This window comes from Oncorhynchus gorbuscha, linkage group LG19 (genome assembly GCF_021184085.1).
Source record: "Oncorhynchus gorbuscha isolate QuinsamMale2020 ecotype Even-year linkage group LG19, OgorEven_v1.0, whole genome shotgun sequence".
Classification (NCBI taxonomy): domain Eukaryota; kingdom Metazoa; phylum Chordata; class Actinopteri; order Salmoniformes; family Salmonidae; genus Oncorhynchus; species Oncorhynchus gorbuscha.
This window is the reverse complement of record NC_060191.1, coordinates 22,275,264-22,336,211: the sequence shown is the minus strand read 5'-3', so window position 1 is coordinate 22,336,211 and position 60,948 is coordinate 22,275,264. Positions and strand designations below refer to the sequence as shown.

The window sequence follows — 60,948 nt, the reverse complement described above, 5'->3', positions numbered from 1 at the left end:
ACTCACTGCTCTGGATCTAAAGTAGATTTCAGAGGGGTTTGGCCAAATGAGGCAAGGCAAGTTTCTATGCAAACCAATGTTCACTGGAGAACAGTTAAACTAGTGTAAGTTGGATGAAGCATTGAAGTCACACTACCTCCTTTCCAGTGAAGAAATCACCTCAGTAAATTATTTTCTTCCTGAATCTCCTTTTGAGAATTTTATTTTTTGGGTTGTGACATTGTCAATGTGAGTGATAATAGCCTAAAGTAGATGTTTAGAAATGGGTTGTAAATATGAACTGATACAAAATCAGTTTGTGTAACGCTTGACGCATCCAGATCTCAAATTAATAGGATGATATGGCCTAACCATTTAGAAACACAGACAAAAAAAAGCTTAATGTTTGTACTGGTACATGCCCTGTGAAGTGATCAACTCCATCTAAACTTTAGTAGAGTTGAATCTGAAAAAGAAGCTGAATCTGTTGGCATCCGTATGACATCTAATACCACCCCCCCATACACGCAACAAAGACAGCACTGTGTAGGTACCCAAAGAAAGCCGGGTTTGAAACTGGGAATCCACAGACAGCTTACCAGGAAACATTACGCTCTGCCTGTGCTCTGTTTGTATAAGGTGTGCACAGTAGGTTTATGACATTTGATCACTACACCAATCAGTGACCTCAGTCAATTTAACCTTAAAGTAACTGCTCTCAATTTCAGTGTCCATCACTCAAGATTCAAATGGATTGGAATAGTTTGTTTACACCAACTTTGTCAAAAAAACAGTCAATAGTATTAGATATATCAACGTAGTTCTATTATCACAGCAATGGCGATATCTGAATAGGAAACAGTCGTAGATGAGTCACAGGATCTAAATACAAATGCATGACAGTGCAAAGTTGAGTTCATGAACAGGCTATTTATAGAAATGCACCAGAGTTTGGATGGGAATCCTTCTGATTTCTGTATCTGTGTGTTAGCCACACTCCCATGATCTGAAATTAGATGGGGGAGAAAAAAATGAATGTGATTAAATTAATACTAAACCACAATACACAGTGAGTGTACAAAACATTAGAACACCTTCCTAATATTGAGTTGCACCCACTTTTGCCCTCAAAAGCCTCAATTCATTGGGGAATGGACTTTACAAGGTGAGACGTGTTCCACAGGGATGCTGGCCCATGTTGGACTCCAATGTGTCCAAACGTAGTGTCAAGTTGGCTGGATGTCCTGGTGGACCATTCTTGATACCCATGGGAAAGTGTTGAGTATGAAAACCCCAGCAGCGTCGCAGTTCTTGACACACTCAAACTGGTGAGCTTGGCACCTACCACCATACCCCATTGAAAGGCACTTAAATATTTTGTCTTGACCATTCACTCACTAAATGGCAGTCCATGTCTCAAGGCTTGAAAATCCTTTAACCCGTCTCCTCCCTGTCATCTACACTGATTGAAGTGGATTTAATAAGTGACATCAATAAGGGATCATAGCTTTCACCTGGTCAGAGTCATGGAAAGAGCAGGTGTTCCTAATGTTTTGTACACTCAGTGTAGATATCAATAGATTTGAAATTGTTGAAATAATTTCTGAAGCCAAAAAGTCTAAATCAAAAGTCTAAAATGTAGAGTGTCGATGACATATAAAGATGCAGACAGTAAAAGTCCCCAATACAGAGTGTTATGTTTTCAGTTCCAATTTACATAGGAATCCCACAGCCTTTCACTACGTTACACAGCAAGTTATACCCATTGCCAGTGCAATGCTATGAGGCTACAGCAGGTTGCTAACCTCTGTGAAGCTGAAGAAGCATCCAATCCCACCCACAAAGCGTAAAACCTCCTCAGCATGACTTTGGATGATTGGAGCACAAGGGTCACAGGATAATGGGTTGGAGAAACAGTCCTGTAGTGTGAGGAAGCAAGTAGAGAGGACATCATTTAAGTCATATGTCCATCACTATCTGACAAACATGTTGCTGGTTTACACTGTTAACAAGCCAGAGTCTTTACCGCGTCACAGGTGCCATTATAGTTTGGATGGAAGAAGCCACAGCAGTTTAGAGTTCTCTCCACATCCTTCTGAGTGGCCTCCGACTTGTTCCAGCCCACCTCAAGGAGTTCTTTCTACAGTGGGGGAAATGGATGGGAGATTTGAATTCTGTGACCAGAGCCTCATTCAGCATGTCATCAATCAGAGTGCTTCTTTGCGATCAACTGGAAATTATTCACACTTTCCATTTATGTTGTGCCTTATCCATTTGTTAAATATCTAATACAGGACACAGAAGGAAAGTATGAATGATTTCCAGTATTTATTTAAGGTGTTCTACAGATTAAGTGGTCATCAATCACATTATACACATAATATATTGTCACGTACCTGCTGCTCTTTACTGATAGCCAGACATGCGGCGGACACTGACAGCTGCACCACGAACACCAGGAACAGAATAATCATGTACTGATGCCAATTAAGGAAGCTCACATGTGACAACCCTCTGGAAACAAATTAGGCAAAGCGAGGCTGTGTATTTGATAGAGAATTGTTCATAAAGTGAGAAAACAGCAGTTATTAAGAGTAGTCTGGGTACGCATTGCAACTAAGGTCCTCTAGTATACAACAGTCCTCAGTTTCAGTAGGTGTTGTAGTTTGTATTCACTTAACCATGTAATGATAGGGGACATGAGTAAAACACATTACAACCACAACACCAATCATATCACATGAAGGTGATGAAAAGTGTGTGGATCTAGAATCAGCTTCCCTTCCCCAATCCTAATCTTAACCATTAGTTGGGAAAAATGCAAAAAAAAACATGACCCAACTTCAGTGTCTAGGGGCAACGTCACCCTAGTCCTGATTGAAGGATACAAAGAACAGCAGGACCTGGTGGTGCATCAGGGCTCCACAGAGGCCCACGAAGGCCACAAATAACAGGAAGATGCCCACGCCAATGACTCCAGCCACCACCCGAATACTGGAGACCAGGCCAAACCATTTCCCCCAAGCAGCTACTCCAATCAGCAGCAAGCTCACCATCTGAAGACCAAGCACAATACAAAGTGATGACAGAAGTCCACTAGGAACAGAAAAGCACTTAAGGACACTTCATTCTGATTTCTTTGATGTGGGCAAAGTAAACACCATCTCATATTTAGGCTACAACCTTCAGGTTGATTAAAGTCTTTAGACAGATGTTACGATGAAATAAATTAATTTGATACATAATACAATATTTGAGACATTGGGAAAATATCACATTGAGAATCTTGATTATATTATACATTAATTGCAATAATTGTATGACGATAATTTATCACTCTATACAGATATGGTTTCTCAGTTACTGTACCACCATAAATTTGCACAAACATAAATTTGCTCTGCCCCGAGTAACCCTGAAGTAAAATGTACTTATGGGATTACAAGTAGGCTTATGGTATCATGAGGCTTCTTAAAATACCCCCAGAGGTCCTAGTACGCCTGGTTGGGAACCAATCATTTAGACTTTGCATTAACTGAGATGCATTGTGTCAACTGTTTGGAATGTAGCCTACTATCATTTTGATAGGAGTCACAACGACTTAATTTGCATGATAGCCCTTCTTGCCCTAGCTATATCATTCTTGACTAGAATCATGTTGGCTTTTGCACTTTCATTAATAGCCTATCATCGAAAAACAATTCGTACCCATATGGAAACATCTTTGCGTGGTACTTACAACATAAAGTATGTTCAGAGCGCATAGGGAATTCTTCGTGCAAACAAATCCTCCGCAAACCATCTCGAACAAAGCAATTATCAGACTCAAATGTGTCTGAGTTGGAAAATTAAGAAGTCTTATCATTGAATGAAAAACACTGACTGTGGCGTTTTTAAGGTGTGTAGGATTCAAAGGAGGGACAAGTCCAGGGAAATAGGTTTTTCAATTTACGGGATTGGTCGTCTTGAAATGATGACTTCACATATGCAAATACAGCTAAAAAAATGTGTGATGGCTGAGCAAGTAATTACCCAAGTGTTATTTTAATCACCAGATACTGTGTATGTTTATTTATTTATCATTTACTTAACTAGGAAAATCAGTTAAGAACAAATTCTTATTTACAATGACAGTCTAACCTGGTCAAACCCGAACGACGCTGGGCCAATTGTGCGCTGCCCTATGGGACTCACAATCACGACCGGTTGTGATACAGCCTGGAATCGAACCAGGGTATATAGTGACACCACTGAGACGCAGTGCCTTTTTGACCGCTGCGCCACTCTGGAGGTTTACTAGGACTAGGCTGCATTGTAAGACATTTCACATAAAATATTCCCTTACAAAAAAAGATTGCAATCAGAGTGCAGTAAGCTGCAAATAATATGTCCAAAAATAGTTTTTTTTTTACTACAGTAATTTTGCAGTGTAACTGCAGTTAGAGTGCAGTATAACTGCAGTTCAACTGCAGTACACTACAGATATTATGTAATTACTGCTCCAAAATACCACAGTGGACTGCAGTTACTGCATTTTACTGCAGTTTCAAAACTGCAATCTTTTTGTAGGGTAAACCCTTACAAAAAAGGGTAAACCCCTACAAAAAAAGATTGCAGTTTTGAAACTGCAGTAAAAGTGCAGTAACTGCAGTCCACTGTGGTATTTTGGAGCAGTAATTACAGAATAACTGTAGTGTATTACAGTTACACTTCAAAATTACTGCAGTTAAAAAAAATGCTATTTTTGATGAGGAAAAATACTTTTGAAACAATGGGAGCATATAACGACACTAATGTATCTTTAACCACTATCTTCTAATTTGGACATTGATAAACAACACTATTGCTTTTCAATAAAACACCTTAATATTTGTTATTCAAGTTATGAAAGTGTGCTCGTGCTTAAGAACAAATGTGATGAATGATACCCCACTAAAACATATTGAAGAACACTGACGGCTAGAGGAACAATGTATAAAATACGTACAGTCTAAACGCTTCAACATATCAAGAATGAACTTTCTAAACTTCTGTGGAACTGCTAACAAATGTTGAAAAGGGGGAGGAGAATGGGCTTTGAAAGCGGTTTTCTATTATGATAAATAATTACGGTGTTGAAATTTTGTATACTGCAATAATATATATGCATATTATTTACGTTCTGTGTTAATGTCTTCAATGGAAGAGAAAAAGTTGAATGAATTCATATGAATTTCTATGCCCACCCTTTTACTAAACACGTGGTACAGTCTGAAACCACCAGTTTAACCCCAACAGCCAGCTAGCAAGCTTCAGAATGAAAACCAAACAACGTGATAGTCTATAATTTAGTTTCACTCATAATTATCCATATTTGTCTTATGTCATTGACTGATTTTTTTAACACACAATTCTAGCCAATATGTCAGCTCCGAAGAAGGGAGATCTATCTCCCACGGAGAGGGAATTATTCGTAGTTATTGCTGCAGGTAAATCCTCTTTACTTTAATGCTAATGTTAGCTAGCTAGACAGTACGCTTGCTACTGTAGTCTAGATAAGATATCTGAGATTGCTGTGCGATTTCACATTTAACTAGTGCGTTATGTAATGGGTAAATTATGTTTCTAATGATGGTGACTATATGGCTAACTTGATAGATCAATTCAGCAAGTTGCATTGGAAGGAAACTTGCTAACTACTGTAGCTAGCTAGCCAAGCTAGTACAGATAGTTATAAACATCTCTAATCTGCTAACGTTAGTATTGTACAGTACTACTAGACGTTATGTTAGCTAGCTAGCCAGTTCATGACATTTCTGAAACAGTTTTCTAGACAAGATAACTGGTGGTTGTTTCAAGCCTTGGTTAACTTGTGGCAGTGTTCATAACTTTCAATGCAATACAATACAATCCCTTGAAGGTATAGCATGCTTGTACAAGTAGTGATTGACCTTTGATGCTTTTTTTCAGGAAATGTTCAAGAAGCCTCAAGATTATTGGGCTGCAAGGATGTCAGAGTCAACTGTTTGGATGAGGTTTGATTTTTCAACGATATTATATTGTAACATTAGTTTGATTTATGCTCTTCATAATTTGTCTGCAAACTGGACAGTAAGGAAACCACAGACAGCATGTCTCTTTTGGTTTCATAACATTGCCTATGTCTGCTCCTCAAGTGGCAGGCAGTCCATTCCAGGCACTCCACAGTTTAGCAAAAGCTATTTTCCGCAATCTCATTGTCCTGTATTGTGCATTCTACAATGCTGTACAATGGGAAATGTTTTTATGTGGATTTAATTCGGCATCATTTGTCTATAATAGGCTACTTAAATGATGCATATCTACAACATACACTACTGACAGTTCTGTTTCTCCTCCTCAGAATGGGATGACACCCCTCATGCACGCTGCATACAAGGGCAAGGCGGACATGTGCAAGCTGCTACTGCAACACGGGGCAGATGTGAACTGTAATGAACACGAGCATGGCTACACGGCACTGATGTTCGCCGGGCTATCAGGTCGGCATATTTTCTCACTGTTCATATTGCTGAGAAAGGATATCCCTGTGTAGATCAGGGTGCCCCATGGTGAATTCGTTAATTTGACTGTGTGCGGTAACTCTTTTCTCCCCACCTTGCCATCTAGGTAAGACTGATATCACCTGGATGATGTTAGATGCAGGAGCGGAGACAGATGTGGTCAACTCCGTCGGGCGAACAGCATCTCAGATGGCTGCGTTTGTCGGTAAGTACAGTAAGGATATCACACATAACAGGAAGTGTATGTGATGTCTGTGACGCAGAATAAACTTGAATGACTCCATATTGGCATTGTCTACCTTTATTCTGATCGTGTTCATTAGGGCACATTCTGTTTGGAGCCTTATGAATGCAACCTCTGTCACAGTGAGACATCGGAACTTGTTTCTCACCCAGGTGTATCTCCTCTCCCTCTCCCCAGGGCAGCACGACTGTGTGACGGTGATCAACAACTTCTTCTCGCGGGCCAAGCTGGAGTATTACACCAAACGCCAGGGGCTAGAGAAGGAGCCCAAGCTGCCCCCCAAACTGGCAGGGCCCCTCCACAAGATCATCATGAGCACCAACCTCAACCCCGTCAAGGTAAATACCACCACCGCTGTCTTTGGGCCACAATATGGAATAGTGGGTTGGAGTGAGATATTAAGTGAGGCATATTTGATCAAAGCAATGTGTACACCAGACCACTCAGACCAGCAAGGATATCAGGCGGGGAAAAAAGTAAGCAGACCTTTTCCGACTAAAGACAAGTCTGTTGGAGAACTGTAAAAGGCAAAACACAAAGACAGACCACCACCAATATAACCCTATCCATGCGTTATGTCACCTTTTTATAAAGCATAGCTTTTTGGCGAATAGTGGGTTATGTCCATCCATCCTACATAGGGAGCTGTTATGTCACCCTTTATAGTGTATGAGAACCCCCCCCCCTTCTCTGTCTGCCTCTCTCAGATGGTGCTTCTGGTGAAGGAGAACCCGGTGCTGGCCGAGGTGGAGGCCCTGGAGAAGTGCCGGCGGGTGATGGAGCTGATCTGTGAGAAGTGTGTGAAGCAGCAGGACATGAACGAGGTGCTGGCAATGAAGATGCACTACATTAGCTGTGTGCTGCAGAAGTGTGCCTCCTTCCTCAAGGAGCGTGATGACAAGCTGGAAGGACTCATCAAGAGGTGGGCGAGGGGGTTGGACTGTAGGGGCTGGTTTCCCAGACATGCATAGAGTATACACATATGAACATGTAAATACATATGGGGCTGGTTACCCGGACACTATTATTACTATTTATAGATCTTTTTTTATTAAACTGGACGGACAGAGGATGTCAATGCAAAAAGTCGATAAGATAAGGAAGAAATTGCTATGAAATGCATATATCTGGCTGCACTGATGATGTGTAGAAATACTCTGACACACTAAATCTGTTTTTGATTGTTATGTATACTGTGTTGCAATGCATACAACCCCAGATGTCATTGCTGTCCCCATGCAGCTTGTTGAAGGGCCGGGACAGTGACGGCTTCCCGCTGTTCCAGGAGAAGTTCATCAGAGAGTGCATCCGCAAGTTCCCCCACCGTGACGCCACACTGCTGCAGCAGCTGGTACGAAGTATCGCTCCCGTGGAGATCGTGAGTCAATCAGTCATCAATCAAATTGATTTATGAAGCCTCTTTTCCCGTCAATATTTGTCACAAAGTGCTTTTACAGTCATGCTCTCTCTCGTGATGTCTGTCTGTGTATTTAATATAGGCTCATTTTGCAACGTCAGTTTGAGTGAAGCACCACTTGTAATAGTTTCATGTTATGGGCTTAATAACCATTTCAACGTTTATACTGTTAGGCCCGGTTTCCCAGACACTGATTAAGCTTAGTCATGGACTAAAAAGTATGCTCAATGAGGAATTTCCTTTAAAATAGCTTTTTAGTTCATGACTATGCTTAATCTTTGACCATTAGTGTCATTTTCAATTGTTTGTACTGTATATCTTGTGTATATTTAGAATGTTCTCTACCATTTCCTCTTTCTGTCCTGGTCAGGGTAACGATCCTACAGCCATCTCAGTTTTGATCCAGGCTATAACAGGACAGGTGGGCTTCATGGACGCAGAGTTCTGTACCACCTGTGGGGAGAAGGGAGCAGAGAAGAGATGCTCCATCTGTAAAATGGTAGGCACAATGCGCTTTTCTACAGTAACTCATATCAATACAGTCAAATGCTATTTTCATATATCCATTGTCATCTTTCATAGAACTGCAATAGCAATGGTCATTCTGTCATTATGTATCCTTTGCATCTGATGCATGGGCCTCTCTTCTTACCCAACACATGCAACGTTTTTGTATTCCTGTAGGTGATTTACTGTGCCCCGGCCTGCCAGAAAATGCACTGGTTCACCCATAAGAAGGTCTGCAAGCAGCTTCAGGAGCAGAGAGAAAAGCACGAGGCAGAGTCAGCCAAGCTGATGGAGCGACAGAGGAAAGGTATTGGAGAAATATTCTTCAGCCGTACATTTTCATGTCACCTCTTGTTTAATTTGTATATGTCTCATTGTAATTTGAAGTGACCAAGGATGACATGAAACACCTACTGTACATTGGTTACAAAACGATGCTTGGTTTTGAATAGGATGCTTCAGCTTCAAAAGTGGTTAGTTAGGTTAAATCGTCTTTCCATTGCGCCGTGTTACAAGGCATCATGTTAACAGTGGGCCACTTATGTGTCTCTCAGAGCAGAGCCAGGTGGTAGAGTCAGCGACAGGCTCCATGCAGGACCTCTCAGTAGGACCCAATGAAGACTCTCCGTCTTCCCCGTCCCCCTCTGACAACCAAGCAGACCCCCCTCCCCCCAGCCCTGTCTCCACCACTCCAGACACAGAGAACTGAAGGAGGTCTGTAAGGGATGTCCAACACAGGTGCACAATGCCTATACACCCTGCTGTCTCCCCTACTACAGGTCTACACTGTTGTCCTAGAAGGTCTAAGGGAGGCCTGCCGTGTAAGGCCCAACAGTTAACCTGGGGATGAAGTACGCAGGAGCTTCACACAAGCTTAAGGCCTGAACCCATGGGAAAGGATCCCTTATTTATTGATGATCTGACATTGTTTTCCACCAAAGCAACGCAACACTATTGCACACGATGGAAGAAGGGTTAGGGTCACGAGTGTCTATGCTTTAAAAATATATATATATATATTATTCCATGTTTTTTTTTTCATCATTCATGTCCAATGTTAAATTGTACACTAATATAATTATGTCGGGTTTTTTTTTTCAAGAATAATGCAAAGTGCTTCAGGGAGTGTTAGGTAAAGAAGTAGTCGTAGGTTTAATTGCTTTTCTGTTTGTTCATGTCCTTAATTTCCCTAGTTAATAGATAAAGGACATTGTTTCCAAACATACAGTGAATTGGCTAAGAACAAAATAATTTTTAAGTTACTGTAACCTCCTGAAAAAGGAATTTGGCAAATCCGTCTAACAATGTGGCTTTTTTGTTGTTGTTGAATACTGATGTTTCGAAGATGTCAAATGACTGTGATTTGCAATACAACAGAATAAACACCACTACTGTCTCTGTGCTTTTGATTGTATGACAGATTACTCATCTGAGTGTCAGCCTGTTTGTATCAGTCATGCCAAACCTTGCCACTCCTTGTCATGCCAAACAATGTTTCGTATGACACCGCTTTGACATGATAGCACAAACAGATCTGGGATCAGGCTAAGACTAGACTCCACTCACATAGGAAATGTGCTTAACGTAGACCAGTGAGGATTCAGACTCCCAAAGTTCTTCCTCCAGTTCATCCTGTACTGTGTAACATTGAACTGGGGTGTCTGTTTGTTGCGTAGTGGTAATGAGAAAACGGATTCTATTGACTTGTATAATTCAGCTAGAGCTCTCTCTACAGGCTCATACAGCATGACACCACAGTGGTATGACCTCCAGGTGAGAATTTCAATTGTATTTCCTCACATCCTCCTCCTCTTCTCAAAGCATATTAGAGAAGATCTGATGTTCCTCCCCTGGGATCTTCTCCAATGCATTTTGAGAAGAAGCCAAGGAGAGAGGACATGAAGAATCGGTTAAATACAATTGAGATTCACCCCTCTTGTTTCTGGTGCGATTATCTGAACATGACAGTGAGGATGTTGGCCCCTGGCTGGTTCCATTCCCCCAGCAGTGGAAATGTCCTTCCAGTCCACAGTGGAGAACTGCATGATGGATCTCTGCATGGCTCTGTGCACACTGGGATATGCTATCTCACCGAATGGGCTCCTGGGCAGAGATAAGCATCACAGAGAAGCACATATAAATACACATTGAGAACATTCACTACTTTAGGATTCATACATTCAATTGTAACATTGCAGAATTTGTATGAAGAGATAATCACCCATATCCCTTATTTGTGACTTACTTTAAATGTTGTCTTGATCCATAGTGAACTGCAAGTCGGATGAAAATTATCAAATTGATTTCATATTTTCTCAATTTTTGAATTCAATAGATTAAAAAAGCTGGTGAATTGCAATATAAGGCAAATGCTCTTCTCCTTTGGTACAGTACAGTATTTTACCTTGAGCAAGGTGTCATCCCTCCCCATAGATGCCAGTCCCTCTACTGGCAGGAGTCTGCCCGGCTGCCAACTGGGGGACACAATGGTGTTCTATACTAAACGGCTGTAATGAACTGTTCCTCTCCTCCTGCTTCATCTCTGTCAACCGGGAATCACTTTAGGTTCAACAAGGATCCCAGACTTGACACAGCAATGTATTGTAACAGTTTCACGAGTTAGTTGTCTATTTTCCCATTTTTGGAATATGATTTCAATATTTGTTGACATACTTCTTCTATCCAATAGCTTCACTGAAGGCAAGCTGTGGACCACATATTGACGATATCCGGTCTGTTGTGAGTAGCGATTCAGGGAAAAAAGCTGCAAAATCAATTGTCAAACAAGTTTTCATCTACAATACTGTGTCAAATCTAAAGGAGGCTGGGGGGGGGGGGGGGGCTATTGGAGGATGGGCTCGTTGTAATGGCTGGAATGGAATTCATGGAATGGTATCAAACATATGGAAACCACGTTTGACTCTGTTCCATTTGTTCCATTCCAACCATTAAAATGAGCCTGTCTTCTTTTCCTCCACCCACCAGCCTCCACTGGTCATATCTGTTGTTCCTCACGTAACCATGTCAAATGTGAGGGCCTTAGACTGTACAGTATCAGTGGAATCCCTATTCACTCACTGACAGTGTGGAGATGCTACAAGTTCCTCAACTCAGCCACGCAGTCCTCCAGCCTCTTCATCTGGTGTTTGTGCAGAAGAAGAACCCAATGAAAGGTCAGGTGTCCCAGGGCGTCTAGGAATGGAAAACATACAGTAAGGACTGTAGCCTGGGTGCCAGCCTGTTTCTGCTCTCTTAACAGCTCCATGTGACATTGTCGTGCCAAACTTGGCTTGACAATGACAGCAATGGACTTGGCAAGAGCACAAACAGATCTGGGAACAGTCTATAAACAGGAGAGGCATGTGTGCACTTGAGGATGGAAAACACAGATCCACATCAAGACAAACTCACACAGAGAACATGCAATGCAATGTTATAGCATATGCTTAGGAAAATAAAGATGGCAATATTTACCTGAAATATATGTTATTTTATCATTTTGGAGGTAATTTTCTGTCATGCAACAGTTGAGGGAATGGTAGGAAAGTTTGGTAATTTGAAACATTTACAGAACATTATGAATTGGAAATGGGAAAATTATATTTTTCCTTTCTTGGCTATTCTGATATGACATGCCTAGTGTTTGATTGTCACACATTCCCACATTTAATATAACTGTATGCAGTATCATTATCTGTTTGTGATGTTGGCTACAGTACCTTGTTGAGCATCTTAGCATGGAGAATCTTGAAAAGTCTTGAAAATTGACGAGTCATCTATAATCACATTTCGTTCATTTGCATTCTGTGCATTTTATATAACATAATACTGGCATATACTGACATGATTGGTATTTTCCAACAAATTATAATTTACAGGTCACATCACGTCCACAGCCTTGCAATGAATAGGGCCTCATTTGAAATACTTAAGTTATAGATTCCATAGAAGTTATGACAAGACTACTTTTTGGCAAGGTAAAGTTGACAGACATCAATGTCCCTCGTGACTCCATACTTCTGGAGAGCATCATGAAGCCCCTGTAGGAATATGCAGTGAAATTCTAAATATCATTACATCTTCAAAATACTTGATCAATCTTTTAGGTAAAATAAATGAAGTATAGTAATTCAGACATGTCTATCAGCTATGAAGGACAAACCAAACCAACCACCCTACTAGATCTACCTGGAGCCAGGAAACCCCTGTTTTATATTCTTTGTCATAACAAAGAATTCTGTTCTCTTGCCTCATCTTCAGGTTTCGGAAAAAACATTTTTCTTTTTGGGGGGGCAGGGGGGCAATAATTGATAGATTTTGGTGTAATGTGAGGCTAAATGATAACAATCATGATATTGTTTTATTTATTATTATTATTTTAACGTTCATGATATGACATTATTACTCGTGCTGCAATTGCGTTCCTTCAACAATGGCAACGACTGGTCAGTAGATGGCATACTATCTCTACCTAGTGTATTGACTACAGGGTGACAAAGGTTTCCCTGAATTGCATGCACTTATTTAATTACATTATCGTGGGCCTATTACTGAATAGTTCACAATTCTATTCTTCACAGTAAACTGGGATGTTTCACAATTTTGACATAATAATTCATATAATATATATATAATATACAATTGGGAAAATGAAATCAGTACCTTAAATCTGGTGGCTAAAGGCAAACTGGGAACAGCTCTCTCTAGCATAAGACACAAATCCATTGTTTGCATTTATACAGTGGGATTCCTTGGGGATTCATAGTGAATTCTACACACCCATGAACTTTTTCTCTTGGCTTTGTTCCCATGTTGTCCCTCTCTAGTCCCCCCCCCCCTCCTATTACCAGATGAGGGTCCATTCTTGCCAATACACACACTCCTGTCATGTTGCTTGTCGTTATGTTAATAACTCACTGTGTGTGTGTGTGTGTGTGTGTGTGTGTGTGTGTGTGTGTGTGTGTGTGTGTGTGTGTGTGTGTGTGTGTGTGTGTGTGTGTGTGTGTGTGTGTGTGTGTGTGTGTGTGTGTGTGTGTGTGTGTGTGTGTGTGTGTGTGCATATTTGTGCATGCAGGAATGTGTGTGGGATTGTGTGCCTGTCCCTTTACTTCCCACAGGATTCTGTCACCTGATCTACTCCTATATGTCACCGTCTCCATGGTCTGGACACCTACAGACGGTGTCAGTGCTGTCTCAGCTTTCTGCTCCTTTAGATGGGAGAAACATGACAGTGGTATATCGTATGAACTTCTGCACCATTCACCCCATCACCTAAAGGACTGTAGATGGGAAAGCCATCCATGTATTACTAGTCTCCTGGGATAAAATGGTATGATTGTCTTTATTTTGTGGCGGAAGTGAGGTAGGTGAAAGAACCTTTTAGTGAAATATACCTTGCATTAAAGAAAGAGACAAGGTCGTTAGTTACAAAATCAACAATAGTACAAACAATATATTATGGCTTCACCTTTACATGTATTCAGGCAGCTATTATATCACAAGATACACTCATCTGCTTTGTTTTAAATGCTTTGTGGTATTCTACACAGGAGGAAGGAGGGCCCTATATTTAAGGTTCATATGATAATGACACTGAACAAAAGTGTATCAGATTTCATTCACATAAGCAACAATTAGTGTCTATGTGTGACACTTCTTTTCAAATCTGGAAGACAAGGCTGAAGTGAATGCTCCCACAGAAGTAATTATATCTCTCCTTGCCATGAGTGGCACACACACCAAGACTCCAGTTAGTCTAGGCACTCCAATCATTAGGTATAAAAATGACAAGGGATTGAGAGGTCGAGAGGAAGAGAATGACAGAGACCGAAAGCAAATTACACAGACCGTATCAGCTTTCATTTTTGAATGAAGAAGAATAGGTGAGATTGCATGTCAGAACATGGAAGATGATTAAATGAGGGAATATATATATAAAAATATATTTAAAAAAAACATTTAACAGAAGAAGAACACATTACTGCAGAGACCAAAAGTGGAGGGTTCTTATATTATTTTGAATAGATTAAATGTGATAAATAGATTGCGATCTTAAGAAGCACAAATGACGCAATAGCACCAAATCCCATCAATTGGAGAGACAGGAACAGGATCACTCCAGATGTTTTAGACGCACTGGCTCTTTAGCGCACAGACACATGGGCGTGGTTATCCAGTTATACGCCCAGCCTTCAGTCAAGAGATCCCATGATGTGCACCTGAGCGGTTGCCAAAACTAGACTCGGGCAGGCCTATATAAAACAAGCTCAGAACGTAGTATCTCTGCCGCAGACATCAGAGGCACAGAATACATTTACCTGACACGGGATCTGCTTGTTCTCTAAATCCCCAGAAGCAAATATGCACTTGAGCGCATGCAAGTCGTGCCACCTTGTATTCCTGTTTTCTATTCTTGTGAGGAGTTGCCAGGCGTTCAATAATGATGCTACGGAGATCCTATACTCGCACGTGGATACTCCTGTGCAAGATGCCCGGAGCAATGTCTCTTTAAATCGGGCAAGAAACGGCGGGAGAGGCGCGGGAAATACTGCTGGGAACGATAGAGTTGGTGAGTATTGTTCAGTATTCTTTCTCAAAACATTGAGAAATTGTGCTTTGTTTTTAACTGATTTACTTTTTAAAATTTTAATTTATTTCTCAAGACAAGTGCATAGACATATTTTTTTTACAGCGCAAGCAGGTTTATAGAGGCTTCTACAATTAGGTTGTTGAGATGGTGTTCTCTAAATTATATTTGAAATTAATATACTACATTCTTAATGTAACTGCTAAAATGACATGTGATCAGGTCTGGTCAGTAGCTAAGTAGTGACACTATCCAGAGACAGTATCAGATGCCCCCACTGAGTGAGACCAGGCAAAGCTTGGCACAATGATCTTACACACACACACACACACACACACACACACACACACACACACACACACACACACACACACACACACACACACACACACACACACACACACACACACACACCTGGCAGGTGTCCAAGCAGGGCAGCAGAGATGAGTCACCCAGGGCAGCCAGGCTAGCGCTTGGGTAGTGATCGTGTGTCAGTGCCACTGAATGGAGGTGTGTTCCTATACACAGGAAGTCTGTGATTGTGGCGGTGTTTGACTTGAGCTCTCTCAGGACCCCGAGCATGAAGGAGAGAAAGGGAACCTCTCCTCTCTTCATTCATCAAACTCTGTCATAGAGAAGGGGGCACATTGTCACAGAGGTGTATGGCAGTCTGTGAATGGGGCCCTGGCTTGGATTACAGGGAGAGTGAGGAACTGTAGCCTGGAGCAGAACAGTGCTGATAGTCCTACCAGTTGCCCACTGATAATCCTACAAGAAAGCCAGCTCCATTGACATAGCTCAGAACACTAAAGCCCTTCCTCTCATGCAAGTGCAATGCACCATTTCCTCCCTACAAGCCAGTAACCAGTATAGGCTTACAGTCTGTGCCAAAAACCTCCAAATGAACCAAATAGATGGCTGTGTTTGTAAGGTTTTCTGATCGAAAACCCTTTAGTTTACCTGCAGTAGGATTCAAAGTGAAACCAAATTGTTTGTGTCCACAAAAGGACATTTTTAATCTTCAAAGTGGTTTGTTTCTCATCGTTTTTCTGTTTCTCTCTTTCACAGACCAGAGAAGCCAAGTTGGCTGTAGAGAGCTGAGGTCCACCAAGTACATCTCCGATGGCCAATGCACAAGCATCAACCCCATAAAGGAGCTAGTATGTGCTGGCGAGTGCCTCCCCGCTCAGATGCTTCCCAACTGGATCGGCGGCGGCTACGGCAGAAAGTTCTGGAGCCGGAGGAACAGTCAGGACTGGCGCTGCGTCAACGACAAGACGCGCACCCAACGCATCCAGCTGCAGTGCCAGGACGGCAGCACAAGAACGTACAAAATCACCGTGGTCACCTCGTGCAAGTGTAAGCGGTACTCCCGGCAACACAACGAGTCGAGCCATATGAAGTTTGAGGAGCCTGCCTTGCCTCGGCCCCAGCTTCTCCACAAGCACAAAGCCAAAGCCAAAAGGAGGCTAGGGAAGATCAAGCTAAATGAGAATTGGCATGAAGCAGAGCCCTAAGGCAGGACTGCAGAATGCCTCAGTGACTGTGGTCTTGGATTATCTCTTTATTGGGACTGGCTTGTTGTGAGGAGGACCACTGAAAGTGACTTTGTAAAAGTGAATGGCATTGGTTGCTTGCTACATCTGAGGGCCAATGGGCACCATTGAGTCATTAGCTAATAAAATGAAATGAACCTAAATGGGGTCATCATGACCAATAGAACCGTCTGGAACCTTAAAAGGTAACGCGCATCGTTTAAGTTCTTGTATGACAATGTAAACCTGCTCATAACTCCATTATACAAACAGTTTTACAGCCAATATAATGTAATAAAATAAGCTCTGCATGAAAAGGAATTCTCAACACAAAAGCACCAAAAATACACAACACAATGTAAATATGTGTACATATATAATATGATATCACATGTCCTCTGAAGTATGATAACATATGTATAAACGTTTTCGATAAGATGTATATGATGTAATATATATGTTGTATTGCTATTCATTTGCTAAACCTTTTAATATGCATCACACATATTTTGCAAAAATCTGTCATTGCTCATGCTTTCGTTTTAATAAAACATGTTAACCCAAATTTCCCCTTATTGTATGTTGATTCTTAATTTACCACTTTTAAAATGGACTATTACCCAGTATTATTTTTTGCATACTGTATTGATGTTCCCCCTGCAATTATTTTATGTCCTGGGGCCATTTTCAAGTTCTTGTTTCATTGATGTAAGTCCATGTCCTGTGGCAGGCTACTTACACATAGTAATTTAGTTTTAAACATATCTTGGGTGGCAGTGCATGTCGACCACCTACAAATATGTAGGCCTACCCCAAATTGTTCTATGGAACACTAGATGGAATTTCAATGTTGAAGCATGTACAGTTGAAGCCGAAGTTTACAAACACCTTAGCCAAATACAGTTAAACTCATTTTTTTCACAATTCCTGACATTTAATCCCAGTGAAAATTCCCTGTTTTAGATCAGTTATTATCCCCACTTTATTTTAAGAATGAAATGTCAGAATAATAGTTGAGAGAATGATTTATTTCATATTTTATTTCTTTCATCACATTCCCAGTGGGTCAGAAGTTTACATACACTCAATTAGTATTTGGTAGCATTGCCTTTAAATTGTTTCACTTGGGTCAAATGTTTTCGGGTAGCCTTCCACAAGCTTCCCACAATAAGTTGGGTGAATTTCGGCCCATTCCTCCTGACAGAGCTGGTTTAAATGAGTCAGGTTTGTAGGCCTTGCTTGCAGACGCTTTTTCAGTTCGTCCCACAAATGTTCTATAGGATTGAGGTCAGGGCTTTGTGATGGCCATTTTGCCACAACTTTGGAAGTATGCTTGGGGTCATTGTCCATTTGGAAGACCCATTTGCAACCAAGCTTTAACTTCCTGACTGATGTCTTGAGATGTTGCTTCAATATATCCACATCACTTTTCTTCTTCATGGCGCCATCTATTTTGTGAAGTGCACTAGTCCCTCCTGCAGCAAAGCACCCCCACAGCATGATGCTGCCACTCCCGTGCTTCACAGTTGGGATGGTATTCTTAGGCTTGCAAGCCTCCCTCTTTTTCCTCCAAACATAACGATGGTCATTATGGCCAAACAGTTCTATTTTTGTTTCATCAGACCTGAGGATATTTCTCCAAAAAGTACAATCTTTGTCCCCCCCATGTGCAGTTGCAATCCGTAGTCTGGCTTTTTTATGGCTGCTTTTCAGGTTATGTCGATATAGGACTCGTTTTACTGTGGATATAGATACTTTTGTACCTGTTTCCTTCAGCATCTTCTCAAGGTCCTTTGCTTTGTTCTGGGATTGATTTGCACTTTTGGTACCAAAGTGCGTTCATCTCTAGGAGACAGAACGCGTCTCCTTCCTGAGCGGTAAAAATGACTGCGTGGTCCCCATGATGTTTGTACTTGCGTACTATTGTTTGTAGAGATGAATGTGGTACCTTCAGGCATTTGGAAATTGCTCCCAAGGATGAACCAGACTTGTGGACGTCTACAATTTTTTCTGAGGTCTTGGCTGATTTATTTGGATTTTCCCATGTTGTCAAGCGAAGAGGCACTGAGTTTGAAGGTAGGCCTTGAAATACATCCACAGGTATACCTCCAATTGATCCAAATTAGCCTATCAGAAGCTTCTAAATCCATGACATAATTTTCTGGAATTTTCCAAGCTGTTTAAATGCACAGTCAACTTAGTGTTCAGTGGGTCCTGAACCACTGGAAATGTGATACAATGAATTGTAAATTGGAAAAATGTGTCATGCACAAAGTAGATTTATTTATCTGTTATTTTACCAGGTAAGTCAACTGAGAACATGTTCTCATTTGCAGCAACGACCTGGGGAATAGTTACAGGGGAGAGGGGGGGATTAATGAGCCAGTTGTAAACTGGGGATTATTAGGTGACCGTGATGGTTTGAGGGTCAGATTGGGAATTTAGCTAGGACACCAGGGTTAACACCCATACTCTTATGATAAGTGCCATGGGATCTTTAATGACCTCAGAGAGTCAGGACACCTGTTTAACATCCCATCCAAAAGACAGCACCCTACACAGGGCAGTGTCCCCAATCATTTTTTAGACCAGAGGAAAGAGTGCCTCCTACTGGCCCTCCAACACCACTTCCAGCAGCATCTGGTTTCCCATCCAGGGAGAACCAACCCTGCTTAGCTTCAGAAGCAAGCCAGCAGTGGTATGCAGGGTGGTATGCTGCTGGCAATAGATGCCCTGACCGACTTTCCAAAACTATAGTTTGTTAACAAGAAACTGGTGGAGTAGTTGAAATCGAGTTTTAATGACTCCAACCTAAGTGTATGTATGTAAACTTCTGACTTCAACTGTAGGTGAAGTAATCCCATATCGTATAGGCCTACACATACAATTATCATATCCCACTAGTTATACAGTTGCACCAGATCAATCAATCTTGAATAAATGAATATGTGGTGGGTAGCCTGGCAGTTAAGAGTGTTGGGCCAGTAACTGAAAGGTTGTTGGTTCAAAACCCTGAGCTGACTAGGTGTAAAATCTCTCAATGTGCCCTTGAGCAAGACACCTAACCCCAATTGCTCATGTAAATCGCTCTGGATAAGAGCATCTAAATCAAATCAAAATGACTAAAATGTAAATGTATGCTCAATTGCATCAAGCAGTCAACATTTTAAAAGGCATGAAGTGATACATGTGTTACATAAGGATGCAGTCGATGATGTAGAGTACAGTATATACATATGCATATGAGATGAATAATGTAGGGTAAGTAACATTATATAAGGTAGCATTGTTTACTAAATGACTAAAATGTAAATGTATGCTCAATTGCATCAAGCAGTCAACATTTTAAAAGGCATGAAAGTCATAAATAACCACAAATACATAGTAGATATGATGATATCGAAATCTTGAGAACATCAGCAAAGACCCCACAGATAACATCAGTGACGTGTAGCTCATATGGGGCTTCCTCGACCGCGCAAATCGAATCAATCACTAGTCTACGCGACTCCGCCCATAAAATAATGAATGGAACGGTACACGGGGATACCGGTAGGATATATTCGTGACATCAATGTTAGTCCGTTTTAACTTCAAATTAATAAATTGTCCTGAAGCATGCAAGAGGAAACGGGCGACATGGCCAGGCCTGTTGATCCAGGGCATTTCTCAACATGCAAAGCCCGGTTGGACAAGCACATTGTGGGACTTTGCAGTGTCGATTTCCCGGTAGCTGTGGTTCTTCCAGCCGGTGGCAGTGGAGAAAGAACGGGGATATTGACACCCAAACAGCTCTGCACGTTTCTCGACAGACTTCTGATAAGCTACACACTTCAAACTTTCGAGAGGTAACACTTGAAGTGTCGAATGTTTGCATGCAAATACATATCTGTCCCGTTTGGAATACTGTAGTTTTATGGTCCTGCCCCTTAACCTTGTCACTGCACAAGACAGTGGCCACATGTAAACAAACCATTTCACTGGGGTGCCAAGCTCTTTTATGTTATCGTTGAATAAATGTGAGGTTTTGTAATGTCTCAAATTATCCCATTCAAAAGATCTTTACTGAATCCATCAGGTCACACATTACAATTTTGAGTCTTTCTACAACTTCCAAAAACTTTCTACAACGTCCAAAATAGCCTACTTGTTCTTTATACTACCATGTATTTTTGTTTCAATGTGACCATTTCATTTGAATTTGGTTGAAATAATGTATGCAAATAATTGCACCCGAATGTGTTATGTATGGTAATATAACAAGTCATGACACAAGTAATGAAACAAATATACTCAACAAGAATGATATGTCCTAACCGCAGTGCGAAAGCTGTTGACTTATGACTAGACATACTGTTTCTTTGACAGAGTGCCATGGATCCAAAGCATCGTTGTGGTGGTTGCCAAGGAGAGCTTAGATTTGATGATGTACATTATCCACCGCTTCCACCACAGAAATGTCCTAGTGGTACATGGAGGATCTACTCGCCACAGATCTATATTCAATGGGGTCGGTCCCTCAGTGAGTGAGTGGGTGGTATGGCCCGCGTCAAACCAAAGGTGGTCATCATTCATAATGCAGTGCGTCCCTTTGTGGAAGAGGACTTCCTCTTGAAGATAGCAATGGCTGCCAAAGAGCAAGAGGTTTGTACATATTCAAAGTCCTCTATCTCTTCCACCGCGACACAGTCAGTGGGGCACAGACGGAGCGATTCATTGCTCTCAACTGTAGCCATGTGTACCTACTGTAAGCCATGACAAATGTAAACCACATTGGCTGATATTAGTGGTTAAGGAAGACACTGATATGTTTAGATGGTGATTCATATTTACATTTTACTAGCTGTGACATGATATTGTTGAAGGCTGGTCACAAAAGTGAGAAGTAAGAGCAGGAGCTCTTTGACATTGGGGCTGACTGTGTGTGTGTGTGTGTGTGTGTGTGTGTGTGTGTGTGTGTGTGTGTGTGTGTGTGTGTGTGTGTGTGTGTGTGTGTGTGTGTGTGTGTGTGTGTGTGTGTGTGTGTGTGTGTGTGTGTGTGTGTGACTGACTCTCAAAGCCGGCAGTCTGGTCTTCATTAACTTGCCAGTATCCCCGATCATGATTAAATGTCAGTCTCCTCCGAAGAGCATGAGATTAATTTTGATTTTAACAACATGTGTAACACACATAACACATGTTTGCTTTCATTCCATTTGCAAGTCATTTTGCCCCCATTACCTCATTGACCATACTTGTTCTTGGCACAATGGGGATTTTCATCCTCAATCACGTCATGGTCACAAGAAAATAGGATCTCAGGAATGTTGTTTAAAAAGCATTGTATGCACAAGCTGTTGTTTGGCTAGTATCTTTTGTTGTTATCCAGCCATGGCTAGAACAATTGTGGTAGGCCTCAAGACACAATAGCATCGGAACCATTTGATACATTATGGATTGATGTGTGTATTTGCCATAAAGAATAAGGAAGAATGACATATTCTGTTCCGTTTATTATTTTGCAGGTTGCTGGGGCTATCCGACCTCTGGTTTCCAGAGTGATTGCTACCACATTGGAGGGCTACCTGGACCATTCTCTGGAGAGAACCAAGTACAGAGCCAGTGAGATGCCCCAGGGATTCATCTATGATGTCATCTACCAGGCTTATCAGAGGGTAGGTACTTCTAGGCAGCTCTTGTACACAAAACATTACTTGTAGTCTACCCAAGGTCCAGTTAATAAAAACTGGTAGCCCGATTTTGGGGCTATGTAAAAAAAATACATAGCCCCGTGAACCCAGCCTGATCTCACGAAAACTCACATTCTGTTTCAAATAAACAGAAAGTGAATGCATCAGTCAGTCTGTTTGACCTGGCTAAAAATGACTATGTTTACCGTGCACATTTGAATTAGGGATGTGACTGATATATAACAACCAACTATTGAATGATTTTCTTAAATGGAAATATGCAAACAAGGATGCACCTTGAAACAAAGTCCAAACCAAGCCTTGTACAAGTAGTTAGTTCTCACGTTTAGATAATGATTTTGTGAAGTTGTCTCCACTTCCGGTCAGGGAAATAGAGAACCTTAGGTGTCTGCAAACCTTTTTCCAAATCGAGCATGTCCTGCAGGTTTTGAATGTTCCCTCTCAATGTCAAATAATTGCTTTAAAAGGTCCCTTGAATCACATAAACTGAGTCTGAGAGAGATTTATGCTTAAGAAATAATTAATCCCAGCAATGCGACTAGATGACAAAAGACTTTATGATTCTCATACATCACACCAAGTCTTTACAGTCGTCCATTGTTCACCAGATGTGCTCGAACCTGCAGGGTTTCAAGCTGAAGAGATTGTGGTGTGGGTGCCATCATTTTCACTATGTTCATGGTTATGTCTGGGAAAGAAATGACACATTAATATACTCTGGCACTGTGCAGCCTATCACTCCACCGAACAACAGGAAAAGACCTCTTGGCTTGGCAAAGGTAACTTAAAAATAACATTGAAGTAAAGTGGTTACTACAGGTCTAACTGTCTGTGATTTTTTTTAAATTTACATGTGAGACTATTTGAACATCCAAGAATACTTGCGAAATAATAATGGAAATAATTTCACCGGGGGGTGATGTCTCACAAAACTAGAACAAAAAAACTACACGATTTGGGGGATTTTCACAGCATTTAATCATAGAAGGGTCCTTTGGAGGAATGTTTGTTGACATATATTTTACATTTTTTAAGTATAATTCATATCAAGCTTTACGTCTTGCTCTGTACTATGAGTAGTATTTTGATTTCAATAACAATTTTCTTACAATAATTTATGAAAATTAAAAAATATAAACATGAACTGTGTTTGGATTTGTTACTTGGAAAAACACTCTATTACATATAATCTATTACATTCTCTTTATTTTGATTTTTTTTACACCATCCATTCAGCACGAAGCTCCACTATATATCTTTCAGATGAGCGAAGGTGTAGACTTTCCTTTGGTACTTTTTGCCGTAGTTTGGTCAATTTCATTAGAATTAAATACTTTAGGTCCTTGATGATAAGTAATCCCTTTGATTATATGCCTTTCATTTCAATGCATTATTGTTTTGATTTGATAGCCGGTATTTAATGGCTTTAATATGTAGGCTATGTATCTTTTCGTAAAGCTGCCAGAATGTTTTTGGACAATATCCGTTTGATGTGTTAGATTTACCAAGACATCATTTCGTTGTGATAAAAGGCACATTTTTGAATTGCATTCATCAGATTTTGATTGTTTATATGGAAATTGTGTTAGAACATATTCAATATTTATGTTTTATCGCAATGAGTATAAATGTCTCTTTCACACGTATTTGTGGAACAATTCCATATAGGGTGAGTATTGGTTAAATGGGACACAGACACAAGTAGGACTCTTAAGCTTTGTAATAGATATCTTTAAATATGTACAATAACATAATCAACAATCAATACCCATCAAATACCTAAGTATTTGATGATAAACAATGGGTTCAATGGGTATGACATCATCATTGTGGGTGTGGCATCCCGTGGACTAACAGAGGCATAATGGTAAGTAAAATGACAGTGTTCTGAGGTAAATCATGTTATAAAACATGAAGGAAGGATATTCACTGTCTCATTACAACATATTTTGTAATGGGATGTAATTGAGAAACAAAATTACTGTAAGTGGTTTTTGTACTACAGTACTCTCACCTTTTTAAAATATTACAATTTTGGCAGTTTCCCATTATTTTTCCAACAATTATTTTACCAGGTAAGTTGACTGAGAACACATTGTCATTTACAGCAATGACCTGGGGAATAGTTACAGGGTATGAATGAGCCAATTGGAAGCCGGGGATAATTAGGTGGCCATGATGAGGTCCAGATTGGGAATTTAGCCAGAATGCCGAGGGTTAACACCCCTGCTCTTACGATGAGTGCCATGGGATCTTTAGTGACCACAGAGAGTCATGACACCTGTTTAACGTCCCATCCAAAAGAAGGCACCCTACACAGGGCAATGTCCCCAATCACTGCCCTGGGACAAGGGATATTTTTTGTTGTTGACCTGTGTAAAGAGTGCCTTGTACTGGCCCTCCAACAGCGCTTCCAGCATAATCTGGTCCTCCCACCCAGGGACCAACCAGGACCAACTCTGTGTATCAGAGGCAAGCCAGCAATGGGATTCAGGGTGGTATGCTGCTGCCAATTGCCTACTGTCAAACTGGGAGACCCGGTTATTTTAAAACTGACACTCCCCTAGGTCATTTTAATGGAGAAATACCATTTTGAAATAGATGTTTCCTTAACAGATATCCATTTTCTTAATAGGATCAAATGTTCCATTTAATTTTCATTAATTCTGCTATCGGCTAGCTTGCTAGCGAAAGCTAGCATAGCTTCATTTTACTTGGAAAGATATGACCTCACCAACATTAAAAACCCTAGCTATCTATGTACATAACCATACAAGAATAGTGCCTTCAGAAAGTGTTCACACCCCTTGACCCTTTTCAAATGTTGTTGTGTCACTGGCCAAGACAATACCTCATATTGTCAAAGTGGAATAATGTTTTTTGAATTGTTTACAAATAAATAGAAAATAAAAAGCTGAAATGTCTTTTCAATAAGTATTAAACCCCTTTGTCATGGCAAGCCTAAATAAGTTCATAAGTAAAAATGTGAATAAAGCATGGACTCACTCTGTGTGCAATAATAGTGTTTAACAATTTTCTGTAAGGTCCCTCAGTCGAGCAGTGAATTTCAAACACAGATTCAACCACAGAGGTTTTCCAATGCCTTGCAAAGAAGGGAACCTATTGGAAGATGGGAAATGTTGTTATAAAAAGCAGACATTGAATATCCCTCTGAGCATGGTGAAGTTATTAACTTACGCTTTGGAGGGTGTATCAATACGCCCAGTCACGACACAAATACTTCCTAGCTCAAAAACTACATTTTTAGCCCAATTTCTGGAGAGGAAGGAAACTGCTTGGGGATTTCAACATCAGGCCAGTGGTGACTTTAAAACAGTTACATAGTGTAATGGTTGTGATAGGAGAAAACTGAGGATGGATCAACAACATTCTCCATCTCTTCATTCAAAGACTCAATCATGGACACTCTTACTGATAGTTGTGGCTGCTTTGCATGATGTGTTGTCTCTACCCTCTTGCCTTTGTGCTGTTGTCTGTACCCAATAATGTTTGTACCCTGTTTTGTACTGCTACCATGTTGTTGTCATGTGGTGTTGCTGCCATGCTATGTTGTTGTCTTAGGTCTCTCTTTATGTAGTGTTGTGGTATCTTTTCTTGTTGTGATGTGTTTTTCTCTCTCTCTCTATATATATATATATATATATATATATATATATATATTATATATATATATACTGCTCAAAAAAATAAAGGGAACACTAAAATAACACATCCTAGATCTGAACGAATGAAATATTCTTATTAAATACTTTTTTCTTTACATAGTTGAATGTGCTGACAACAAAATCACACAAAAATTATCAATGGAAATCAAATTTGTCAACCCATGGAGGTCTGGATTTGGAGTCACACTCCAAATTAAAGTGGAAAACCACACTACAGGCTGATCCAACTTGATGTAATGTCCTTAAAACAAGTCAAAATGAGGCTCAGTAGTGTGTGTGGCTTCCACGTGCCTGTATGACCTCCCTACAATGCCTGGGCATGCTCCTGATGAGGTGGTGGATGGTCTCTTGAGGGATCTCCTCCCAGACCTGGATTAAAGCATCCGCCAACTCCTGGACAGTCTGTGGTGCAACGTGGCGTTGGTGGATGGAGCGAGACATGATGTCCCAGATGTGCCCAATTGGATTCAGGTCTGGGGAACGGGCGGGCCAGTCCATAGCATCAATGCCTTCCTCTTGCAAGGAACTGATGACACACTCCAGCCACATGAGGTCTAGCATTGTCTTGCATTCGGAGGAACCCAGGGCCAACCGCACCAGCATATGGTCTCACAAGGGGTCTGAGGATCTCATCTCGGTACCTAATGGCAGTCAGGCTACCTCTGCTACGCGCCTCCATGCTCTGGACACTATGCTGACAGACACAGCAAACCTTCTTGCAACAGCTCGCATTGATGTGCCATTCTGGATGAGCTGCACTACCTGAGCCACTTGTGTGGATTGTAGACTCCGTCTCATGCTACCACTAGAGTGAAAGAACCGCCAGCATTCAAAAGTGACCAAAACATCAGCCAGGAAGCATAGGAACTGAGAAGTGGTCTGTGGTCACCACCTGCAGAACCACTCCTTTATTGGGGGTGTCTTGCTAATTGCCAATTTCCACCTGTTGTCTATTCTATTTGCACAACAGCATGTGAAATTTATTGTCAATCAGTGTTGCTTCCTAAGTGTACAGTTTGATTTCACAGAAGTGTGATTGACTCTGAGTTACATTGTGTTGTTTAAGTGTTCCCTTTATTTTTTTGAGCAGTGTATATATATATATATATATATTGTTTTTTTTATATCCCATCCCCACAGGGGGCCTTTCGCCTTTTGGTAGGTAGTCATTGTAAATAAGAATTTGTTTTTAACTGACTTTCCTAGTTAAATAAAGGTTTTTAAAAAATAATTTAAATAATAATTGTAATTACTCCACAATACTAACCTAATTGACAGAGTGAAAATGAGGAAGCCTGTACAGAATAATTGTTTTTCCAAAACATGCATCCTGTTTGAAACAAGGCACTAAATTAATGCTGAAAAACATGTGGCAAAGCAAATCACTTTTTGGCCTTTATACAAAGTGTTATGTTTGGGGAAAATCCAATACAACATATTACTGAGTACCACTTTCTTTTTTCCAAGCATAGTGGTGGCTGCATCATGTTATGGGTATGCTTCTAATCTTTAAGGACTGGGGAGTTTTTCAGGTTAAAAAAGAAACGTAATGGAGCTTAGCACAGGCAAAATCCTGGAGGAAAATCTTGTTCAGTATACTTTCCACCAGACACTGGGAGATAAATTCACCTTTCAGCAGGACAGTAACCTAAAACACAAGGCCAAATCTACACTGGAGTTGCTTACAGAGAAGACAGTAAATGTTCTTGAGTGGCTCAGTTACAGTTTTGATTTAAATCTGCTTGAAAATAAATGGCAAGACTTGAAAATGGTTGTCTAGCAATGATCATCAACCAATTTGACAGAGCTTGAAGAATTTTGATAAGAATAATGGGCAAATGTTGCACAACCCATGTGTCGAAAGCTCTTTAGAGACTTAGGCAGAAAGACTCACAGCTATAAGCTATTCCAAAGGGGATTCTAACGTGTTGACTCATGGGGTTGAGTACTTATCTAATCAAGATATATTAGTGCTTTATTTTTCATATTTTCTTGTTAGAATTAGAATGTTAGAATTTTTTCCCACTTTGACATTGCAGAGTATTTCGTGTAGATCATTAATTATTAATGTTCCACAAAAATACCTATTGTTTTTAATACATTTAATTTATCACGAATATATATTATTCACGTACCCTCTCAATGATCCTTCTTTACAATAAATAATTAAGTGTCCCACTTTGCCAATCAAGGTGGCCCAATTTGTCAGTATTGGATGCATTACTTGAAAAAGTACTATTATAGTATTACAATATTTGAACACAGCAACTTGTTATATTATTCCATTACTGATACAAGTAATACATTACTGCAATGCGGTACTTTTGTAACGCATTACCCCCAACACTGAAATTGTTTTGATTTGCTATATTTTTATTATATTGTTGAACAATATATACTCTGTGGGTATTTCAAAGTTCCAGAGTGGGATCTCTTCTACTGTTAAAGTTATGATCCAATTTGTAAGCATTACAAACAGTGATTGTGAAAATCGATTCAAAACAGTTGCCCCCTGCTGGTGATTTGCAGGATGTGCAATGATACAAGTAAAATGAGGGCTGTGATTGGTTACATTGCCTACTATGACAATTTCTCTGTATAAAATTGTCCATAACATCAAAACTAGCAGAGATCCCACTTTGGAACTTTGATATACCTGTAGAGTATACTATATTCAACAATATATTAAAACATTTGCCATGTCGAAAAGGGTATGTTTTCAATATTCATGTTTCTATTTTTAAATATTCATACATTAATTTAAGAAAATCATTATTGAAATCAAAATGTTACTTATATTACAGAGCATGTGGCAAAGCTTCATATGAAAAACATTTTTCTTTGTAGCACCTACAGATGAAACATTCTAACGTCTTAAAGGAGGCCTGGGTAAGACCATAATGTCACAAATGTTCCAACTTCAATTCATTATTTCTCAATTGTGCTTTATGATACAAATGTCAAATATGTCAATAATCCTTCCTCCAATGGACCCTTCTATGGATTAAATGTTGGGAAAATCTCCCAAATCATATTTTTTTTAACCTAGATTCGTCAGGAATCACCCCTTTGACCAAAATCATAAATGTGTGGATTCTTATCTTAAAATGTAGGCTTATAAGTTTTACATTGTAAGATTTTCTGTCTATCACAAATCAGTCACTGCAAAAATTCACCATATTTATATTTCAACCAGCCCATATACTTCAGAGCTCTGCTATTTGAACCTTGGGTCGATTTAGATGATGATGCAGATACCAGTGTTTTGAAGCCTTGACGAAGAGCCGAAGTACGGTTCCAATTGGAGCCCCATTTGTCTGCAGTTATTTTGGTTCCTGGCACCTACCAATATAAGATTACCAGGGAGCCCTGTTGGTTTTGGCTTTGACTCTGAAAATGAGAGCACATTCACTATGCAAGTGAAGTGGAGTGTCAAGGCCAGTCAAGTAGCATTTCACTGATAATTAAGACAAATTTGTTGTGATGTACGTGTATTTGTGAGAACCAGAGACTCTAGCGCGATGGGGAGTGCCCCACCCCCCCTCCACTTGTGTCCATCGAAGTTGGGGAAGTGTAAGGTGTCTGTCAAGTTAGCACTGTAGGACATATTCTGCATGAGCCTCACATTTGAAGTTTGACATGCATTGAGACTGGCAGAACTCTGGTCTGAAAAGACAAAGGGGAGACACGCTATCCTTGTCCCCAGTGCACGCCTTTGTACTGGGAGAGAATTCTACAGGTTCGATTACCACAGGACGCAGTCATATTTCTCCTTCAGTTCCAGGGTCCTGAGAAAAAGGCCCTCTCTTTTATAACCCTGATAAAATATTGCCCGCATATTATCTCAGGTAGCATGAGTTAGCCTTTGATTTAGCCTTTGTAGTCCACACACAGTATATTAAAAGCCATGAGCTCATCGCTTCTATCACTTTTTCAATGCAATGCGATCTACAGCGCCGGCAATCTGATTCCAATGTGTTCTCACTGCACTGGGCCAAAGTGTTATGAACTCAACTTTCCTCTGATTTGGTGTGGAAGCTAGCTAGCTTACAAAGAATAACAACAAAACATATCTAGTTAACAGAAGAAAGGAAGACAAAATAAGGACAAAAGAAGGACAGAAGAAAAAGGAAAAGAAAGAGGACAACAAAGTGAAACAGTCAGCACTTCTATTGCAACTTTGTATTTCGTCGTCCTAACGTAGTCTACACTGCTATCTGCCCAGCAGCTAGCCAGCTAGCAAACGTCCACCGTCTACCAAATAGCAGCACTGTAGAAACTATTACACTCAACTGAACGACTTGATTAGTGTAGTGTTAGCTAGCTACATAGTTGTCTTTGCTGTCTTCGTATCCAAGATAATTGTGTAGTTTAGAGCGTGTAGTCTTAGAGTGATTATCTTAATTTACCGAGGTTAGCTAGCCAGCTATTTGTCGTCCTTAACGTAGGAGACACTGCTAGCTAGCCAACAGCTAGCCAACGTCTACTGAATAGAACTTCCGCACTCAACAACCCGGTCGCATTCCGCTTCGCTCCACAGGTAGTATCACATTTTTCATTTCATTTCATTACAGCACAACGGTTTGATTTGTTTGATCGTAGCTAGCTACATAGCTAGCTACATAGCCGTCTGTGTATCAAAGATAATTGTGTAGTCTAGAGCGATTTTCTAGGTTAGCTAGCCAGCTATTGTCGTTCTTTTAACGCAACGTAACGTAATCAACACTGCTAGCTAGCCAGCTAGCCCCGAATAGCAGCACTGTAGAAACTACTACACTCAACGGAACGACTTGATTAGTGTAGTGTCAACAACGCAGCCACTGTCAGCTAGCCTACAAAGTCAACAACGCAGCCACTGCCAGCTAGCCTACTTCAGCAGTACTGTATCATTTTTAATAATTTTAGTCAATAAGATTCTTGCTACGTAAGCTTAACTTTCTGAACATTCGAGACGTGTAGTCCACTTGTCATTCCAATCTCCTTGCATTAGCGTAGCCTCTTCTGTAGCCTGTCAACTATGTGTCTGTCTATCCCTGTTCTCTCCTCTCTGCACAGACCATACAAACGCTCCACACCGCGTGGCCGCTGCCACCCTAATCTGGTGGTCCCAGCGCGCACGACCCACGTGGAGTTCCAGGTCTCCGGTAGCCTCTGGAACTGCCGATCTGCAGCCAACAAGGCAGAGTTCATCTCAGCCTATGCCTCCCTCCAGTCCCTCGACTTCTTGGCACTGACAGAAACATGGATCACCACAGATAACACTGCTACTCCTACTGCTCTCTCTTCGTCCGCCCACGTGTTCTCGCACACCCCGAGAGCTTCTGGTCAGCGGGGTGGTGGCATAGGGATCCTTATCTCTCCCATGTGGTCATTCTCTCTTTCTCCCCTTACCCATCTGTCTATCGCCTCCTTTGAATTTCATGCTGTCACAGTTACCAGCCCTTTCAAGCTTAACATCCTTATCATTTATCGCCCTCCAGGTCCCCTCGGAGAGTTCATCAATGAGCTTGATGCCTTGATAAGCTCCTTTCCTGAGGACGGCTCACCTCTCACAGTTCTGGGCGACTTTAACCTCCCCACGTCTACCTTTGACTCATTCCTCTCTGCCTCCTTCTTTCCACTCCTCTCCTCTTTTGACCTCACCCTCTCACCTTCCCCCCTACTCACAAGGCAGGCAATACGCTCGACCTCATCTTTACTAGATGCTGTTCTTCCACTAACCTCATTGCAACTCCCCTCCAAGTCTCCGACCACTACCTTGTATCCTTTTCCCTCTCGCTCTCATCCAACACTTCCCACACTGCCCCTACTCGGATGGTATCGCGCCGTCCCAACCTTCGCTCTCTCTCCCCCGCTACTCTCTCCTCTTCCATCCTATCATCTCTTCCCTCTGCTCAAACCTTCTCCAACCTATCTCCTGATTCTGCCTCCTCAACCCTCCTCTCCTCCCTTTCTGCATCCTTTGACTCTCTATGTCCCCTATCTTCCAGGCCGGCTCGGTCCTCCCCTCCCGCTCCGTGGCTTGACGACTCAATGCGAGCTCACAGAACAGGGCTCCGGAAGGCCGAGCGGAAATGGAGGAAAACTCGCCTCCCTGCGGACCTGGCATCCTTTCACTCCCTCCTCTCTACATTTTCCTCCTCTGTCTCTGCTGCTAAAGCCACTTTCTACCACTCTAAATTCCAAGCATCTGCCTCTAACCCTAGGAAGCTCTTTGCCACATTCTCCTCCCTCCTGAATCCTCCTCCCCCTCCCCCCCTCCTCCCTCTCTGCAGATGACTTCGTCAACCATTTTGAAAAGAAGATCGACGACATCCGATCCTCGTTTGCTAAGTCAAACAACACCGCTGGTTCTGCTCACACTGCCCTACCCTGTGCTCTGACCTCTTTCTCCCTCTCTCTCCAGATGAAATCTCGCGTCTTGTGACGGCCGGCCGCCCAACAACCTGCCCGCTCGACCCTATCCCCTCCTCTCTTCTCCAGACCATTTCCGGAGACCTTCTCCCTTACCTCACCTCGCTCATCAACTTATCCCTGACCGCTGGCTACGTCCCTTCCGTCTTCAAGAGAGCGAGAGTTGCACCCCTTCTGAAAAAACCTACACTCGATCCCTCCGATGTCAACAACTACAGACCAGTATCCCTTCTTTCTTTTCTCTCCAAAACTCTTGAACGTGCCGTCCTTGGTCAGCTCTCCCGCTATCTCTCTCAGAATGACCTTCTTGATCCAAATCAGTCAGGTTTCAAGACTAGTCATTCAACTGAGACTGCTCTTCTCTGTATCACGGAGGCGCTCCGCACCGCTAAAGCTAACTCTCTCTCCTCTGCTCTCATCCTTCTAGACCTATCGGCTGCCTTCGATACTGTGAACCATCAGATCCTCCTCTCCACCCTCTCCGAGTTGGGCATCTCCGGCGCGGCCCACGCTTGGATTGCGTCCTACCTGACAGGTCGCTCCTACCAGGTGGCGTGGCGAGAATCTGTCTCCTCACCACGCGCTCTCACCACTGGTGTCCCCCAGGGCTCTGTTCTAGGCCCTCTCCTATTCTCACTATACACCAAGTCACTTGGCTCTGTCATAACCTCACATGGTCTCTCCTATCATTGCTATGCAGACGACACACAATTAATCTTCTCCTTTCCCCCTTCTGATGACCAGGTGGCGAATCGCATCTCTGCATGTCTGGCAGACATATCAGTGTGGATGACGGATCACCACCTCAAGCTGAACTTCGGCAAGACGGAGCTGCTCTTCCTCCCGGGGAAGGACTGCCCGTTCCATGATCTCGCCATCACGGTTGACAACTCCATTGTGTCCTCCTCCCAGAGCGCTAAGAACCTTGGCGTGATCCTGGACAACAAACTGTCGTTCTCAACTAACATCAAGGCGGTGGCCCGTTCCTGTAGGTTCATGCTCTACAACATCCGCAGAGTACGACCCTGCCTCACACAGGAAGCGGCGCAGGTCCTAATCCAGGCACTTGTCATCTCCCGTCTGGATTACTGCAACTCGCTGTTGGCTGGGCTCCCTGCCTGTGCCATTAAACCCCTACAACTCATCCAGAACGCCGCAGCCCGTCTAGTGTTCAACCTTCCCAAGTTCTCTCACGTCACCCCGCTCCTCCGCTCTCTCCACTGGCTTCCAGTTGAAGCTCGCATCCGCTACAAGACCATGGTGCTTGCCTACGGAGCTGTGAGGGGAACGGCACCTCAGTACCTCCAGGCTCTGATCAGGCCCTACACCCAAATAAGGGCACTGCGTTCATCCACCTCTGGCCTGCTCGCCTCCCTACCACTGAGGAAGTACAGTTCCCGCTCAGCTCAGTCAAAACTGTTCGCTGCTCTGGCTCCCCAATGGTGGAACAAACTCCCTCACGACGCCAGGACAGCGGAGTCAATCACCACCTTCCGGAGACACCTGAAACCCCACCTCTTTAAGGAATACCTAGGATAGGATAAAGTAATCCTTCTCACCCCCCCTTAAAATATTTAGATGCACTATTGTAAAGTGGTTGTTCCACTGGATGTCATAAGGTGAATGCACCAATTTGTAAGTCGCTCTGGATAAGAGCGTCTGCTAAATGACTTAAATGTCAAATGTAAATGTGTGGCAGGTAGCCTAGTGGTTAAGAGCGTTGGGCCAATAACCGAAAAGTCACTGGTTAGAATCCCCGAGCCGACTAGGTGAAAAATCTGTTTAGATGTAACTATGGTTGATGTGAGTTTGTGAGCTATCCTCTATTTGTTTGTCCCCAGAAGACTTTCTCAACTCTGTTTATGAAATAGGAACTAACTCAGTTTGTTATGCATCGTCAACAATCCCACGTCTCTTGTGTCCTGTCCTCGTAGTGCAGCGAGTCGGACTTTAAGTTTGGCACCGAGTGCCTTCCTCTGACGCTGCAGTACTGCGGCACCAATGCCAAGCCCATCGAGGGCCCGCCAACCCTGTGGAAGGTGAGCAAGCCTGGGACACTGGAACTCAGTTTGGGACAATACCTTTAAGCCTGAATTAGGCCATTGTCATAGCTCTAGCTGCATTCTTATTACTAGTTTGTTATACAGGGACAAGTACAGATCTGAATGTATACATTGTCTATTGTATTTAATACTACTTGATATGATGACTGAAAGTAAAGTTTTTAAAATGTTTTTTTTATAGCATTGAAATAAGCCAGTAATCGGGTAAGGCCTATGAATCTAAATATATTTGCACTAAAATGAACAATGCTTTTTAGAACTGGTTTGATGCTAACATGTTGTTAAACTAAGTTTATTTCTACTGTAGGTGACCTACAAAGGAGATTTGGCTGCAGCAGAGTCCATTGTCAAAGGTATGTATCTGTATACATTTTTATACACAACTTTATCATTGTACTGTTTTTAAGTGCAATATTTCCATGATCGTTGTTTATCTCGACAGTAAAACCACATACTTTATAGACCTAATGTACGTTAGCACTATTTTCTATACCACATAAGTGACGTAAAGGCATTTTGTCCTGTGTGAGACAATGCCAGTTCAGAATGGAATAGAGTGTAGATGAGAAATAGAATAGTCTTTTATTGTTCTGCCAGGAAGATATTCTACCAAGTCTTGTTTTTAAGTTTGTCAGAAAGTAAGGGAGGGTGTTTGCAGTCTGTGATGTGAATGCCATCTATACAAGTCAGGGCAGGGTAGAGCCATCATGTTCTCTGCACAGTCAGGGAAACATCCATAAAGTCATCAGTCCTACTCTTTACCTCTGTATGCACCTGGGCCGACCAACTGGATTATGACATATTGAGCATAGTAATTATACCAAGAGAGCTTTGTGTGTGAATGAATTCATTGTTAGTGTGTGTTGGGAGCATATGCAAGCATACATCTTCATTCATGTGTGTGCGTGTGTCTTTGGCACATCACTTCCCCACGTAAATCAAGTTGAATTGCGAGTGCTGCTGATTTCAATGAATTCTCGCTATGTTTAAAGATGATTATCATTGCTTAGTAATGGAGATTTGCCGCAAAAGTGGTCAAAGTACACGTTCTTTTTCAGAGACTCTCTCCCAGTCGGCCTGTGTTGTCACAGGTGAGTCTGCACAGGCTACAGAGCTGGCCAACGCTCTGCAGAGGCGCATGAACGCTTTGGACATGGTATGGTGATGATTATGACGATGATTACAATTACAATGTTTGTGAGATTTTACATGCGATCATCACATTGATGTTTCTTCCACCCCTCTGACAACACCCCTCTCCCAGACCATGTGAGCACCGCTTGGGTGGGCCCCGGTTAGACTTGCCATCTGCTGTTAGACCTATAATGGAGCTTGTCTGAAGGCTTCCAAACCCTCCTCCCCCCCATCCCCCCTCTGCCTCTCCACCACTCCACCTCCCCGACATGACGGAAAGCAGATGGCAGTCATATAGTTCATGCCATGGGAATTATCTGATTAATTGAGTGTTCAGCGATGACTCTTCACTACAGCCCATCATGTTGAAGGACAACCAGTGTCCCCATACCGTCCCCGTATGACATATCTCCCGTTCATTCTCAGTCAGGGTGAAGGGGTCACAGGTTGCCATATCGTCCCCACAAATCACATTGCACTTCTCCATTCTCATGAATTATATAACAGACATCCCGGCCTCCTACCATACCGTCCCCACATCGCCGTCGAGTCTCTTCCTTCCTGCGTATATCGAAAAGTATATACATCCTCCCTCGGTAGTTGACAACAGAGGGGGGAAATGCATGGTGGATGAAGTGTGTTGGTGAACCAGGGAGAGCACAGACACACCGACAGCTCATCCTCCTGTGAAGCAGTGCCAAGCCCTTCATCAGGCAGTACGCGTCAAACAGGCAGCGGATCTAGCTGTGGTGGTGCTAGGCAGACCCCGGAGACGTATGGGATCCTAGGAACCTAAGGCTTTGGCTCTGATTGGAACCATCGCTCCTTGCACACGGGTTCCCGGTGGGGTCGTGTTGCGGTGCACGCGTCTGGGACTAGATACATCCTTCCCAGGGGTTCGAGGGAGATGAAAGGAGAGGAAACGGAGGAGTTAGCTTTGTGATCAGTGCCATTAATGAATCTAATACAGGGGATAAGGGAGGTAGAGCCTGAGCCGGAGCTTGGAGGCGAGCACACAGTGTGGTGTGTGTGCAGGTGGAGGATTTGGCTGCGTGTGTGTTATTGTGGGGAGAATATGATTAGGGGATTCTCATAGCAGGATGAATATGGACGTGATCCCATAATCATAGTGGAAGATACAAAATAAACATGAAATTGTATTAATATGCAATATATTATAAATAATGTTCTTGTTAGCACTTTTATTTCTTGTTCTGTACATAATGTTGGTCAAATATTATTATTATTTTCTTTTTTTTTTTAGGTTTTTATCATTTATTTGTTGCCACAATAACCCCAGATCACTTGTCCTCTATCAGACATTCCCAGACCGTTCAAACAAACAGCTTTCTTCGCCATTCATCATTTTTGATTTAATAAGTAAACCTATTCGTGCCACATTTATTTCAGTGTCTTGAGACAAAGGAATTGGAATTTTACCACAAAAAACATAATTCTGACATTACAGTAGAGCTGCCACTGAAACATCTGCATGTTTTTAAATTTTTTAATTTAGGCTCTGAGTCCATTTGTGTCGGAGCCCAATCTAATAGACATTAGTGTCATGATAGGAAGGGAGGATCTGATGAAGGGAGAACACCTCCATCCCCTCCTTATTTTTAACATTTTGAGCTTGGTATAAGATAGTATTTCATATTCACTCAAGATTAAGTACAGTCTTGGAACACATGAATTATATCCCTCCTTTTTCAAAAATATGAACCTTGACCTACTAGATATTTAGTCATGGACACAGCCAGATAGATGAACAGCTAGGTCGGGACAAAGCTCACTGAACTACACTTTGAGCACTATATTCAAATCATGTCTATCCTTTCTCTTTGTCTGAGTTTCTCTGCATTTCGAACAAGCAACTCATAGTTTGAAAAAGTAATAGGTAACACTTTATTTTATAGCCTGTTTTAAGCTGGGACTTGGTATTTCTAAGGTCTTTACTAGGAAACAATGTTGGTAACATCTTTCTGAATTGAAACTGAATTGAAACTCATCATTTGGGGCAGTTCTCTTTTTTTCCTCTGGCAGCCTGGAACTTGATTTCTGCCTCGGTCACGAAATCTCTGGCGTGTCTTGTACTTGGTCCTTGACCTCCTGTCTCCTTTGGCTCTCCCAGACAGACTTCTTGAACAAACATCCCATTCCAGAATGTCATGCCCAACTAACCTTGTTTAAATCATGTCAGAAAATATAATCTCGCAAATCTACATTTCTGACTGATGCTTTTCCCTCAGAACCCACAAGCGACTTATCTTTTCTGGATCAAATAACCCTCCACATGTTTCCCGTAACCATTTCATATTTCTAATTGTCGCTGTTATTCTAAACGGTTCAAAGTCAGTGACAAACACAGAGCGTGGATGTTTGTTTCTGTGTTTATTTCCTCTTGTGTATGAAATGTTGGACAGGACCAGGGAAGAATTACTGGGAAAACAGAAGAGACGAACATGAAATGGACACACTGACTGTAGCATGTTGTACAGCTTCATTTCATTTGTATTCAAGGGCTAAATTCGTGGAAAGATACTCAGCTAAAATGTGGTTACAATTACAGTGAACAAAAATGCTTTTACTATTTTGGACTGTGCTGAATTTTGATTCGATTTACAGTGTAATGTCATTTAACTTGGCTCATCTGCAATTCTGTCCCCGGGCTTCTTTGTACGCTTTATCATTCTGCCAGCTCAGAGAGACAAAGAGAACACAGCAGTGGTTCCTTGTCTCTTTCAGTTGTTCTAATGAGCAATCCAGCCATGGAGAGAATTTAGCTTAAGATCAATGGTGTTCAACTCTAGTCCTGGAGCTACGTAATGTATGCTGGTTTTGTCCTTGCTTTCTAATCAGGGACTCATTTATTATTGGGTAACCAGGTGTGTGGACTGAGACTCTCTGGGTGAAATGAATTGATGAAGTGCCAGGGAGAAATGAATTCCTGCATGGAGAAATTAATTCCTGCATGGAAAACCCTCTTGGACTGTAGTTGAGCTCCCCTGCATTCCAATATAATTTAACAGCACTAACTAACATCACAATTTGGTTTATTTCACGTTTTAATAAAGTATTTCTGCAAAATGTTTCTTTGTGTCTTTCTTCGAGGAGGTGGATGTGATCTCAGACTTGATAAGGAGACGATCTCTGTCAAAAGAGTGGAACTTTATTTGAGTTTCTGTAAGTTTAGGAAAACAGAATATAAGTAAGCCTGTTTAAACACTATGAAAATGCTTTATGTTATTGCCAAAATGTACATTTTTTGCTGTTCAGATAGCCAACTCAACAATATTCCACTCTTTTCTGACAATTGCTTTTAATTTGTATCCATACATGAACAGTTCTTGCTTGCCTGAAGTTGGAAAAACGCTGAGTGCGTTGGAGGAGGCAGACCGAGCACTCCTGCATCCAGTGGTCATTAGTTGGGTGAGTTGAGTTCACATGGGCATAAATGTGTGAATAGAGCCTCATACTGGTGATTGGGGACACTGCCCTGTGTAGGGTGCCTGTCACGGCTTGGTCATTGTATTTTGTGTTTTTGTTATATGTTTGGGTAGGCCAGGGTGTGACATGGGTTTATATGTTGTGTTTCGTATTGGGGTTTGTATTATTTGGGATCGCGGCTGATTAGGGGTGGGGTATTAGGCTTGGCTGCCTGAGGCGATTCTCAATTAGAGTCAGGTGCTTATCGTTGTCTCTGATTGGGAACCGTATTTAGGCAGCCTGAGTTCGCTTTGTATTTCGTGGGTGTTTGTTCCTGTCTCTGTGTTGTAGTCACCAGATAGGCTGTAATTAGTTTCACGTTCCGTTCTGTTGTTTTGTAGTTGGTATCAGTTATTTCATGTACCGCGTTCTTTCATTAAAGTCATGAGTAACCTACACGCTGCATTTCGGTCCGACTCTCTTCTTTCAACAGACGAACGCCGTTACAGAAACACCCACCTCTCACGGACCGAGCAGTGTGTAAACTGGCAACGACGTAGACAGCTGGAGCAACAAAAGGAAGGTAGAGGCATGGAGTATACGACGTGGGAAGAAATCGACAGGTGGTCGGCCGACCCAGAGAGAGTGCAGGAGCCCGCCTGGGATTCCCTGCAGCAATGCGAAGAGGGCTATAGGCGAATGGATTTGAAAAGGAAAGCACGGCGGCGCAGAGCGAAAACCGAAAGTCACCCCAAAATATTTATTGGGGGGGGCTCAGGGAGTGTATGGCTGAGTCAGGAGATAGACCTGAGCCAACTCTCCTTGTTCATCATGAGGAGCCAAGGAGGAGACCAGAACCAGAGCCAGTGTTAGAGGTGAGCGAAGCAGAGACTGTGAAGGAGTTAATGGGGAAAGTGGAGTGGAGAGTAATGAGGGAGTTGCTAGCTTGGTGCTATAGATATAATATTCGTCCGACGGATCGTGTCGGGGATTTGATAGCACCTGAGTTAGCGCTCTATACTCAACCTGAGGTGCGTGTTAGTCGGCTGGTGAAGTTGGTGCCAGCCTCACGCACCAGGCCTCCTGTGCACATCCCTGGCCTTGCACGTCCTGTGCCTACACTGCTCTCAAGATCTCCAGTACGCCTTCACGGTCTAGCCCATCCTGTGCCACCTCCACACACCAGTCCTCCGGTAGCAGCTCCCCGCACCAGGCTTCCTGTGCGTGTCCTCGATCCAGTACCACCAGTTCCAGCACCACGCACCAGGCCTCCAGTGCGCCTCGCCTGTTCAGCGCAGCCAGCGCTTTTCTCCTCTCCTGCGCTGCCGGAGTCTCCCGCCTGTTTAGCGCAGCCAGAGCCTTTCTCCTCTCCTGCGCTGCCGGAGTCTCCCGTCTGCCCAGCGCCGCCAGTGACGCCAGTCTGCCCAGCGCCGCCAGTGCTCCCAGTCTGCCCAGCGCCGCCAGTGCTCCCAGTCTGCCCAGCGCCGCCAGTGCTCCCAGTCTGCCCAGCTCCGCCAGTGCTCCCAGTCTGCCCAGCTCCGCCAGTGCTCCCAGTCTGCCCAGCGCCGCCAGTGCTCCCAGTCTGCCCAGCGCCGCCAGTTCTCCCAGTCTGCCCAGCGCCGCCAGTGCTCCCAGTCTGCCCAGCGCCGCTAGTGCCGCCAGTCAGCCCAGCGCCGCCAGTGCCGCCAGTCAGCCCAGCGCCGCCAGACAACCAGTCTCTTCCAGATCTGCCCGACAACCAGTCTCTTCCAGATCTGCCCAACAACCAGTCTCTTCCAGATCTGCCAGACAACCAGTCTCTTCCAGTTCCGCCAGCCAGCCAGGATTTACCGGAGCCTACTACCTGCCTGAGCTTCCTCTCAGTACTGGGCTTCCTCTCAGTACTGGGCTTCCCCTCAGTCCCGGGCTACCCCTCAGTCCCGCGCTGCCCCTGTCCCGAGCTGCCCCTCTGTCCCGAGCTGCCCCTCTGTCCCGAGCTGCCCCTCTGTCCTGAGATGCCCCTCTGTCCTGAGATGCCCCTCTGTCCTGAGATGCCCCTCTGTCCTGAGATGCCCCTCTGTCCCGAGCTGCCCCTCTGTCACGAGCTGCTCCTCAGTTATGTGGGGATCTGGGTGAGGACTATTAGGCCATGGTCGGCGGAGAAGGTGGATTATCCCAGAACGCGAAGGGAAGGAAATAGGACATTAATGGAGTGGGGTCCACGGCCCGAGCCAGAACCGCCACCATGGACAGACGCCCACCCGGACCCTCCCTATGCTCTTGAGGTGCGTCCGGGAGTCCACACCTTAGGGGGGAGGTTCTGTCACGCCTTGGTCATTGTATTTTGTGTTTTTGTTATATGTTTGGGTAGGCCAGGGTGTGACATGGGTTTATATGTTGTGTTTCGTATTGGGGTTTGTATTATTTGGGATTGCGGCTGATTAGGGGTGTGGTATTAGGCTTGGCTGCCTGAGGCGATTCTCAATTAGAGTCAGGTGCTTATCGTTGTCTCTGATTGGGAACCGTATTTAGGCAGCCTGAGTTCGCTTTGTATTTTGTGGGTGTTTGTTCCTGTCTCTGTGTTGTAGTCACCAGATAGGCTGTAATTAGTTTCACGTTCCGTTCTGTTGTTTTGTAGTTAGTATCAGTTATTTCATGTACCGCGTTCTTTCATTAAAGTCATGAGTAACCTACACGCTGCATTTCGGTCCGACTCTCTTCTTTCAACAGACGAACGCCGTTACAGTGCCATCTTTTGGGTGGGACGTTAAACAGGTGTCCTGACTCTCTGAAGTCATTAAAGATCCCATGGCACTTGTCGTAAGAGTAGGGGTGTTAACCCCGGTGTCTTGGCTAAATTCCCACTCTGGCCCTCAAAACATCACGGTCTCCTAATAATCAGTCAATCACGGTCTCCTAACCCAGTTTACAATTGGTTCATTCATCCCCCTCCTCTCCCCTGTAACTATTCCCCAGGTCCTTGCTGTAAATGAGAACGTGTTCTCAGTCAACTTACCTGGTAAAATAACAGAAAAAAATATGAATTCACAGTTGCCTTACCAACACTCTTGTTCTGGTACTGTAAATTAGACTCTCTTCAGTTCTCTATGCTTGGGGCTCTTTGCCCCTTACTGTTCACTTTGCTTGTTGTGAGTTGGCCCTGTTGCTTTAAGGATGGACTGTAAGCTTGCGAAGGCCATGGAACCCTCTGATGTTTGGGTATCCCAGTAGCAATCACACACATTCAGAACAAGGTGAGTTAGCAGTGTTAACAGAGAACATTGTGTATATGGGGTGTTGTCTGTGCTTAGTGGACTTAGTGGACGTTTATCATGGCTCAATCAGGTTTCCCACACTGTGAATGAACTTGTGTTGGGTGTTTTCTGAAGCACACGTCTGGCCCGGGCAAGCTCTAGTTTCCTCAAGGTACATGTACTACATGGCCAGCCAACCTTTTTCCACTTGTAAAATGTTCACTTTGCAGTCTACCTCTGGTCCCTCCGACGAAACGATGTTGCTGTTTAGAAACCCTATACCCCCCCTGAGAGCACTTCACTCCTTTTACTTACCGTTTGGCTCGGTTCAGATGTCAATATCAACCACAGAGCAACATTAACTCATGACTACTCAAGTAGAACCCCCCGCGATATAATCTAATTGGAACCCAAAATAAATATTTACGGTATGAAGGTCCTATTGGCTTTTTGTGATTTTACCTTTTCACCCCGGCAACAGCACAACTGCCAAAACAAAGTGAGGGGAAAGAGGTACAGTGGGCTTGGGGAAGTTGCATTCTGTTTTTTCTCTAAGCAAGTCTTTACGTCTTCAAAACAACTCAGTTTTAATCATTGCAAATGCCATACAGGATAACTTGATTAAACCGCCTGCCTTGATTTGTGTTGTAAGGCCTTGTTAGGTCTTCAGTGAATCTCTGTGCATGCAAGTACACACACACACACACACACACACACACACACACACACACACACACACACACACACACACACACACACACACACACACACACACACACACACACACACACACACACACACACACACACACACACACACACACACACACACACACACACACACACACACACACACACACACACACACACACACACACACACACACACACACACACACAGCTCCTCTCCGGTGGTGTGAATTGGCCCTGGTTCCAGGCTGCATTAAGGTGGGAGCATCGCTCTCCACCACACCACAGTAAATGCATCTGTGTCTGAGTTTTCCCCACAGCTCTTACTGTGGACCAGATGCCCTTTTCCCAGGTAGAAAACCCTAGGACTCCCTAGATCCAGCACCTTATTAAAAATACATTTACTCCCGGCCTAAGTTGATTTCATGGCACCTTAAGGATGTCCTACATTGAACATCAGCATCATGGGAAGGCTTAAATCCAAACAGAGTTAGCGAGGTGGGAGGCTGAATTCAAAACAAGAGTTGCCTCACAGAGCGATCTCAGAATTTCCCTGTCTTAAGTGAGGACGCAAAATCAACAGTGAAGGATATCTGGGTGGCATTAGATGGCACACGTTGTTCTTTCTTGAGGACATAGTCCAGCGTTTCCCAAACTCGGTTCTCGAGAACCCAAGGGTTGCACATTTTGTTTTTTACCCTAACACTAAACAGCTGATTCAAATGATCAAAAGTGGATGATTAGTTGATTATTTGAATCAGCTGTGTTGTGCTAGGGCAATAAAACAAAATGTGCACCTCTTGGGGTCCAGAGGACCGAGTCTGGGAAACCCTGGCTTAGTCTGTATTATTAAACAATGACCTAGCAATCAGAGTGGGAGATAATCGAGTTTCACAGACAGAGTGTGTGGCAATCGATTCAGTATGTGCCTGGTAATGATCCCGTCTAGACTTAAGCCAAACTGGCACCTTCTACTGCAGCAAAACAAATCAATAATACCACTTATTTGAATTAAAACAGATGTTGATAGATGACAAGTGACTTACTTTACTTATAGTAATAAAATGATGTATAATAGGTTTATAACAGATTAATTAACACATTTGACATTGAGCTTACAACACAAAAATCCAGTATAAGAAGACATAATTGGAGTGAATTCACCCTGTCGAGCGTCAGTCAACAGCCCAATTAGAAATAGACGTTTAGCAGCAGCAACAGTGTAGACTCACATGCTTTCCCATCCCATGCATGACACACTAAGTGACTCATCAGTGCTGGTTTATGCTGTCTTAAGGTGGGCTCATCTATCTAAATAAACACAGTGAAGCCTTTCCACCTGAACCAGAGGGATTACTACCCCCAGAGTCCTATCCGACGTGTGTTTACCCCGAACACGACAACACACTCCTTCAACATCCCTCCACAAACGAGGACCTTTAAATAAACATGCTTGTTCAGTCGTAAGCTCGTCTTTCTTAGGAGTGTTTTGAACAATGTGCTTTAATTGATCCAATGGTTCAATCATCCCCTAAGACTCTGTAAGAGATTGTCATTATTGGCAGGAGATGCATGTCTGACTGGGTGTGGCGGGGCTTCTTTTGATAGGTGTATTTGAGCGTGTCGAAGGACGATTCGTCCGCCAGCGAGCCGATGGGAGGAGAGCCGGCGGCCATGATGGAGCCAAGCTCGGAAATATTTTAGTCTATGGTACCCAGCTTTATCACTCAAAGGTATGCCCTCTTGTTTTGTTTTGTATGTGTGTCTGGCCTTACGTTCCCCTGGATTTAGAGTCCCCCTGGAATGCACTTTTCAAAAAACCAAACAAAAGAGAACAAATGAGAACTGTGTAAGTCCTTGTTCCAGAGTCTTGTCTCCTCATGCATTTGGTCTTGAGGCTAATTGTGCTGTCTGTGTTAGATGTTGGATGTGTGTGTGTGTGTGCGTGTGCTTACATGTGTGGGTGGGTGTGTGGATGATTGGTGGGTGGAATATGACCTTTTAACCTTTCCACCCAGACACGGATGTTGTGTTTTGTTTTTAATAAAAGAAACATGCAGAGGATAAAGATGTCCTCCAAGTGTGAAAAAGCCATGTTACACTTACACACACATTGGTTCAAGTGTTTGCCCTACCGCATACATACCTCAGCTGTGTCTCATGGGAAGGCTCTGCTCTGGATGGTGTTTGAGGTTCCCCATCGGCCTGTCAAACGTTCACTGCAGTTGTCAGGGTTGATGCGGTTGACGTGAAATGTGTTCCTGTCGGCATTTACATGATTATACGAATGTGAAACCCTCCTAACACTGGATTAGAGATGGCGGGATATGTGTTACTGAAGAGATTGGATTACTGCAGGCTAGTGGCTACGTTGTGCCCACCCACAACAGTAGGTCGCAACAGCTGGAAAGGATACAGAAAAGCCAGATGTTCTCACAATAGAAAAGCCCCCCAACAACAACATATAATGGTTGTAATCTTGTTTGTGCAACAGTTGATATACATGCCAGTGAGCTTTGTGTTTGGACAACTGACAGCGTCCATTTCCTGGCAGCAATAACACATCACAAACCAATGGCAGTACCGCACTGTTCGGGGCAGATCGAGAGAGGTCTCAACCATCTCTTTTGATTTGAGCCTTGTCAGCATTAGCTGGGAGGAATTCAACCTGAGTAATGAGGTGAAGAGTGCTTTCCATTTTCTGGAGTGTCGACGACATGCGGCCGTCAGTCTTTGACGTCGACGTGTCATCTAATTAAAACAAGGTGCTCTGTATTCTTTACGGGGAAGCGTGTGATGCACCTACTTCACATGTGAGTTTGATTGTGCTATCGGATGTTGGGTCTTTGGTCCGCAATTCCCAGCATGCCAGAGTCTTCCACTGACCTATGGAGAGTGATGCTCTTAATTAGTCATTCCTGTTCCAGTTTTATGAGAAAATGCTTATCCTTGTCAGATAGTGGAATAGCCGACTAAGACCTTGCATAAATCACTGTGATAGGTTTTCTGTTATAATGAGGATAATTCTTCCCAGATGGGCTTATTCATTCTTGTCAAAACTCCCTATTTCAGTCCTCCTGGCCTCCAGATATGTACAAATATATCTATGTTAATGGACATCCACAACTTAAACACATTGCATCTGTGTTATTTCACCCAAATGGCTGGACAGTATTTAATGAATTGTAATTTAATACAATATCCCAAAGGTACTTAAAAGCCTTGTTCAATCAGACATTGTACCTCCTTGACTGGGAAACCTAACCAAGATTGCATGTAGAGTTCCTATACTGTACATGACAAGGTGCAAAGAGCAAACCTTAGGTTACCATTGTGTGAAAACAGATTGAAATGTATCGACCTATGACGGATGTTAGCCAAGCACTCACTGACACACATTGACACTGTAATTATAACAAAAATTGAAAGTCAGTGATTGTTTTTTGTGTGTTTTTCTCTCCAAACGAAATGTTAAATAGCAATATTGTTTTTGGTATGCTAGAATTTCCATGTTGTTTAGAGATGGAATTCTTTAGTTAGTCATGTAGAGGGATTCTTGTTGTTAGAACTTGATAAGGATCAGTAAACCCACTCTGGTAAATACAGTTTCAAATATCGTATTGAAAACAGTTGTTCTTATTGTTGGAGACTCTTCTGATTTCCCCTTTGACATCTGTAAGTATAGATTTTGTCATGTTTCATTACCTCGTATGCCAAGACATTTGGCCATTCTATGGGATTGCTGCAATAATTCCACTGTGGGGAACCTGGGGCGAAATCTCACCCAAGAATCTAATCGAATGTGAGGAGATTTGTTATTTTAAACCTTCACTGACTGGAATGAAACACATTATTTTACTAATGATATTCAGTACCGGTCAAAAGTTATAGAACTCCTACTCATTCAAGGTTTTTTCTTTATTTTTTACTATTTTCTACATTGTAGAATAATAGTGAAGACATCACAACTATGAAATAACACATATGGAATCATGTAGTAACCAAAGAAGTGTTAAACAAATCAAATTAGTTTTTTATATTTTAGATTCTTCAGATAGCCACCCTTAGCTTTGCACACTCTTGGCATTCTCTCAACCAGTTTCATCTGGAATGCTTTTCCAACAGTCTTGGAGGAGTTCCCACATGCTCAGCACTTGTTGGCTGCTTTTCCTTCACTCTGCGGACCGACTCATCACAAACCATCTCAATTTGGTTGAGGTCGGGTCATCTGATGCAGCACTCCGTCACTCTCCTTTTTGGTAAAATAGCCCTTACACAGCCTGGAGGTGTGTTAGGTCATGTCCTGTTGAAAAACAAATGATAGTCCCACTAAGCCCAAACAAGATGGGACAGCGTATCACTGCAGAATGCTGTGGTAGCCATGCTGGTTAAGTGTGCCTTGAATTCTAAATAAATCACAGACAGTATCCCCAGCAAAGCAACCCCTCCTACCATAACACCACCTTCTCCATGCTTTACGGTGGAAAATACACGTGTGAAGATCATCCATTCACTCACATCGAACCAAAAATCTAAAATTTGGACTCCAAACCAAAGGACAAATTTCCACCAGTCTAATGTCCATTGCTCGTGTTTCTTGGCCCAAGCAAGTCTCTTCTTCTTATTGGTGTCCTTTAGTAGTGGTTTCTTTGCAGCAATTCAACCACGAAGGCCTGATTCACACAGTCTGCTCTGAACAGTTGATGTTGAAATGTGTATGTTACTTAAACTCTGTGAAGCATTTATTTGGGCTGCAATTTCTGAGGTGCAGTTAACTCTAATGAACTTACCCTCTGCAGCAGAAGTAACTCTGGGTCTTCCATTCCTGTGGCGGTCCTCATGAGAGCCAGTTTCATCATAGCGCTTTTGCGACTGCACTTGAAGAAACTTTCTAAATTCTTGAAATTTTCGATATTGACTGACCTTCATTTCTTAAAGTAGTGATGGACTATCGTTTCTCTTTACTTATTTGAGCTGCTCTTGCCAATATGGACTTGGTCTCAAATGCATTATGAAGGAAAGAAATTCCACAAATGAACTTTTAAGAAGGCACACCTGTTAATTGAATTGCATTCCAGGTGACTACCTCGTGAAGCTTGTTGAGAGAATTCCAAGAGTGTGCAAAGCTGTCATCAAGGCAAATCTGGTAGTGTAGATCCCCTAATGCAGCAAGAGGAAGTTGCAAGCAAAATTACCTGTTGGTGTCTGGTGATAGTGGAGTACATTTTCAGTATTGCACCATTGTATACTCGTATACTCTGCAACCTGAATGCAATGTAGTATATTTATCAGGACCAGTAATGGACTGGTTTAACTGATATATTACTGGGAGACAATGTTTTGTTGTATTAGGAGACTATGTCCTTGAAATTACATGCGGGCTCCCGCAGGGATCTATTCTTGGCCCCTTGCATTTCTCCATAGTCTCCCCCCCAAACTAAATGTTCTTGTTGTTTCAGGATTATTACTGGTTGGTTGTATTCTCTGTTTTTGCTCAGTATTGACTTGGTCCTTAGAGGGGAAGAAGGAGAAATATAATGTAGTCTATGTTAGGGCTGGGTGGTATACCGTATTTTTTTGGCACGGACTGGTTTGGGTTTTTACTTTACCTTCTATCACGGTATTTGAATGTTTGGTTATTGAATGTGATACTCCGTGTGTAACGTCCATTTGTATAGTTTACTTCAGTCATCCCACCGCTCTCACTCTCCATGCCGCTTTCCACACAGACCTAGTCCCACCCCGTCACTCAAGGAGCACATTTGTTGTTGCTTGACCACGAGACACTTTCTTTCTGTCTGCATAGTCAATGCAGCACATGCAACAATGATGTTGTTTCCACTTTGATCTTAATATAAATCCACAAGCGGTCTATAATTACAATATTAGTTTGTGTTTCTTACATCTGCCAACAGCTAGTTTGTATTTTCTTAGCAAGTTAATTAAGCTAAATCGTGTTAGCCACTAATGCTAATCGCTAGTTAGGTGGCAAGCTAATAAAAGTACTGAGTCAGAGCAAATGTAGCTAGCTAATACAGTCTGATACCAGTGCTGGTGGAGGCCTAAATCAGCATGTTGTTTGTGCAACAGTATCTTCTAAATCAAAGAGGACTAGGCTAAGCATGAATCTGTTGGGTACTTGAATAAAGATTTAATGTAGCCAAAGATTATTGGGTCCCCTAGGAAACACTGAACATCACTTTGGTTCCTACCCTGTCACAATAACTCTTCCGTGGTATTTTCATTTGTTGTCATGTCAAACAACACTGTATTCAAAGTGCACATTATTATTTATATTCTAACTATAGAATTAGAATAAACATTCTATTTCCATGATTCCAAAAGTTCACCCAAGTATTTTGATCTAATTCGCAATTGCAACATTTGGTTAAAAATAAGGCCTAGTCTGTGCATGAGTTAATATGACCCCAAAATGACCTGCTTAACAGCATACAGCTCTTGTTCCTCCTTAAATGTTTTCACTTGGTCACTTGGTGTTAAATGAATGGTTGTTGTCAACCACAGTAAGTAGGGATGAACTTAATGGAGATAATTGAAATGCTTCTGTTATGTATCATACGGGGGAATACAAGACACACCCTGAAGTCTGTACAGGATAATTGTGAACTGAATGTCTGCGGTTTGAGATATATTTATCGACAGTAGAATGGATTACCACATAAGTACACCTTTGCACATATTAATAGCAACTTTCGTAGTATTTTAGCTTTACAGATGAATAAATGCATGCCATTTTATGTTTTTTAAAATGATGAATTTCTTCATCCTCAACTCATTGGCTTTCAGAAAATGTATTTTTGGACCCAAAGTTGATCTACTGAAAGGAGCCATGACTGTGGTTTCATGTTATTCAAGGCAACACCCACAGCTGGAACGCAGCGTTGCAGAACCATTCCTGTTTACCTAAGGTAAAGATTTCTCCCAAGCTGAACAAATGGAGTCATGGACAATGAACTGCCGCCTTTGTGGAAAGATCTGTGATCAAAGCCCCTCCACAGACCTGTTGCGATGGTGTTATTCTACCTGACCAAAGATGCACACCTGACATGTGTGCCATGATGTGTGAACACTGAACACTCAGACCATTTAAGCCGTTGGCTGAAGTTGTCGGTGGTGAGAGTTGGGAGACGCTCTAGTGCAGTAAGCCAATCTTACGGTGTGAAAACTATGATCGTATCCCCTATCAATGGCTGCCGCGGCGATAGGAAGTGTCACCGGATCCCCCCCAGTCCAGGGTCCTGGCAACCTGTCACAGCATGAAAAGAGGGTTGTCACAGTGATATATGGGTGCTCTAATCCCTGCAGTGAGAGCCCTGATGTTTACCCTCCCCGCGTTTCCTTCTCCTCAAAGATCCCAGACCAGGAATACCTTAAACCTGAGAAGAGATTAGCCTCTGGAAAAGAAGAAAAAAAAAGAAAAACGAGAGTAAGAAAAAGGGAACGCTTTATAGTTCTATTCTCTTCCCTGTTTAGGTCCACCGTCTGCATGGCAGGCAGGCAAAACTGTACACCCTTCTCATAGTCTTACCTGGACGTGCACCCTCGCCGAGGTCACAGGGGATCATGGGAGAGCAGTGACGACCACCACCACTGCGGTCTCGGGCACGCTCCCAATCACTCTCAACCACAGCTCAGCAGTTTTCCTGGGCTAAGATGTCACGTGTATTTGTGTTAACTAAGATGGGTTATAGACCTTGAGTAGCGCACCCTTCAAGAGTACTTCCATATGGGGTGGCAGGTAGCCGATCTGATAAGGTGAAAAATCTGTCAATCTGCCCTTGAGCAAGGCACTTAATTGCTTCATACCCAAATTGCTCCAGGGTCGCCGTGAATAATGGCTGAACCCTGGCCGTGACCCCACTCTATGAAGGTGTCTCAGGAGGAGTTGGGATATGCAAAAAACACAATTCCATTTCAAACCTCACACTGGTACAGGTTACCTACTTGTACATGCAGTGAAACAGGACAAATGTAAGCACTATTTTACCTTTGTTAGAAAAGGACCCACACTGACACGGTGAGAATACAAGGAATGATGTAAACTGGAATTAAAACAGTAATTCAAATACATGTGAATAGTTCGCTCTGTTGATTTGAAATCTGTCATGTACCAGGGTTTGGAAAATGTGCACTGTATAATTTGAGGCACTGCATAGGAAAAGTGCACGGCTAAACGAACCGTAGATAAAGTGAATCAAGTGCTTGCAAAAACTCAACCCCAATGTGAAAGCTGTTTTGTGTTACTTCAATAACATATCCGACAGTGCTGACAGATTTGGCCAGTCTTCTGTAGATCTTCTAATGGTTAGCATCAGATTTATGTTCCAATATGCAGCCGTTCATTCACACAGTATTTTCCCCTGTCATAAGCCTAATTAGTTCTCTTTGTTTTCTCATAATGATGCCTGTTACTGTTATGGTGGAGCCCTGTGGAAACCGAGATAAGAAACCCCCTGGTTGAGTCTCAAATAGCACCCTTTCTTCTATATAGTGCACTACTTTTGAACCAGGGCCCATAGGGCCTTGGGAAGATGTGGACCCAGGCGACTTGCAGGATATCAAGCTTGATCTTTTGTGCCCAGAGTGCACCAGATGTGTGTCGGTATGTGTGAAACTCAACCGCAGGAGTTTGGCTGCGGAGGACTTAGACATACCAAAAGCACTGTTTACTCAGCTTTGATTTGGTCGATTAAAAAGAGTAGCAATGGGTTCTCTCACTCTGTGATAAGACTTGACTTAGACTTTACATGTCCCAATCGGGGAAACGGCATTCCAACTACGGGAACTATTACAAACAAAAGGATATTTTCTTATAGTGGATTAATACATTCCAGGTCTCTCTTAATTAGTTTGTAAACATATACTCAGGCAAAGAACTCCAAAGTGTATTCATATGTGAATTTACTTTACCGCTTTGTGGACCGTGACCACCCACAGTATTGACCACCCACAGTATTGTCCACCCACATTATTTGCGGGTAGAGTTAACACGTCCTTATTTTCATTTCACCTTTATTTAACCGGGTAGGCCAGTTGAGAACAAGTTCTCATTTACAGCTACGACCTGGCCAAGATAAAGCAAAGCAGTGCGACAAAAACAACAACACCGAGTTACACACAAACGTAGAGTCAATAACATCATAGAAGAATCTGTATACAGTGTGTGCAAATAAAGTAAGGAGTTAAGGCAATAAATAGGCCAATAGCGGCGAAGTCATTACAATTTAGCAACTTACACTTGAGTGATATATGTGCAGATGATGATGTGCCAGTAGAAATACTGGTGTGCAAAAGAGCAGAAAAACAAAAACAAATTTGGGGATGAGTTAGGTAGTTGGTTGCATGGATGGGCTATTTACAGATGGGCTGTGTGTAACGGCTGTCGTGGAACGAAGATGATGACCAAAGCGCAGCGTGGTATGTGTTCATGATGATATTTATTTAAACTCAGGACACTAAACAAAATAACAAAGAGAAAGAAACGAAACCGAAACAGTTCTGTAAGGTGCAAAAGACACTAGACAGAAAATAAACACCCACGAAACACAAGTGGGAAAAGGCTACTACCTAAGTATGATTCTCAATCAGAGACAACTAATGACACCTGCCTCTGATTGAGAACCATACCAGGCCAAACGCAAAAACACAACATAGAAAACGGAACATAGACAACCCACCCAACTCGCGCCCTGACCATACTAAAACAAAGACATAACAAAGGAACTAAGGTCAGAACGTGACACTGTGTACAGTTTCAGCGATCGGTAAGCTGCTCTTGACAGCTGACGCTTAAAGTTAGTGAGGGAGATATAAGTCTCCAACTTTAGTGATTTTTGCAATTTGTTCCAGTGATTGGCAGCAGAGAACTGCAAGGAACGGTGGCCAAAGGAGGTGTTGGCTTTGGGGATGACCAGTGAGCTGACATAAGGCGGAGCTATACCTAGCAAAGACTTATAGATGACCTGGAGCCAGTGGGTTTGGCGACGGGTATGTAGCGAGGACCAGCCAACGAGAGCATACAGGTCGCAGTGGTGGGTAGTATATGGGGCTTTGGTGACAAAACGGATGGCACTGTGATAGACTGCATCCAATTTGCTGAGTAGAGTGTTGGAGGCTAATTTGTAAATGACATCGCAGAAATCAAGGATCGGTAGGATGGTCCGTTTTACGGGGGTAAATTTGGCAGCATGAGTGAAGGAGGCTTTGTTGCGAAATAGGAAGCCGATTCTAGATTTAACTTTGGATTGGAGATGCTTAATGTGAGTCTGGAAGGAGAGTTTACAGTCTAGTCAGACACCTAGGTACTATAGTTTATAAGAGACATGGCACTGGAAGGATTACGCTTTTGCTTTACAGGCTCTTTTTAGGGCTACTTTGAGTAGTGTTAACCCTTCAGATGTGTGCCTGTGTCTACATTGGGGGGAAAGGCCTCACTGTGATATGGTACTTGTGTGTTTTGAGATGTGGAAAATCCTCACAGTAAACCTTGAGTGTGATTACAATGTTAGAACATCATTACCTACAGATGTCTTTGAAGGTGATGATAATAGAATCTAATTCCATATGTTTAGATTTGATTTAGATCAGTAATGCGTCTGTCTCAAACACCTATTGGTATTTTTAGTGAAGTGTTTTGATATCAATTGCACGGCCCATTGCTTGCCCACTCAGTCTCACGCTCATCGTCTGGTAGGCCGCACGGCCTGCATATCCCCTTGTTGTTTAGTCTGTGAGATGCGGTTGTTTTGACAGAAGTGTAGAAACACATTGTTGCACCGGTGTTTGTATGCCTGGCTTATGGGAGATATGTCTGCGATTACATTCTACCTCCGTGTTTGGAGTGGAAGTGAGGACACTAAGCCGTGACCAGGATGTACTGTGTTTAAGTCCAGGGTGTGTCATGTCTGGGATGTCTGGGTGTGTCAGTGAGCAAAATACCAGTACCTGTCTTTGACCTGAGATGGCCTACGATACAGACCGTGTCATGTTTATCTGTAATGTGGGGACTTTCTACTATGATGAGGTGTGTGAGTGAGTGGAGTTTGGTATGTCCCAGTGCGCACATCCTCCCCATGTCTTCATGCCTCTATGACTAAAGAGTCAATGTCCTGGTTACTGTTAGACGTATGTCTGCCGGTGGGCCAAATTCGAGTCATCACTCACTAGAGCTTGTTGAAATAACACAGCATTCATTCTGAAAAGACCCTATGGAAACACAAACTTCCTTTATTTTCTTTGCTGAAATGCTCTGTGTCCCATTTTGACTGGGTTTGTTGTTTGATTAGTCAAAGGGAAGTCTATACATGTTGTAGTTGTCAGGATATTTTGGAAACTCACTTTGAAAGGGGTTTCTCACTGTACTGTGAGCGGTTTGTGCAACAACAATTGTCGCGTCAAGGGGGTCTAAAGAAGCAGCTATGTATCAATACAAGTGCGGTTTTCCTTGGCTGGAAAGTCTGAGGAGACTCACAAAAGTTCCACACAAATGGAGGAGGATAAATAAACATTGGCACACTTAAGCATGCTCATGCAATACATGTCATTTTCAAATGAAGTGCGGCAGAATGGGAAGGACAAGGTCATTCCAAATACAGACATTCGGGCACTTTGCCAAGTTCAGCGCCTCACCCTAAAATCATTGACCAGCGGCCTGTCACTTTATCTCACTTCCAGACCCTTTGGCCCGAATCACTAATCCCAAGTCAATGCTTTAACTGTTGAGTTGGGTCCTCCTAACTTAGCATGGCCCAAGCAGTAGCCTTGTAGGCCGTACTTTGGATGAAGTTACCCCAAATGTTGGGTGTTACGTTTGGGCTCATATCAAGTCTCTGAACCGGACATTAACCAGACCTGCTATCCCCCTCTGTGTGTTTAGCCCCGAGCGACCGCCTCCCCCCTAGAATGAGAGTGGAGGGGGCCGTAGGTCCTCAATACCCACAAAAGTACATGCTGGCAGAAGGCTGAAACACAATCCTTCTAAACCAGTGAGACTCCCCTCATAGGTCATTTGGGGAGAGCTTCTTATACTGCTTTTTCTTATTTCAGCTTACTATTTTAGACGATAATTAACAAGTCGCTAATTTTCGGCGTTTTTTTTGTTTTTAGCAAGGAGGGAGCCGCTCATGGAAGAGTTTGAAACTGCCCACAGAAACTGATACTGCCCTCGTGGCTAACGGTACAAGTATAGGAAAACAATTACAGTACGTCCAAAACATTTGTTGTACGGTATGTCTCAATAGGCCGCTTGGCCGATTTCTCCGCTGGGTAGTGTGATTCTAACAGGTCTTTGCAGTGCACTTGGCCCGGCGCTACTGAAAGCTTTTCCATGAGCTGTTTTTACTGAGGACTCCAGCTCCACTGGCAATCCATGAAGGGAACAGAAGTGGGAGCCCTCGGTAGCTAGTCCTCGGGGCTTGAGATCTCAAAATGACAGAGGCGTGCAAATTGTCACTGTTAAAACTCCTAATTGCTAAAAAAAAAGCCAAAGCTTCAAAGAGCCCCTTCATGTGTGGCGGTGGACTGCTATACACAGCTCTGCTTCCATGATGGAAAGGTTGATCCCATCTGTGGCATTTAAAAGTAAAGTTAGCTAGTACGCAAAGGATTGCTTATTGTGTGGTCTGCTGATGTTTTCTCCTCTTTGAAAGACATGTAGTTTTACTCCTGTCAAAATCCTCCTCTTAAACAGTATGCAAAAATAGACTCCGTAATGATTTGGAGTTCCATTCTGGAAACGTGTGGTTTCAGTTTGGAATAACAAGGCTAGTGTGTGCGTGCGAGAGAGCATTTGTGTTTATCCCATATGACACTAACTTTTGATACCTATTCTAAGTTAATTTGTCGATGCACTTTGAAGTGAACACGTCCACGTAGGAAGGGCATGTATTAGGTGCATAAAATAGGAGATGTGGATGGCTGATGTAGAGGAGTAACTTTTATATGCGTATAACTGTGTGTTCTGCTCTTGGATGACATATGGCATATGCTGTATGACTTGTGACACTTCTCCCATTAATATGTGCAAGTGATGGACTTTTGTCTGGGAGATTTTCTAGATGAAAGGCCATGATTAAATGATCAAATGGAATGATAAATGGAAAGTGAGGTTACCGCACGTCTAATATTGGTGAAATATATTCCATTATCAAAGTGTTCGGTGGTTTTAGTCTAGTGCTGCATTTGTCAAGCTCATTTGGGTTCATTTCATATTTCCTAGTTAATATGAAATGTCCCAATAATGGACATACCCTTGTTGTGAAAGCACCAGGTCTCAGATAAATGTCCCTACACGTGTCATTGTATCCCACAACACAGGTGGGCACTATACCTAGTGTGTATACGTATTTATTGGCACACATATTTAGAGCAGGCATTTGACAAGTATTGATTACAATGCAATCATTACATTTATGCCATTTCAGCCAATCAGCATCCAGAATCCAAACTACCTGTTTTATAATACTTTTACTCCAAGTCAGGTGTTTTTCTATTCCACATGTCTCAGCTCTCCTCTATGCCTCAGAGATACTGTAGACCTCTTTGTGTGTGGTGTTGCACCACAACCAACTGTTTTCCCCATCCATATTAAACCTCTGGAAGACATGGTGAGACTGAGAGCCAATGGAAAACCACCTCGGCCCTAGAGGACATGTTATTGGGTCTGACTAGACTACTTGCTGCTAGAGTCATGGAGAAATGAAAATCCCCCCTCGTTTCAGATTCCCTCTCTCACAGCAAGTGAATCAAATCACATGTTATTCGTCACATGCTTCGTAAACAACAGGTGTCGACTAACAGTGAAATGCTTACTTACGGACCCTTCCGAATAAAAATAGTGACACGAGGAATAAATACACAGTGAATAGCAATTACGAGTAAAAATAACATGGCTATATACAGGGAGTGGAAAATAACATGGCTATATACAGGGACCTGTTGAGTGTGCGTGTGTGACTTGAGTGAATGTGTTCGTAACAATGGGCCAGATAGGGCCTCATTAGGGAGAGGGGTTTATGCATCCTGGAGCGCCAGCAGTGGAAAGAAGAGAAGAGGGGAGCACAGAACAGACAGAGACTCTGCCAATGACAGAAAAGTTTAGTGGGTGAGCTAGGGTCAGGAGAGGTACCCGTCATGTCTGTCAAGCTCATCCAGAGTCATTTGAGTGAGCTGCGGTTCCTTGAGTGAACTGACATTACTTATGCCTCGGTTTCCTCTTTCTGTCATCGGATAGGCCTACATTTCAATTTGAAACCATTTATACAGTGCATTCTGAAAGTATTCACACCCCTTCACTTTTTCCACATGTTGTTACGTTACAGCCTTATTCTAAAATGGATTAAATCGTTTTTTTTTCTCACATCAATCTACAGACAGTACCCCATAATGACAAAGCAAGAACTGGTTTTTAGAATTTTTTGCAAATTTATTACAAATAAAAGCTGAAATATCACATTTACTTAAGTATTCAGACCCTTTACTCAGTACTTTGTTGAAGCACCTTTAGCAGCGATTACAGTCTCAAGTCTTCTTGGGTATGGCGCTACAAGCTTGGCACACCTGTATTTGGGGAGTTTCTCCCATTCTTCTCTGCTGATCCTCTCAAGCTCTGCCAGGTTGGATGGGGAGCATCGCTGCACAGCTATTTTCAGGATTTTAGATCGGGTTCAAGTCCGGGCTCTTGCTCTGCCACTCAAGGACATTCAGAGACTTGTCCCGAAGCCACTGCTGCATTGTCTTGGCTGTGTGTTTAGGGTTGTTGTGCTGTTGGAAGGTGAACCTTCGCCCCGTTCTGAGGTCCTGAGCCCTCTGGAGCAGGTTTTCATCAAGGATCTCTCTGTACTTTGCTCCATTCATCTTTCACTCTGGCTAGTCTAGTCTCCCAGTCCCTGTCGCTAAAAAACATCCCCACAGCATGATGCTTCCCCCACCATGCTTCACTGTAGGAATGGTGCCAGGTTTCCTCCAGACGTGACGCTTTGCATTCAGGCCAAAGGGTTAAATATTGGTTTCATCAGACCAGAGAATCTTGTTTCTCATGGTCTTAGAGTCCTTTAGGTGCAAACTCCAAGCGGTCTGTCGTGCCTTTTACTGAGGAGTAGCTTTCGTCTAGCCATTCTAACGTAAAGGCCTGATTGGCGGAGTGCTGCAGAGATGGTTCTCCTCCTGGAAGGTTTTCCCATCTCCACAGAGGAACTCTGGAACTCCGAGTGACCATCGGGCCAGGTTGACCATCGGGTTCCTGTTCACCTCCCTGACCAGGCCCTTGTCCCCCGATTGCTCAAGTTGGCAACAGCCAGCGACAGTTGTGTCCACTCAAAGCTGCAGTGACTTCAAAGGGACTCAATTCTTGCTCATGTACCCAAGAGCGACTAGTTGATTTAATAATGCGTTGTTAGGAAGTATGATTCATATTTTAAAGGCATGTATTTTCTAAGTGGAAATAATTCAACGCAAAGGCTTTAGACGGGGCTTAAAACGTTGATCCCCCTTGGTGATCTCCAGTCGCTTTCTCTCGATTCCTCTCTTTTGCTATTCCTTTCTTTTTTATTTTCCAGCAGTTAGGCTTGTCATGCTGCGCTCATAACCAAACAGACCTCGTTAAGGGGAGTGATCATTAGCTTGGTGGTTAGAAGGGCTGAGATTGTAGCTGTCTCAAATGAGCCCACGACACGGCCCTATACTCTTAAAGCTTTCCCAGACTTTCTCTTTGACAATGCACTTGGGTGGTAAATAATGGACTAATGAACATGTTCATCACATTTATCATCCTCATAGTTCACTAAATGCCTCAAACACATGGAACATTCTGGAATCGATTCCGTGTGATGAACTGATTGCCATGGCCTTTGTCAATGGGTTATTTTTCTGAATTAGATTGAAGGCAGTTTACGGTGCAAATAATGGGGAAGAGTTGCAATCACATTTCCTGGAATGCATTGGTTTCTCGCAAAGCTTTGCCTCCCAGCCTCTGACAAACCAACGTGTATTTCTGTAATGGAGGAATATCCAGTCAACGTTAGGGTAAAAGAGTGCGTTTGCTGCCATATTTTGTTGACTGTTCACAGATGTATTGGCCCCCATCCTCATTGCCCAACCTGGTCTCAGAGCATTTCATATTATTCTGTATGTAATTCTGAGACACTCCATTTAGTATGCTATGTTATGTTTCGTATGGTATGTATTAATTGGTAGATGTCCATCATCCATTTCGTATGATATGTTTTGAATTACAATTCCTATTATATATTACGAATTTTTCTAAATGTACAATAGGGGTGGCAGGATAGCCTAGTGGTTAGAGCGTTGGACTAGTAACCCGAAAGGTTGCAAGTTCATATCCCCGAGCTGACAAGGTACAAATCTGTCGTTCTACCCCTGAACAGGCAGTTAACCCACTGTTCCTAGGCCGTCATTGAAAATAAGAATTTGTTCTTAACTGACTTGCCTAGTTAAATAAAGGTAAAATAAAAAATAGGTTACGAATTTGCAAAACGTATGATATGTTACGAATTCTAACTAGGTGGCTACTGTAGCTAGCTGGCTAACTTTTGATAGATAGGCTAGGGGTTAGGGTTAAGTTGATGTTAGGGGAAGGGTTAAAAGGGTTAAGGTTAGGGAAAGAATTAGATAAAATGGTTAGGGGAAGGGTTAGCTAACATGCTTATTGGTTGCTAGGCATTCGTGTTGTATCTCCCCATCCTCCCTGCTTTTGCCTTAAGTAACCTTATGTAACCATAGCAAACGTAACATATCTTCCGAATTTGAGTCCCACGGAATTACGTTTACTATGTCACATCTAGTCTATGATACCAGGCTGCATTGCCAAGTACTAGTAATTAAAGGGGTACTTCAGGATTTGGGCAATGAAGCCCTTTATCTCCTTCCCCAGAGTCAGATCAACTCATGGATACCATTTTTATGTCTGCATACATTTTTATGGAAGTTGCCAACTAGCGTTAGCGCAATGACTGGTCGTCTATGATAACTTCTAGCATGCTAGTAGATACCATAGACCTCCAGTCATTGCGCTGATGCTAGTTAGAATTGGCGCGCAAAATTGCCTCCAACTTCCTTCATACTGGAAGCAGAGACATAAAAATGGTGTCCGTGAGTTCAAGTGAGTTCAAGTAGATAACGTGCTTAATTGCCAAAATCCCGAAGTATCCCTTTAAGTAAAAGAACAATGACGTTCGTACATCTTAAAGAAAAACAGGAGAGACCATTTTTATTCCATTCCCTGAGCTTTTCTGATTTCTTAAAACCAGGGCCAAATGTAAATAGAAAAACATAATAGGCAAACACAGGAAAAGCTGAAATGAAATACTCCTGGAGCCTGCTCAAACCTACCACATTTTGACTCCATTATGACTTTGTGCTGCTTTAATCAATAGATTATTGCTGATCCGTCTAGCAGCAGTTGTAGCCTCGGATCCCCTCTTGGTGTGGAAAATGCTTGTCATCTGACTCCCCAACACTGGTTCTGATTAGGGAGTTACTCCAGGAGTTCTGGATCCCAGTGCTCAGTCACATTAACAACGGTCAGGCCTGATTCCACGCTCACTGCTCTGAACGCTCTCACACCTTAGGTCTGGTCACTGATCACGTTTCATCTGAATAATACCCAGGAGGGGCTGAATTAGAAATGTTTCTATTATCATTTTACACAATGAAATCAAGCAGGGAACCAATCACACGTCATTCCACTGGGAGATGAGTGCAGACACTAACTCCTTGTGACTCTGAGGCTGTCCTTATATGGACACCGTAGCAATAGAATAAGCACTATAGGTTCACGAACGAGTAGT

General features: G+C 42.7%; 3 protein-coding genes and 1 pseudogene across 4 annotated transcripts; 3 read left to right on the top strand and 1 right to left on the bottom strand.

Moving 5' to 3' along the window:
* Nucleotides 1–248: 248 nt before the first annotated feature.
* LOC124005063 (tetraspanin-13-like) lies at nucleotides 249–3,877 on the bottom strand. The gene is made up of 6 exons (XM_046313969.1): nucleotides 3,719–3,877; nucleotides 2,868–3,035; nucleotides 2,376–2,456; nucleotides 2,006–2,119; nucleotides 1,785–1,898; nucleotides 249–985 (listed from the first exon to the last, which is right to left on the bottom strand). Exons 1-6 carry the CDS (start codon nucleotides 3,842–3,844, stop codon nucleotides 911–913), a joined length of 678 nt encoding a protein of 225 aa, XP_046169925.1. The 5' UTR covers nucleotides 3,845–3,877; the 3' UTR covers nucleotides 249–910.
* Nucleotides 3,878–5,234: 1,357 nt separating this feature from the next.
* ankmy2a (ankyrin repeat and MYND domain containing 2a) lies at nucleotides 5,235–10,064 on the top strand. Of its 2 annotated transcripts, none has more exons than XM_046315073.1 (10): nucleotides 5,235–5,447; nucleotides 5,929–5,993; nucleotides 6,341–6,479; nucleotides 6,607–6,705; nucleotides 6,922–7,082; nucleotides 7,452–7,666; nucleotides 7,987–8,122; nucleotides 8,532–8,660; nucleotides 8,846–8,975; nucleotides 9,448–10,064. In XM_046315073.1, the coding sequence occupies exons 1-10, from the start codon at nucleotides 5,381–5,383 to the stop codon at nucleotides 9,516–9,518; spliced, it is 1,212 nt and encodes a 403-aa protein (XP_046171029.1). In that variant the 5' UTR covers nucleotides 5,235–5,380; the 3' UTR covers nucleotides 9,519–10,064. The 2 variants fall into 2 exon arrangements, with proteins under 2 accessions (XP_046171029.1, XP_046171028.1); XM_046315072.1 differs by having other exon boundaries at nucleotides 9,223–10,064.
* Nucleotides 10,065–14,900: 4,836 nt separating this feature from the next.
* Nucleotides 14,901–17,358, top strand: LOC124006125 (sclerostin domain-containing protein 1-like). The gene is made up of 2 exons (XM_046315916.1): nucleotides 14,901–15,236; nucleotides 16,323–17,358. The coding sequence occupies exons 1-2, from the start codon at nucleotides 15,029–15,031 to the stop codon at nucleotides 16,769–16,771; spliced, it is 657 nt and encodes a 218-aa protein (XP_046171872.1). The 5' UTR covers nucleotides 14,901–15,028; the 3' UTR covers nucleotides 16,772–17,358.
* Nucleotides 17,359–20,325: 2,967 nt separating this feature from the next.
* On the top strand, nucleotides 20,326–35,807 carry LOC124004856 (annotated as a pseudogene).
* The last annotated feature ends 25,141 nt before the right edge of the window (nucleotides 35,808–60,948 follow it).

Excerpts from the sequence above, each read along its gene's own strand:
- ankmy2a (XM_046315072.1), top strand. The coding sequence starts at position 5,381 with ATGTCAGCTCCGAAGAAGGGAGATCTATCTCCCACGGAGAGGGAATTA. Across the intron at positions 8,123-8,531 it reads GTATCGCTCCCGTGGAGATC|GGTAACGATCCTACAGCCAT; the intron begins GTGAGTCAATCA and ends TGTCCTGGTCAG. Across the intron at positions 8,976-9,222 it reads GATGGAGCGACAGAGGAAAG|AGCAGAGCCAGGTGGTAGAG; the intron begins GTATTGGAGAAA and ends TGTGTCTCTCAG.
- LOC124006125 (XM_046315916.1), top strand. The coding sequence starts at position 15,029 with ATGCACTTGAGCGCATGCAAGTCGTGCCACCTTGTATTCCTGTTTTCT. Across the intron at positions 15,237-16,322 it reads TGCTGGGAACGATAGAGTTG|ACCAGAGAAGCCAAGTTGGC; the intron begins GTGAGTATTGTT and ends TCTCTTTCACAG.
- LOC124005063 (XM_046313969.1), bottom strand. The coding sequence starts at position 3,844 with ATGATAAGACTTCTTAATTTTCCAACTCAGACACATTTGAGTCTGATA. Across the intron at positions 1,899-2,005 it reads ATAATGGCACCTGTGACGCG|GACTGTTTCTCCAACCCATT; the intron begins GTAAAGACTCTG and ends CTCACACTACAG. Across the intron at positions 986-1,784 it reads GCTTCTTCAGCTTCACAGAG|ATCATGGGAGTGTGGCTAAC; the intron begins GTTAGCAACCTG and ends ATCTAATTTCAG.